Source organism: Babylonia areolata, chromosome 31 (assembly GCF_041734735.1).
Source record: "Babylonia areolata isolate BAREFJ2019XMU chromosome 31, ASM4173473v1, whole genome shotgun sequence".
NCBI classification, from domain to species: domain Eukaryota; kingdom Metazoa; phylum Mollusca; class Gastropoda; order Neogastropoda; family Buccinidae; genus Babylonia; species Babylonia areolata.
This window is the reverse complement of record NC_134906.1, coordinates 17,334,135-17,396,804: the sequence shown is the minus strand read 5'-3', so window position 1 is coordinate 17,396,804 and position 62,670 is coordinate 17,334,135. Positions and strand designations below refer to the sequence as shown.

The window sequence follows — 62,670 nt, the reverse complement described above, 5'->3', positions numbered from 1 at the left end:
GCTAATTATAGTACTGTCGACCACATATTCACATTGTATGCAATAGTTAAGAAATACCTGTTATGCAATACGAAACTTTATGTTGCTTTCGTGGACTTCAAGAAAGCCTTTGATTCTGTTAACCGCAATGCATTATGGAATGTTCTTCGAAGAAGTGTTGTGATAGGTAAATTATACATGGCTCTTAAAGGTGTTTACAACTCAGTTTGTGCATGTGTGCGTGTGAAGGGTATATACTCAGATTACTTTGATTGTCCAAATGGAGTGAAACAAGGCTGTCTTTTGAGTCCTCAGTTATTTTCCTTTTTCATTAATGAACTGGCTGCGGAACTGTCCAACAGAGGTAGACATGGTATTCAGCTAATACCTGGAGCTGTTGAAATATTTTACTTCTGTTTGCTGATGATGTCATTCTTTTATCTGGAACAGTTAAAGGTTTACAGAATCAATTATATGCCTTAGAGGAAGAAGCAGATCGTTGGTTTGACAGTGGATTTGGATAAGACTAACATTATGGTTTTTAGAATGGGTGGACACTTATCAGTACACGAAAAATGGTATTATGGAAGTTCAGAAGTTAGAGTGGTTAATACATATAAATACTTAGGAATGATATTTTCAACAAAACTAAGTTTGAATTATGCATGGGAAGATTCGTGTAGTAAAGGAAAAAAGGGCGTCATCGAAATTTTGAAAACTTTAAGAAAGCTCAATGCTTTTGATTGTTGTTTGTTTTGGAAACTATTTGACACACAGATAGAACCTTCAATTACATATGCATCTGAAATTTGGAGACTAAATGTGAATTCGCAGATTGAGAAAGTACATACTTATGCTATTAAACGTTTTCTTAATGTGCCAATACATTCATCCAACACAGTTTTATACGGAGAAACGGGAAGATATCCTTTGTATGTAAAAACGTATGTAAGGTGCATTAAATACTGGTAGAAATTGTTGAAGCTTCCACAAACACGTCTTTGTATGCAGGCCTATGATATGACGTATGTACAATTAGAGTTAAGGGAAGAAAACTGGGCTTATAGAGTAAAGAAGGTTTTATCAAAACAAGGTTTTGGAATTGTATGGTTGTCACAGGGAGTAGGAAATGAACAGCAGTTTATCTCAGAATTTAAAGACAGACTCATTTGCTCTTTTAAACAAAACCGGCATTCGGATATGGAAAGTAAAGAAAGCTATAGTTGGTTTTTCTCATTTAAGAACGTATTTCAGCCTGAAAAATTTCTATATGTTAGTACAGACAAATGGCACAGAATTAGTGTGTCTGAGCGCTTGTCCGAAATCCTGTGAGCTTGACCCTGTCCCGTCTTCTTTGTTGGTTGAATGTATTGATGTTCTACTGCCACATATTACTCATGTCATCAATTCTTCCTTACTGTCTGGTTGTTTCCCAGAAAGCTTCAAATCTGCTGTTGTACGTCCACTCATCAAGAAACCATCTTTGGATCATAATTGTTTGAAAAATTATCGACCTGTCTCTAATCTGTCATTTTTATCGAAACTGCTAGAAAAGATCATATTGTCTCAGCTCTTAGCTCATCTGGAACAAAATGGTTTACTTAATTCCCACCAGTCAGCTTACAGACGTGGTCATAGTTGCGAAACAGGCCTTCTTAGAATAGTGAATGATTTGCTTTCGGGATTTGATGAGGGTAAGATATCTGTTCTCGCTCTCTTAGATTTGTCAGCAGCTTTTGACACTATCGACCACTCTATCCTCTTGAACAGACTTAAAACTTCCTTTGGTATTCGTGACACTGCACTAGCATGGATCACGTCTTACCTGTCAGATCGTACACAGAAAGTATGTGTAAATGGTAGATACTCTAGAGTATCTGCCTTGAAATATGGTGTCCCACAGGGGTCCGTCCTAGGTCCTGTTCTTTTCGTGCTGTATGCGGCTCCTGTGTCGGATGTCATCAGTCATCATGCGATGTCGCATGAGAGCTTTGCTGATGACACACAACTTTATCAGTCGGCTTCCATAGCTGAATTTGATGCACTGGTGACTCAAACACAGGAGTGCATTGCTGGCCTAAAGGACTGGATGACTCTCAACAAGCTGCAATTAAATGATGATAAGACTGAATTGATGATAACCTGTCCAAAGAAGTTTCGTCAACATCCTTCCTTTCCTGACTCTGTTCTGATCAATAGCACACCTGTTTCACTTTCTCCCTCTGTTCGCAGTCTTGGTGTAATCCTAGACCAGTCTCTTTCCTTCCAACAGCACATTTCGAATATCTGCAAAGTTGCCTATTTGGAACTGCGTAGAATCAGCTCTATCCGCCACTATCTCTCAACCGATGCAACCAAGACACTTGTATGCTCTCTGGTTCTCTCAAGATTAGATTACTGCAACTCTCTTTTGGCCGGCCTTCCCAAATATCTGTTAGACAGACTCCAACGAATTCAGAATAATGCTGCCAGACTCATTTGCAGAGCTTCTAAATTTGATCATGTTTCTCCTCTCCTTCAGTCTCTCCACTGGTTGCCTGTTTCCGATCGAATAGACTATAAGCTATCCACTCTGACCTTTTCTGCAGTCAACGGATCTGGCCCCAAGTATCTTTCTGAACTCATCCATATCTATACTCCGTCTCGCCAGCTCCGTTCTTCCTCTGATACTCGACTTCTCAGGATACCTCACGTTAGAAGTAAGACCTATGGACACAGATCGTTTTCTTTTCAATCACCAAAGACGTGGAACAAGCTCCCTGATAACCTCCGTCATTCTGATTCCCTCGCATCTTTTAAATCTCGTCTCAAAACTCACCTTTTCCCTCAGCAATAAGTTCAATTGTGGCAGGTCCACTGACTTCCTTTGCGTTAGCTGTGCTTGACTATGTGTGTATACATATGTATGTGTACATAACTACATGTATGTATATGAATGTGTATTGTGTGTGCGTGTGTTTATGTAAGTTTGTGCCTGCCTATGTGTGCGTATGTGTTAGGGTAGCTGTTAGATACACATGTATGTTAAAATGTATGTATGCAGCGTGTGTGTGTGTGTGTGTGTGTGTGTGTGTGTGTGTGTGTGTGTGTGTGTGTGTGTGTGTGTGTGTGTAGTCACATTTTGGTGTGTGTATGTAACATAGATATGATGTATTATGTTAACAAAAGCGTTTTTGTAAAGCACCTAGAGCAGATTTCTGGATAGTGTGCTATATAAGTATCCGTTATTATTATCATTATTATTATTATTATTATTATTATTATTAATTAGTTATGCAAGGTTTAGATTAAGGACACTTGGTTTTAACGCAAATAAGAAATAGTTTGAACTTGGGACTTCCACAGAACTACCTTGCCCTGCATGTGGATTCCAAATTGATGATGAAAAACATTTTCTCTTTCAGTGTAAAGCTTATGAGATTGTGCGAGAAAAATGTAAAGTTTTTAATTCAAATGTAGCTAGAATGAACGATGTTGTTTCTGTTTTATCGTCTGAGGATGATATTGTAATTAGATCCGTTGCTAAGTTCATCGCAGAGGCACAAAAAATTAGACAAGGGTTTCTTAACAATAATTAAAACAATGAATTTGAAGGTTGTTAACTATGGTTGATGTTGATGCTGAATTGTTCTTAAAGGAAAGTACAAACTACAAGAAATAAAGTGCGAATGAATGGTCAAAACACGAAGTATTTCATGTATGTTTTATTGTTTCTTGTTTGATCGTTTGTTTCATTTCTTTGCATAGTGTGTTGTAAGTGTGCTGCTAATCTTTATTTATCTTCAGTGTTGATAATTTATTTGATCATTATGGGATATATGATCATTTTGCATTGAAACAAATGTTAACCCCCGAACCCCCTTGTCAAAAGACCTTTTTGTAGGCATTGACAATAAACAGTTTCAAGTCTCTCTCTCTCTCTCTCTCTCTCTCTCTCTCTCTCTCTCTCCTCACATTTTCTCCACTAGATCAACAATATATTCACGAATATAGGGACCAACAATGTGTATACTGGTTTCGAAGGTGATTGGTGATTGGGTCAAATACAGGCTTACTGCAGGGGTTAGGAGGTCGACAAGTGGAGGGGGTAGCCAGACTGAGGGTAACGGGAGTAGAAGCGTGTAAGATGGGAATAGTAGGAAGCGGGAAGGTGAGTAAGGGTGATAGGAGAGAAGGACGAGAGTGGATAGGGGTAGAGGGGGGATAGGAGAGAAGGACGAGGGTGGATAGGGGTGGAGGGGGGATAGGAGAGAAGGACGAGGGTGGATAGGGGTGGAGGGGGGATAGGAGAGAAGGACTGGGTGTGGAGGGGGGATAGGAGAGAAGGACGGGGGTGGAGGGGGGGTAGGAGAGAAGGACGGGGGTGGAGGGGGGATAGGAGAGAAGGACGGGGGTGGAGGGGGGATAGGAGAGAAGGACGGGGGTGGAGGGGGGGTAGGAGAGAAGGACGGGGGTGGAGGGGGGATAGGAGAGAAGGACGGGGGTGGAGGGGGGATAGGAGAGAAGGACGGGGGTGGATAGGGGTGGAGGGGGGATAGGAGAGAAGGACGGGGGTGGAGGGGGGGTAGGAGAGAAGGACGGGGGTGGATGGGGGATAGGAGAGAAGGACGGGGGTGGAGGGGGGATAGGAGAGAAGGACGGGGGTGGATAGGGGTGGAGGGGGGATAGGAGAGAAGGACGGGGGTGGAGGGGGGATAAGAGAGAAGGGGATAGGTGGAATGGTAGGGGGAACGGAGAGTAGGATGGGTGGGGTTAGAATAGGACAGGGGGGAGATGGAAGGTGGATGAGTAGAACGGTCGGGGGGGGGGGGAGTTCAAGGGAGAGTAGGACAGGGGATGGGCATGAGAGATTGGAGGAGGATGAGTAGGTGGGGGGGGGGGGAAATGGGAGGGGGTGAGGGACAATATGACAAGGTGATGGGTGGGAGGGGATCACACCCAGTAATTCTACTCCACTCTTTGGAGGAAAATATATGGACTGTTTTCTTTCTTTCTGTTGTGAAATGTCTGCAGGTGATTGGGTCAAATAGAGGGTTACTGCAGGGGGTAGGAGGTCCAGCAGTGGAGGGAGAAGCCAGACTGAGGGTAACGGGAATAGGAGCATGTAAGAAGGGGATAGTACGGCTGGGAAATGGGGGGATGGGAGAGTAGGATGGCGGAAATGGGAGCGTAGGGCAGGGATGGATGGGCATGGGAGGGGGGGGGGGAGTAGGACAGGGGGAGATGGGGGAATGGAGTGTAGGACAGGGGGGAGATGGGGGAATGGAGTGTAGGATACGGGGAGATAGGGGAATGGAGTGTAGGATAGGGGGAAGGGGGAGTAGGACGGGGGAGATGGGAGAGTAGGACAGGGGGTGGGTTGTGAGTAGGACGGCGGGGTTTGGGGTGGGGGAGATGGGAGGAGACGGAGGTGGGAGAGGAGGACTGGGGAGATGAGGGGAGAGTAGGACAGGAAGAGAGATGGATAGGAGGGGATCACACTGAATAATTCGAGGAAAATATGTGGTCTGTTTTTTGTTTGTTTTTTTGTTGTTATTGTTTTGTTTGTTTTTGTCTTTTCTTTTTGTTAAGCGTCCGCTTCGGTGATTTGGTCAAATGGTGGTGTGTGTCCATCGAGATCGATGATGACCATCGTTGTCATCCAGCTGGGGGATGGGGGGAGGGTGGTGGTGGGCGGGAGGATGCTCATGAATCTATCTGTGAATGCGCAGATGGCTGAATAGTCCAATCTGCGCACGGAATGTTCGCTGACAGTTGGGGCAGACAAAGACAGGCATATCATTGTCAGGGAGCGTGTTTGCCCATGACTTTCTGGCCTGCCTCTTCTGAACAGCTGCAGCAGTCCTGTTGGCCTCGCAGAACTTGGCGCCTTTGCGCACAGCAGCGGGCCATTTGTCACGGTCCACTGCAGATTCCTCCCAGGAGTCAGGGTTGATATCAAACGCTTTCAGAGAGACTTTCAGAGTATCTCTGAAGCTCTTCTTCTGACCTCCGTGTGATCTCTTCCCTTGTTGCAGCTCGCCATAGAAGAGCCTTTTGGGCAGCCGATGGTCTGGCATGCGTGCCACGTGTCCAGCCCAGCGAAGCTGGGACTGCATCAGGATGCTGAAGATGCTGGGAAGGGTGGTTTTTGCAAGCACCTCCGTGTCTGGGGTCCTGTCTTGCCACTTGATGTTCAGTAGCTTCCTGAGGCATGTTGTGTGGAAGTGGTTCAGCTTCTTGGCGTGTCGTTGGTACACTGTCCAAGTTTCGCAGGCGTACAGTAGTGTGTGGAGAACTACTGCTCTGTAGACCTTTAGCTTGGTCTCAAGACCAATGCCTCTTCTGCTCCAGACATTTGCATAGAGTCTACCAAAGGTTGCGCTTGCTCTTGCAATCCTGACGTTCACTTCATCGTCGATGGTCGCATTTCGTGACAGTGTGCTGCCAAGGTATGTGAACCGCTCCACCACACTGAGTCTCTGACCGTTTACTGTGATATTGGGCTCAACATGGGGTTTCCCTGGGGCTGGCTGATGGAGAACTTCAGTTTTCCTCGTGCTGATGGTAAGGCCGAAGTTCCTGCTGGCAGTGGAAACTTGTCGACGCTGAGTTGCATGTCAGCTTCAGATCCAGCGTTGAGGGCACAATCATCAGCAAACAAAAAGTCTCTGATGATGTGTGTCATGACCTTCGTTTTTGCTTGAAGCCTTCTGAGGTTAAACAGCTTGCTATCTGTTCGGTACTTTAGGCCGATTCCAACATCGCCATCTCTGAAGGCATCAGTAAGCTTTGCAGAGAACATGAGGCTGAACAGTGTTGGAGCCAGGACGCAGCCTTGCTTGACTCCATTTGTGACAGGAAAAGGAGCAGATGTTTCGTTATTGTCCTGGACTCGAGCCTGCATGCCTTCATGGAATTGGCTGACCAAGGAAATAAATTTCCGAGGGCATCCGTACTTGGCCATGAACTTCCACAGTCCCTCTCTACTCACGGTGTCGAAGGCCTTAGTGAGGTCGACATAGGTGGAGAACAGCATTTTGCTCCTGACATTTCTCTTGCAGCTGCCTTGCAGCAAACACCATGTCGGTGGTTCCGCGCTCTTTCCGGAATCCACATTGGCTCTCAGGCAAATAACCTTGGTCAACGTGTGCTGTGAGGCGGTTTAGTAGGATCCTGGCAAGTATCTGCAATGGAGAGCAAGGAAATGCCCCGATGGTTATCACAGGCTTGCCGGTTCCCCTTTCACTTGTACAAGTGAATGATAAATGCATCTTTGAAATCCTGGGGGGTCGTCTCTTCTTTCCACATGAGTGAGTACAGCTGATGGAGCTTCTCAGTCAGCACAGTGCCTCCATCCTTGTAGACCTCTGCTGGTATGGAGTCTGAGCCAGGTGCTTTGCCACTGGATAGCAGACAGATTGCTTTCTGGGTCTCAAGAAGTGTTGGCGGATCGTCCAGTGCTTCGTTGATGGGGACTTGTGGGAGACGGTCTATGGCTTCATCATTTATGGAGGAAGGGCGATTTAAGACACTGTTGAAGTGCTCAGCCCAGCGTTTGAGAATTTTCTCCTTCTCGGTGATCAAGGTATTCCCATCTGCACTGGGGGGGGGGGGGGGGGATGATCCTGAGGATGTGGGGCCGTAGACTTCTTTTAAGGCATCATAGAACCTCTTCATATCGTGCCTGTCAGCATATCCCTGGATCTCATCAGCTTTGTCACTCAGCCACTTATCCTGCATCTGACGTAATTTTTGCTGAACAGTCCTGCGGATGGCACTGTACGGATCCTTTTTTGATGTGGACTTTGGGTTGCTCAGGTAGGCTTGATGCAGACGGCGTTTCTCATCCAGAAGCTGCTTGATTTCATCACAGTTTTCATCAAACCAGTCTTTGTGCTTTCTGGTCATGGGTCCCAGAGTCTCTGAAGATGTACTATAGATCAGCTCGCGCAGGGTCCTCCAGTCAGACTCCACATTCTGGTTGTCCAGTGAGACGGATTCCAGACGATCTTCCAGCAGCTCCACAAAGGTCTGTTTGATGGTGATATTTTTCAGCTTAGCGATGTTGAGCCGTTTTGGAGCCTTCTGGCCCTGAGGGCGTCTCTTGGGTTGGATTCGAATATTCAGCATTGAGACTACAAGGCGATGGTCTGTCCAACACTCGGCGCCGCACATGGTCTTTGTCACACGTACATCTTGCCTATCCCTTTTCCTGACGATGACGTAATCGATTGGATGCCAATGCTTTGAGCGAGGGTGCACCCATGACGTCCTGTTACGGGTAGGGAGGCAGAAAACTGTGTTGGTTATCAGCAGTTCATGCTCTGCACAGGTCTGAAGCAAAAGCAATCCATTTGGGTTGCAGTGGCCCACGCCGAGCTTTCCAATCACTCCATCCCATGAGATGTAGTCAGAGCCAACTCTAGCATTGAAGTCCCCAAGAATGATGAGCTTGTCTGCTTTCGGGATAGCAGCAATGACAGAGCGAAGGTCCTCGTAGAACTTCGCCTTCACTTCATCCGGGTTGGTCATGGTTGGGGCGTAGGCATTGACAATGGTGAGGTGCTTCTGGCCAGATGCCAGTGGGAGTTTCATGGTCATAAGCCTGTCGTTGACTCCCTTTGGGATTCCAGCTAGCTTGCTGATAAGTGCTGTTTTTACTGCAAAACCAACGCCAGCCTCACGTCGCTCTTCGCTTCCTCGTCCACTCCAGAAGAAGGTGTAACCAGATCCCCGTTCATAGAGCTCGCCTTCGCCTGCAAGCCGAGTCTCACTCAAGGCTGCGATGTCGATGTTGTATCTGGCGAGTTCGGATGCAACTAGTGCCGTTCTCCTTTGGGGACTGTCCGCGTCATCTCTGTACAGGAGAGTCCTTTTGTTCCAAGCACCAATGGTGAGAGGAACGATCCTTGTTTTTTTCTTTTCTTTCTCTTTGTTTCGACCGCTGATGTAGGGTCCCCGCCAGCCGCGGTATGCTGGCCAGGGTGATATGGAGCAGGCAATTTTTAGGGCACCTTTTCTAGCCCCTTCCTCATGGCAGGGAGGTGAGCAGTGCATTCCTAAAGAGGGCTGCTCAGACGCTCAGACGGCTGCCGAGCTTCATCGCTGCTCCTGTCGATGAAGAACGACCCTATGGCCTGAGCCGCCTGCGTGCAGGTCTGTGACTGCAACTGCCAGTGTACCCACACCTGTCGTTTCGTCGCTCGCCTGTCGCCACAGGACTTGGGGGTGATGAAAGGATGAAGGATGAAAGGTCATTAAGGATGACTGATGATTTGCGCGATGAGTTTGTTTAAAGTGAAGAGGAGTTGCGCAACGTCGACCTCACTCTCTCGTCCGAGTCCACCAGTTTCCAGTGGCAAGACTAAGTCGAGACGACTGGAGGATGAGCACGGATGCAGTGGATGACCAAGATATCCTTTCGGTGTCTCATCTTGCTCTCTGCACTCCACAGTGCGTTGCTGTAACCGCCTTCCTCTCCGTTGAACCGATAGGTTTCTTCCGCAGATTCTGCCGGATCCAGACTTCGCATGCATGGGTAGACACACCCTGGGGGCTAACTGCATGTGGCATGCACACAGCACGGTGGAGCTAGATGGCCGTCGGTTGCTCTTCTGAGCCAACGCCCTTGTATGGATCTCGTTTTTAATTCCATAAGGGTGTCTAGCCACCTGCCTCACCAGTCCCACAATGGAGCGGTGGGAGTGCCGGTTTAGTCGCCGGCAACCCGACCCTGAACAGGTTGTACTGGATTACAGGTTACCAGTAGCAGATCTAATGACCTGACCTGACCCTGGTCAAATACTGGGTTACTGAAGGGGGTAGGAGGTCCAGCAGTGGAAGGGGAAGTCAGACTGGGGGTATCGGGAGTAGGAGGGTGTGCATTGGAGCAATAGGATTTTGCGACCTGCCAGTTTTAACGTCCGTTACGAATGTTATCGATGCTAATCATGACGCCAGTCGTTGTGGGACTGACCCACACTACCTCCTGGGGCTGAACCTGGCCATGACCCAGAATACCTCCCGGGTGAGATTGGTTGGAATTAAACTGGCACGTTGCACCGGATCATATTTTCTTTACGTGCAGCCATGCCTTGCCCGCAATGATCACGTTTGGAAACCTCCACTGTCAATACAATGGCCTCAAGTCCAAACAGCAAACTTGATCCTGTCCAAACAAAACAAAATCCACAAAAAAGATTCAAACTTATTTTCCTGGTTCTTCGTTCGTGCATGTGTGTGTGTGTGTGTGTGTGTGTGCACGCGCTCGTGCGTGTGTGTATGATATACTTTTGCAAGAAACTGAACAGAAACATTCATCGGACAATCGAGTATGCCGCACACACACACACACACATACACACACATACACACACACGCGCGCGCGCGCACACACACACACAGAGTCATGTTAGTTATGCATTTCTTAGTAGTTTTCTTTCTGTTTTATCCTTACTTCTCTTTCCCCTCTCCCTACCCCTCCCAACCCCCCCCCCCCCTTTTTTTTTTATCGTCTAATATCACTAATAGTGAAAAGACGCTAAACTAAAGAACGAACACACACACACACACACACACACACACACACTATCAAGTTATTAAAAAATACATTCAGCCACGGGAGTGGAAGAGGAGTGTGATTCAACTCTCCCTGTCTCTCTGAGTCTTTCTCACATGCATTCCCACACATGACTAAATGACCCGAAACCTGTCTGTCAACCCAGGAAAACACGAGGACGGTGGGGTGTGTTGGGCATTGAACTTTCCTCGTGCACTGTAGCCACCCCCTCCCACCTTGGTGTTCTTGCTGAGTGACAGTGTGGGTGTGCAGTGTGTGGGTGTTGGTTTCTTCAGAGGTAGAGCGTTCAGCGTGTGAGAGAAATCTGTTTGTGTGTATCAGTGGTGCACGGGAAGACTGATTGGTGTGTCAGAGCCACTTGGTTTGAGAGTCTTGGTATGTCAGAATCAGTAGGTAGGTGTTGTCATATGGGTGGATAGTGTGGCAATATTAACATTTTGACCCGTGCACTCTTCGGTGTCGAAGTCAGAAACCAAATCTACCCAAATGGGTATACCGGCTGGTGACAAAGTTGTGCACCATCTCTGGTTCGACATTCTTATATTATAATTAACATTTTTACCCGTCTGCAGTACAAACCATACGTGAGAAAGTCCCAAACGGGTGAAAATGTTAATTATATATATAAGTTTGTCGAATATAGTAGAGGATTTTAAAACGAACTTGTCGAGATTAGAAATGTGTCTAAAATACCCGGGCTTGTTACGAAGTTGTGCACCATCTCTAGTTCGACATTCTTATATTATAATTAACATTTTTACCCGTCTGCAGTACAAACCATACGTGAGAAAGTCCCAAACGGGTGAAAATGTTAATTATATATATAAGTTTGTCGACTATAGTAGACGATTTTAAAACGAACTTGTGGAGATTAGAAAGGTGTCTAAAAAGGGATGCTTTTTGGGGCATTCCATGCACCTAGCAAGGGGCTTGGAAAGAATGGGGGATACGCAAAGTGAAAGAAAAAATGTGACCCATGGGTCAGTTCGAACTTACCCGTCTGTGGTACAAAACATACATGAAAACGATTAAGACGGGAGTGTGTATATATACACATGTTTGGGTCAGTACTCGTAATGAAACTTGTCTCGATTCTAAACGCCGGTATGTCCGAGTTCGTGGGGCATTCCATGCATCAAGCAATGGGCTTGAAATAGAAAAATTCGTAAAGAAATCAGGACTGCTTGTCGCTGTCATATCTCCAGGAGCGGACATGCACGAACGGGACGTATAAGGCAGTTCGATCGAAAGCGGTCAGTGAACGCGATCGCCAGGTTATCTAAAGTGAAGACGGAATGAACTGTACCATGCTTCGCGAGAGGATGAAAACAGAGTGGGGGACGAGACAATAGGTAGTGATCCTAACATGAACATGACTGAAAGTAATAAAACAGCTCACATGAAACACTCACGTGTGTGCGACGTCAAAAGAGTGACGGCAGTCTCCTGTGGTGGGTCCGGTTTTTTTCGGCCTGTTTCGTTGTACGTCCTTGCTGTATCAGTTCCGACAGCACTGACCGGGTACACGTGGAAACCGCACACCATTCCCTGTATTGCAGTGCTCAAATGCGTTGCACAGAGGACTTCACATTAAAAAATGAGCGGGACTGATGGAACTGACCTTCCTTAACAACGTGCTGTGCAGAAAAGTCACATACCGAAATAGGAAAGTGCATTTTAACGGCCGAGTCAGTGTCCGTGCTGAACTTAACCGTTTCAATTGAACAGCTGGATGTCCCTTTCTCGTCAGTGATGCTTGCGCCGGCTGTGAATGTTCAAGTCAGCGATTTCACGTGTGTGTGTGTGTGTGTGTGTATGTGTGTGTGTGTGTGTGTGCGTGCCTGTGTGTGTGTGTGTGTGTGTGTGTGTGTAGAACTTCATTCCGTGATTGTCCGTGGTGTGTGTTAGACAACTTGTTTCCTCGACAGCACGCGTCACATACGTGTGTGCTGCGTCCTGTGTTGCATGTCAGTGTGCTCCTGGCCTTCCGTGGAGAACTGAGGGCGAGACATAAAATATTTAGCTCCACAGATGGCCATTCTTTCCGTACGCACACAGTTGTACATGTTACGTTCGGAACCCATCAGTTGTCTAGTCCTCCACTCTTGTTTTCATCCTCCCGCTGAAACACGGTGCAGTTCATTCCGTCTTCACTTCAAGTACAAGATTGTCAATGCACAGTAACCTCTTTCCTACGTCCCCTTCGTGCACATCCACTTCGGCAGACAGGACAGGTCGTGCATGTACAATCACAACATTCCTTCAACATGTATCTGGCAGTGTACAGTGACAGGTTCATTCCGTGTTTGCCAGTGTGTCCGTACAGTTGCCGGGGCTCAGGCTGACTTCATTCCGTGACTTATGATGCTGTGCGTGCCAGTGTACTCTCACAAATTCATTCCGTGATAATGTGTGTAGGGTTGACAACTTCATGGTTCCGGGATTCTGACTTCATTTCGTGGCGCACCAAACCACGATATGAAATAAGGTGTCAGTGCCTACACACACAATCCCGGAACCATGAAGTTGTCAACCCTACACACATTATCACGGAATGAACTTGTGAGTGTACACTGGCTCGCACAACATCATAAGTCACGGAATGAAGTCAGCCTGAGCCCCTGCGGCAACTATACGGACACACTGGCAAACACGGAATGAACCTGTCACTGTACACTGCCAGACACACGTTGAAAGAATGTTGTGATTGTACATGCACGACCTGTCCTGTCTGCCGAAGTGGATGTGCACGAAGGGGACGTAGGAAAGAGGTTACTGTGCATTGACAATCTTATACTTGAAGTGAAGACGACGGAATGAACTGCACCGTGTTTCAGCGGGAGGATGAAAACAAGAGTGGAGGACTAAACTGATGGGTTCCGAACGTAACATGAACAACTGTGTGCGTACGGAAAGAATGGCCATCTGTGGAGCTAAATATTTTATGTCTCGCCCTCAGTTCTCCACGGAAGGCCAGGAGCACACTGCCATGCAACACAGGACACAGCACACACGTATGTGACGCGTACTGTCGAGGAAACAAGCTAACACACACCACGGACAATCACGGAATGAAGTTCTCAACACACACACACACACACACACACACACACACACACACCGGCACACACACACACACACACACACACACACACACACACACACATGTGAAATCGCTGACTTGAGAACATTAACAGCCGGCCAAAGCATCACTGACGAGAAAGGGACGTGCAGCTGTCCAATTGAAACGGTTAAGTTCATTACGGACACTGACTCGGCCGTTAAAATGCACTTTCCTATTTTGGTATGTGACTTTTCTGCACAGCACGTTGTTAAGGAAGGTCAGTTCCACCAGTCCCGCTCATTTTTTAATGTGAAGTCCTCTGTGCAACGCATTTGAGCACTGCAATACAGGGAATGGTGTGCGGTTTCCACGTGTACCTGGTCAGTGCTGTCGGAACCGAGCAAGGACGTACAACGAAACAGGCCGAAAAGAACGGACCCACCACAGGAGACTGCCGTCACTCTTTGGACGTCGCACACGCGTGACGGTGTTTCATGCAAGCTGTTTTATTATTTTCAGTCATGTTCATGTTAGGATCAGAACCTATTGTCTCGTCCCCCACTCTGTTTTCATCCTCTCGCGAAGCATGGTACAGCTCATTCCGTCTTCACTTTAAATAACCTGGCGATCGCGTACACTGACCGCTTTCGATCGAACTGCCTTATACGTCTCGTTCGCGCATGTCCGCTCCTGGAGATATGACAGCGACAAGCTTTCCGATTTCTTTACGAATTTTTCTATTTCAAGCCCATTGCTTGATGCATGGAATGCCCCACGAACTCGGACATACCGGCGTTTAGAATCGAGACAAGTTTCATTACGAGTACTGACCCAAACTTGTGTATATATACACACTCCCGTCTTAATCGTTTTCATGTATGTTTTGTAACACAGACGGGTAAGTTCGAACTGACCCATGGGTCACATTTTTTCTTTCACTTTGCGTATCCCCCATTCTTTCCAAGCCCCTTGCTAGGTGCATGGAATACCCCAAAAAGCATCCCTTTTTAGACACCTTTCTAATCTCCACAAGTTCGTTTTAAAATCGTCTACTATAGTCGACAAACTTATATATTTAATTAACATTTTCACCCGTTTGGGACTTTCTCACGTGTTTTCTACTGCAGACGGGTAAAAATGTTAATTATAATATAAGAATGTCGAACCCGAGATGGTGCACAACTTCAATTGTCACAAGCCGGTATTTTAGACACCTTTCTAATCTCGACAAGTTCGTTTTAAAATCGTCTACTATAGTCGACAAACTTATATATATAATTAACATTTTCACCCGTTTTGGACTTTCTCACGTATGTTTTGTACTGCAGACGGGTAAAAATGTTAATTATAATATAAGAATGTCGAACCAGACATGGTGCACAATGTCACAAGCCGGTATACCCATTCGGGTGGATTTGATTTCTCACTTCAACATCGAAGAGTGCACGGGTCAAAATGTTAATATTGCCGATAGTGTTACGTGTGTTGGTACCACTTGGGTATAGTGTGTTGAGTGTGTGGGCCCCATTTGGATTGTGTTGTTAGCGTGGTTTACTGTGTTCTTCTTTCCGTTACACGACCAACATCGACTTGCCGATGACTCTGTCGTGGTTCATGCATGCTGGAGATTTTCGTGTCTCCAAAGCCCACCGAACACTAACATGGGTTACAGGGTCCTTAACGTGCGTATTTGATCTTCTGCGTGCGTACACACACGAAGGGAGTTCAGGCACTAGCAGTTCTGCACATATGTTGACCTGGGAGATCGGACTAATCTCCACCCTTTACCCACCAGGCGCCGTTACCGTGATTCGAACCCGGGACCCTGAGATTGAAAGTCCAACGCTAAAGCCACTCGGCCATTGCGCCCGTGTTTGTGTGCATGAGAAGACTGTGTTAGGTTAGTGTCATTTGAGTACATAGTGTTACCTATACATGTGTCATTTATGCACATTGTGTTGAGTGCATCATTTGGGTGTGTCAGTGCTGCATGAGTGGGCAATGCTAGATGTGTTAGAGTCACTTTGATTTTATTTGTACTTCAGTGTCATTTGGACTGTGTTTATTTGACAGTATCGAGACAGTGTTATGCAATGTTAAGAGAGCGTTTCGGAAATAGCGCCAGTGTCGTTAATATGTAGGTAAAAAATTGGCAGGTAGACAGTGTCAGTATGTCGATGAATGTCGGTAGACAGCGGCAGTGTGTCATTGCAATGCCGGTACACAGTGTCAGTGTGTCAGTAGTGTGTCGGTACACAGTGTCAGTGTGTCAGTAGTATGTCGGTACACGGTGTCAGTGCGTCAGTAGTATGTCGGTAGACAGAGCCAGTGTGTTAATAGTATATCGGTAGACAATGTCAGTGTGTTTTTAGTACGTTAGGTAGACAGAGTCAGTGTGTCAAAAGCAGGTAAACAGTGTTAGTGTGTCAGTAGTGTGTAGGTACGTAGTGTTACTGTGTCAATAGCATGTCGGTAGACAGTGTCAGTGTTTCAACAGTGCGTTGGCATACAGTGCAAGTACCTCATTATTATGTCAGTAGACATTGTCAGTGTGTCAGTATTCTGTTGGTAGACAGTGTCAGTGTGTCTTTCGTATGTAGGTAGAGTGTCAGTTTGTCTTTAGCATGTAGGTAGGCAGTGTCAGTGTGTCTTAAGTATGTAGGTAGACAGTGTCAGTGTGTCAAGATGCAGGTAAACAGTGTTAGTGTATCAGTAGTATGTAGGTAGTAGTGTAAATGTGTCAGTAGTATGTAGAGAGTGTGTGTTAGTAGTATGTAGGTAGATAGTGTTAGTGCGTCATGAGTATGTAGGTAGACAGTTTTAGTGTGTCATTAGTATGTCGGTAGACAGTTTTAGTGTGTTATTATGTCAGGGTCAGTGTGTTTGTAGAATGTAGGTAGACAAAATAACGTATGTCAGTATCGCTTGGTTAGACAGAGTCAGGTGTGTCAGTAATGCGTCGGTAGACAGTATAATGTATGTCAGTATCGTTCAGGTGTGTCAGCGTCATACAGGCAGACAGTATAATGTATATCACTATCGTTCAGGTGTGTCAGCGTCATACAGGCAGACAGTATAATGTATATCATTATCGTTCAGGTGTGTCAGCGTCATACAGGTAGACAGTATAATGTATATCATTATCGTTCAGGTGTGTCCGCGTCATACAGGCAGACAGTATAATGTATATCATTATCGTTCAGGTGTGTCCGCGTCATACAGGTAGACAGAGTGATGAATCACCAGGTCCTGTCCACTTGTGGGTGGCATTGATGCTGTGGTGACCATGGACCGAACAGGCCATGTAGCTGTCTGTCTGTGGCTGAGTGCTGTCGTGTGTGTCGCTCTTGGAGGAAATTATGGTACGTCACTCAGTTTACTTATTGTCACTAAGTTATTAACGTTGTATTTTATCTTTTGTTTATCCGTGTTCATCTATTCTGCATCTGTTTTCAGGCTTTCTATCATAGCTTACACACACACACACACACACACACACACACACACACACACACCAAAAGATGCGATCCTAGTGCATTACGCAGATGAAATATGTATGTGGATGAATGTAACAATGAAACGGAATACATCCAAAAGGCTTTAAACTATATCAAGAAAATATACCAAAGAGAACTAGATAGATTAAATAGATACACTGCTGATAATGGTCTTACATTATCATCAGAAAAAACACACATTATGCGCTTTTGGTACAAACCCAGAGGTTTAAGATTGAAAATGAGACAATTCAGTATAAAGATACTGTTAAGGTTTTAGGATTGATACTTACTTCAAAACTAACTTGGAATAGCCATAACAAAAGCAAGAAAATCTTTAAACTTACTCAAAATTGTTAGTAAACAGTACTGGGGACAAGATACACCGATTTTGAAACATTTACCATCATCATTTATTCGATCCAAACTATCCTATGGACAAGAAGTCTTTTTCAATGCTCCAAAATATTTGCTAAAGAAACTTCAAAGCATTGATTGTAAAGCATATAGACTTGCTCTTGGTGTACCTTTCCATGCATCGACCCTCGGAACATACAAAGAAATAGGAGTGTTTCCTTTACATGAATACCGAAACCTCGCATGTGCTAAATATGTATTGAGAAGCTCAACAACTGAAAATTATACATCAGAGGAAGTAAAAGTTACATCCGAAAACAACTTCCCCAAAAGAGCTAAAAACATATCTTATTTAACACCCATTGGCACGTTTGCGTCAAACCTGTTCGAAAAGTCTGAAATTAATTCAGATGACGCAGACACACACAAGACCGTAAGTCCATACCCAATCTGGGAGATGAATAAAGCACATTTTGATGTTAATCATGCTGACATGAAAAAGAATGAAAATCCGAATATCATTTACAGATCTACACAGACGGCTCACTATTAGACAATGGCCAAGCAGGTTCAGCTTTCGTTATACCAGAACTGAAAACGGAAAGATCATACTATATTGGTAAAAATCGTTCAATATTCACTGCTGAACTTTTTGCTGTTCTTATGGCTCTAAATCATATTATTGATCTTCCACTTTGCCTTCTACAAGTTTTGTTTTACGTTGATTCCAGATCTGTATTATGTGCTTTAAACTCATCAAATTGTAAGAACAAATCTAAAATCATAATAGAAATCAGCCACATTTTACATTTTTTTAAGCTTGAAAGGAACACACATTACGTTTTGCTGGGTTCCTTCACATCTTGGTATTCTCTACAATGAATGGGCTGACATGGCTGCAAGAAAAGGTGCAAAAAACGAACAGGGAACCATAGAACTTTATGTGCCACTGTCTGTACAAGAGGGTTATCGAATACTAGAAAAAACATCATGGAACAAAGTCCGAGAATTATACCAGGAAAACGGCAAAGCTTTAAACCATAGTGTAATTAATGTTCAACAACCGGGAATTATTAAATCAGTCAAATACATACAGTAATTCAGTAAGATTAAGGCAGATTCATACATTATCAAACAGGATAAAACTGAACGCTTTTATAACTAAGTTCAGCAAAGATGTCAAATGCATATGTGGAGAACATATTTCTAGCAACCACGTAATATTCGAATGTCAGAATCTAAAATGTTTTTTTGCCAGACTTCACCAAAAGTTCTTTTGAATGTGTTATTAACAATTCCAATATGTTATTTGTTGCTGCAAAAGGATTGCTGCGTAGTCCTATAGGACATGTGTTATAGTTGTTATATTTGTTTGGTTTTGGAGTTGATGACGTTTCCATTTTCCCTGGCGTGGTCTCTCCCTATTCACCCTCCACACATACACACATTTTTACCCCTACCCCTCCCACAACCCCTACCCCCACGTTTTTGTGGTGTTGTTTTTTGTGAGTTTTTTGTTTGTTTTTTTGTTTGTTTGTTTTGTGGGGGTTGGGGGGGGGTTGTTTTGTTTTGTTTGTTTGTTTGGGGGGTTTTGGGGGTTGTTTTTGTTTTTTGTTTGTTTGTTGTTGTTGTTGTTTGTTGTTGTTGGTTGTTGTTGTTGTTTTTGTTTTTTTTTTGGGGGGGGGGTTGTTTGTTTTTGTTTTTTTGTTGTTTTTTTGTTGTCGTTTGTTTGTTGTTGTTTTTTCGTCTAATATCACTTCAAGTGAAAAGACGTTAAACTGAAGACAACACACACACACACACACACACACACAAAGTCCATCTGAACTGGTCGGGATTAGATCCACCAATGGAAATAATAGATCTGACCTCGACCGATTTTGTCTGTCATTGCCTGGACAAAAATAGCCTTGAAACCAGCTGAAATATAACGTAATCACTTCCCAGACTCATGTTCCATTCATATGTATGTGAGACAAAGCTAGCGAATCGACTGTTTCTTGTGTGGTAGTAACAGCGGGGCCTTGCGGTACCGCCGGAATGTGTATAACGAGATGAGTCAGGGAGTGCTTCTTAATGCACAGATGCGCGTAGAATTTTCTGCCGTTTGTGCTGGTCTGCTCTTAACGACGTCACAGTGGTACCGCGACACTTGCCAAATCAGTGCATTGACGTCACAGCGATTTAGCGCCAAAACTGTCGTCAAGTAAGTCACACACATGGGGCGCTTTTCGCGCCACTATACGTCACCATCGGGTTCCCGTGATGTTCTCATTGGTCAAAATGATCGGTTTCGTTGGCGAACTGAACAAGGATTTCCCGGGCTGCTGCCGTGAATTGATCAGCATTGTTTATCATGGGAAGAAGGTGACTGCAAGTGGTCGGGTTTGGATTCATGAAAAATCCGTCGGAATTAGATCACCTTACCCAAAATGAAATTGTGCTTGGAAAATCGATTGTTTGTATTCTTCTTGGAGACATTTATGCAGTAAGTTTCATTTATGCAATAAGTTTTTAAGCTTGTACGCAAATCTCTTTCTGAATAAAACTCAGCTGCCTTCTTCACCTCCTGCCAATTATACGTTATCGCGATTTATTGAGTGAATGCGGCACACTGAAATCCAAGATGTTCGCCTCCGTCGATTCACGTGGGGTCTGTCAAGTGCAATTTATGTCATGTTTATTCTAGTTAATTTAGTAACATCTGTAAAATATTCGTATGCAGTAAACACATCGATGTTGTAGTTAGCATCATTCTCGAATATGAATAGTGTAAGACCTTCCCACTGAGTATAAAACGTAAAAGCCTTTTTATGCCTTGAGTCGTGTTTTTAAAATGTAATGTTTTGGATGAGCGAGATCTGTTATAAGATAATTATCTCCTGTACTAATAGTTTTCAGCCTATAAGTATAACGCCCCATTAACAGGCACATTGAAAGATGTCTGTGTGTAAATGTAACTTCCACACTGAGCAAAGAAGTTCCATTTTCAGCAACAAAACTTTGTTTACACAAGTGAGTCAAAAAGGGGGCTGCCCAGTTTGTCACAGGCCCAGTTTGTCACAGTGGGTACACTACTTGCTACCTCCATGCTACCTTATCTTCGGCCTCTCCCTCTCTCTCTCTCTCTCGTTCTTTTTTTTTCTTTTTTTTTTCTTTTTTTTTTTTTCTTATGTATTTTGGTAGCAGAAATATCCTCCTCTTCTCCAACTTCTTTTAGAAACGTTTCTAACAGGTTTGGCCGCGCCATGATGCTTGAAAGTGCTGTTTGTCGGTCGCTTACGATTCCCAGAAACTCTATTTTCGGTTTACATGATCGCTGCACACAAACTAAAGAGAAGCTGAAAGTCTGTTCCTGTAATCCAAAATGGCGGCACACCTCTTTCACAGTGGAAAAGGCAAAGTGCTTGAGAAAGATGGCTATACCTACACATTCCACAGGACAACAAATGATGTTATGCAGTGGAGGTGCACACGAAGAAGTACCTGTTCAGCCATCCTGAGGACTTTTTTATTCAATAGAGAGGAAGAGAATCCACGGATTCGAGTGGTTAACGAGCAGGGTCACAATCACCCGTGCGAACAGGAACGCGTTACCAAACTGCGCTTCATGGAAAACCTACGTGCTGAAACCAGAGAAGATTGCACAAGGACAGTGAAGCGACTCTATGATGCTGGGATTGCACGGGAGCATCGCCTTGCAGCTCAGGAAGGTGGTGCCAGACCAGATCTACCAACTTTTCCATCAGTGAGGTCAATGCTGTTGAGAGCTAGAGCAAGGGACATGCCTCCTACTCCGGAAAGTGTGGAAGATGTGGAGATCGAGGGCATGTGGGCTGAAACTTGGAATGGAGAAAACTTCCTTGTGCATCTTGACAGTGACTGGGGATATGCGATCTTCTGCACTGAGGAAAACTTCTCGACCCTGAGATGATGTGAGACGGTCTACATGGATGGGACATTCCGTGCTTGTCCTCATCCCTACCGCCAAGTATTCACGATACTAGGTGATGTGAGAGGCTTCGTGATTCCTTTGGTCAATGTGCTCATGGCAAACAGGACCACAGGCAACTATCGTCAGGTCCTAGCCAGAGTGAGAAGAATCACGCGGCAAATAACTCACCACAACTGGGGTCCACAGGTCATCATTGCGGACTTTGAAATGGGTCTGTGGAATGCAGTGGAGACAGAATTGCCAACTGCAACGCTTTTGGGATGCTACTTCCATCTGACCCAAAACTTCTGGAGAAAAATCCAAGAACTCTGACTTGCGCGACCCTACCGAATGAACCAGCGCCTCAACCATGCTGAAAGTGAGTGGAACTTTTTTGTTTGTAATGTTTTTATGAAAAAGACAGCCACGATTTAGTGGTTCATAATCAATAAATGATGGAAATAGAAAAAAGTTTATTGATAGATAAGAGATAGATTGATAAAGAGTAAATACACTATATATGCATCTTCCTACTTTCACTACTACATGTACTACTAACTACAACTACTACTATTACTTCTACTACAATTACTACTACTACTACCACTAGGCTACTGGTGCTGCTGCTATTACTGCTAGTCCTCCTTTGCTGAAAGTTTTATCTATCTATAGTAGGCCTCCTTCGGTCAGCATTTACAATGGATGACGTATCTTGGGTTCCTAGTTGTCTATCTGACTGGAGCAGTGTTATTTGTGGCTAAAGAGACCAATCCGTGAGAGACACTCAACTGAGCAACTGCAATCTTAAAACACACTGAATTAGAGTTGCCGATAAAGGCTCTGAACATTGATTTCCATTTCAGACTATCACCGTGCACTCAACGAAGCTGTAGGAGTCCGCCACCCATCTCTCTGGGTCTTCATCCGAGTCCTCAGAGACAAGCAGGCTGAAGCTGAGAACTCATGACAGCGGCAGAGATGGAAGATGATCCACCACGACGAAGAAAGTGGCACAATGTGGAAAGGCGTGTGCAACGTCTCAAAGCGCAGTACAATGCAGGCGAAAGAGATCTGGACTCTTTCTGGAGGGCAATTGGTCGCTCAGTTTGGGTTTAGTCGACTTGTCCGCAATGCATTGTGTGTCTGTGCATTTTTTCTGTTCTATCTGACTGCTCAGTTTTGTTTTAAAGTGAACTATTGACACATAATTTTTATGTGGTCGCTTATGAGTGTTTTTTTTTTTCTTTTTCCAGTGTTGCCCGAGTGTGCCTTATTTGTTTTCTTTTCTGACTACTGTGACTTAGAATCCTTTCCCCTCAAAAAGGCTTAAAAAGGTGCTTTGTGAACTATGGGGAACTATGGACATAATTTATGTTTCTGTTATTAAGTGTTTGACTAAGTGTGTTCCCTTCTCTCTGACATGGACTTGTGCTGTCTTAACGACAAGTCTCCCACTTACCTGCATCTGTCCTCTGGAAAGCTCTCGTGTTTAGATCTGTCGGTCTGCGATCCATCGTTGGTCCTGGACTACGAGTGGAAAGTGCACGACGATCTGCACGGGAGTGACCACTTTCCTGTCGTCCTCCGCCCCACAGATGGAGAAGGTGACTCTCTGCCTGACCGCCTGTACTACGACAAAGCAGACTGGAGTTTTTTTACCACCAAGATAAGAGCGGAGCTGCAGGAAGAAACAGTATTGAAAAGCAAGGACCCTGCTGACGCTCTGACTCGGATCGTTTTAGATTGCGCCAAAGCAGCAGTCCCATCGTCTACCTCCAAGCCTCAGGTCCCTAGAACGCCCTGGTTCAACGCGGAATGTCGGGAGGCCCGCAAGTCTCGGAAGAGAGCGCAGCGACGCGTCTTTCGGAGACCGGAGTCCGATAGCGTTCGAACCCATCAACAGCTGAGGGCGAAAGCCAGGTATGTTTTTAAAAAGAGCCAGAGGAAGTCTTGGAGAGATTTCTGCTCTTCCTTAACCTCCAACACACCCAAGAAGAAAGTGTGGAGGGTTTTAAAAAGAATTAAGGGCAAAAACGCATGCCCGACCTTCCACCATCTTAAACTTTCAGACGCTCTGGTCACAGAGAAGAAAGCAGTTGCCAATTTGCTTGCCTCCACAATAGAACAGAACTCGAGATCTGCTAACAAATCTGCTCGCTTTCTTAAAACCAAAAACCTGTCAGAAAAAACACCATGTAACTTCTTTTCCGACAACACAGAGAATTACAACCTTCCTTTCACAATGAACGAACTTAAATCTGCCCTTCAGACCTGTACGGATTCCTGTCCAGGAATGGACGAAGTCCATTATAAACTCCTAAAGCACCTTCCCCAAACCTGTCTGGACACCCTGCTTAAAGTTTATAACCACATCTGGGTCACAGGCTTCTTTCCACCCTCCTGGCGGAAAGCCCTCATAATCCCGCTGCCGAAACCGGGAAAAGACCCCTCGAACCCCTCCAACTACCGCCCAATTGCACTGACCAGCTGCGTCTGCAAACTGATGGAGAAGATGGTCAACGGTAGACTGATGTGGAAACTAGAGACCGACGGCCTTCTGGCGAAAGAACAGTGCGGTTTCCGCAAGCATCGCTCTGCCGTTGACCATCTGGTTCGTCTGGAAACCACGATAAGAAATGCTTTCGTCAACAAACAACATGTGGTGGCCATATTTTTTTACCTGGAGAAAGCTTACGATACCACGTGGAAATTTGGTATTCTTTCCGACTTGCACAAGCTCGGCTTCCGAGGACACCTGCCTCAGTTTATCCACAATTTTTTACAAGACAGACAATTCCAGGTGAGAGTCGGCACCACCCTGTCCGACATTCACGAGCAGGAGCTGGGTGTCCCACAGGGGAGCATCCTGTCGCCGGCTCTGTTCAGCGTAAAAATTAATGACATCGTTCAATCCGTTCAGAAAGGATCGGACAGCTCGCTGTTCGTGGATGATTTTGCTTTATATGCAACTGGCAGCACGTACGCCAGCATCCAGCGACGGCTTCAGCTCTGCGTCAACAAAATCCAGTGTTGGGCAGAGGAGAATGGCTTCACATTCTCGTCCTCCAAAACTGAATGCATCCATTTTCACAATTTTCGCCAATTCTATCAGGACCCTGAAATCCGTCTGGGAACATCCACCATCCCGGCGGTCAAGGAAGCCAGATTTCTAGGGGTCGTCTTCGATCAGAAGCTGAATTTTCTCAGCCACATTAAACAGCTGAAAATATCTTGCCTAAAAGCCCTGAACATCATCCGAGTTGTGGCACACACGAACTGGGGTGCTGATAAGAGGACTCTCTTGCACCTCTACAGAGCCCTGGTCCGGTCCAAACTGGATTATGGAAGTGTTGTATACGGCTCGGCCAGACCGTCCTACCTGAAACTGTTGGACCCTGTACACCACCAAGGGCTCCGTCTCAGCTTAGGTGCTTTCCGCACCACCCCTGTGCACAGCCTGTACGCAGAGGCGGGGGAACCATCTCTTTCCAACCGCAGACTGAAGCTGACCCTGAACTATTATTTGAAATTGTTTTCGGAACCTACAAACCCTGCTTACGACGCTGTATTCAACAACCCTTTCGATAAGAAATTTACAGACAACCCAAACTGCATACCTCCTCTCGGACTCCGCATTCAGCCGCACTTGGAAAATGCCGATCTGGATGTCGGTGGCATCTCAGATTTCTCTAAGTTCCCTGACAGCCCCCCGTGGACCTTTACAACACCTGAGGTCCGATTCGATCTGGCCTCGTACCGTAAGGACACCACCAGTTCTCTGGCCTACAGAACCTACTTTTCGGAACTGTGCCACAAATTCCCCACTTTTCAAGGCATCTTCACTGACGGTTCCAAGTCAGAGGACGGAGTCGCCGCATCTGCGTTCTGTCCCGCCTTTCCTGACCGGCCCTCAACGGAACACATCCTGTCTGATAGCTCGGTATACACCGCGGAACTGACCGCACTGGTCCTGGGGTTAAAAATGGTTCTCTCTTCCAAACAGAAGAGATTCATGATCTTTTCCGACTCCTTATCAGCCCTGGAGGCGATCGCCTGCAGGAATATCACTCATCCCAAACTGCTGGAATTTTATGAAACTTTTACTCTCGCAACGAAGAAAGGATACGAGGTTGTGTTGGCCTGGGTTCCCGGACATGTTGGCATTCGTGGTAACGAAAGGGCGGACCTGCTGGCCAGGAACGCTGTAAAGAAAGAATTGTCCAGATCCTTGGTACCCTATACAGACATGAAGCGGAAGGTCAATACTTACGTTAAGGATCTTTGGCAAGAGAAGTGGAACACCCAGACGGACAACAAGCTCTTCCAGATCCGTCCGGACCTAAAAGAGACCCTCCCTTCGGGGGTGAAGAACAGAAAGGAGGAATCTGTGCTGTGCAGACTGCATACGGGGCACACTTTTTTTACTCATTCTTACTTGTTGAAGGGGGAGGAGGCCCCTCGATGCGTTCCCTGTGACGAGCCTCTCACCGTGAAACACGTGCTCCTTGACTGTTGGGATCTGCATGACGTTAGACGCAGACATTACACGGCGGTTTCTTTGAAGACTTTGTTTCGTGATGTCCCTCCGTGGGCGCTGATGGACTTCTTAAAAGAAGTGAACCTTTTTAACCAGATTTGAAGGTTTTAAACTATGGAAGTTTTTTTTTTAACTTTGGAGTGGAAAGTTTGAAGTGGTGACTCGTTTTAATTGGTTGGTTTTTTTTAGCCTTGTAGTAGTAATTGACGCGGCGATAGCCTTGAGATGGCCTTAGTGGTCGGCGAGGCTCTAAGCACCATAATTTCATTTCATTTCAAGTGTGTTCCCCCTCCAGATTAGGACAAGTAAGCCTTAGATGATTTCTTTGCCTTCCTTTGTTAGATTGTAAATCTGATGTACAAAATGATGTACAATTAATTTAGTTTTATGTTGTCCCGCATATAAGAAATTAAGATACCAGTTTATTTGTTTTACTCTAGAATATTTTTGTATGCCTACATTAATTTGGGCCCTTCAATTTACTCTTCTCATTACTTCCAGTTGCAATGAACATGTTTTTCACACAAACTGTGTTGATCTGTATACAAACTTTTAAAAGAAGCATAATTATGTTTTGAAAGAAGACTGATGAAGAAGATCGCTTTATTATTTCATTTAAGTATTTGAGTATTGATGACAGTCATAATTACAGCACTTTAACACTGTAGTTGTAACTTAAGTTTTTTATTCTCCACCTTCAAATTGGTGGTGTAGAGATAGTCCCTCTAAAATGTCAGTTCAGCTTGTGTTGTTCAAAATTTCTTCCTTTTTGTATGCAAATCAAAGCAAATTACTCTGTAAAATTTCAACAATGAATGTTCTTTGGTTAAAAACAATTGAAAAATAAAATTCAATTCATACAATCAATCAATCATTCATTTACTCTTTTTGAGAGTGTCAGTGATAACTTCCATCATGCAGGGCACAGTCGAGGGTGGGCGCAAGCGAGGACGACAAAGAAAGAGCTGGTACGACAACATCAAAGAGTGGACGGACATGACCCTGCCAGACCTCTTGGTGCAGGCCGAAGATAGGGTAGCATGGAGGAGAACTTCAGTTTCTTCAGCCCTCAGATCCCCCCAACGACTACCAAAGTAGTCTACCCAATGTGACAAACTGGGTCTGTGACAAACTGGGCCTGTGACAAACTGGCATGCTCCGGCCTGTGACAAACTGGAATTATTCCAGTCAAAAATAGGAAAAATTCAGTTCTTTCCAGTCATCTTGATTAAAACAATATTGCACCTCTGGGATGGGCACCAAAAAATTTTAAAAAAAGAAGCCAAATTATACGCAAACTGCATTTACTGTTATATTTATATTTTTTGTATTCCCTAAACTTGGCACTTTGATCTGGTATTCTGACACAACAACAAGAGCAGTCATTATTATCATTTTTTGTTCAAACAGGAACTTCTTTTGCTAAGCATGGAAGTTTTATTTATTTTGCAAACGTTTTGGTGCAGATAGTAAAAAAACAGGGAAAATAATCTGTAATTAATGCAAGGGGACTTAATTCGCTTTAAACTGATCTTTCTCATCTTAAACATTAAATTTTGAAATTATACTCAGTACATAAAAAGCTTGTGTGTTTTACTCTCAGTGTACAGGGCTTTCACTATGTTCATTCGCCCAAGTGGTCTTTTTCGGAAAATACTAAAATCAATACGATGAGTGGACTTTACAGATCTATTGGCTGAGCCCTGAAGGTCATGGGCAAAAATCAATTGCGCACACATTTATACACATTCAAAGCGCGTGCTCATATTCTTCACGAACGCGAACGACGCCATTTTATTTCAAGTTGTTGACCTGCCCGTTCAATCCTATATTTAATTGACAGTGCACGATAACATGTGATGGAAAGTTGGAGAAGGAACCGTTAAATATTTATTCAGAGAAAGATTTGTGAACGCCTCATCACTTACTAGATTATGCCCCAAACTGCCATAAAAATATCCACAGAATCAGTCGGAATTCACAGTTAAAAATTGTAAACCATGCGAGTTAATACCCTTGAACTGATCACGATGAAACGAAAAAATTTCCAGTCTTGACTTTTCTCAAATTGAAGTCCTTTTCACTTCATACGACGTTTAGAAGTACTTGTACTTGGCTCTACATGTTATCAGTTTAACAAAATACTAAATTTTCATATCAACTTTAAAACTATAAAACTAGAATGAACATAAAAGAGAAATTGAATCGACCGTGTGCTACTACATTCCCGGCGGGTGTAACTAAACTTGTACATCTATCTAGATCTAGAGAAAACGGCTAAATGTTGCAGTGTGATTGCAGCGATAACCACGTCTCCTTTACCGCGGACTTAAAAAGAATTTTTTTTTTTTTTATTGCCCTTAAAGATTTTTTGAATGCCCAAGATACACCAGAATAATATGATTTAAACAGCGTTCTCACTGCGAATACCGCAATTGATTTATCGCCCTTTAAAAAAGTATGTTCAAATATTAAACTTCAGAACGTCAGTTAAGGAGCCATGATAGTGTAATGGGTAAGACAGTTTCTTCTTCTTTTTTCTTTTCTTTTTTTTTTCTTTTTTTAACCCGAAGCTTTATAATAACAAATACAGACGATTAGATTTTTTTTTAAAAGTGTATCACAAGTGAGTCTTGAAGGCCTTGCCTCTCTTGTTCACAATGCGTTGAACGACGACAAGAAACCCACTTCAGAGAATGGGCGCTATTTTAATTCAAGTCATGACGTTATCTCGCGTCATGTTGATTTGTAACGGATCAAATCCGTAACCGACTGTTTTAGATATTATAGATTGCCCTTTTATTATGCAGCCATTACGTAATTATGTAAATCAACAGAGAATGTTATCATTTGTGCATTACAGACATTCCCATGTATTCTCTCTCTCTCTCTCTCTCTCTCTCTCTCCCTCTCTCTCTCTCTCATTCCTGTGCGTGTTTGTGTATGTGTGTGTAGTAGTAGTAGTGGTCGTCTTCAATTTAAAGTATTTCCACATTCAGTGATATCAGTCGAAAAAATGGATGCAGTTTTGGAAGGGGTTTGGGGGAGGTGGGGGGGAAGGGACAAGAGGTAAGGAGGAAAGGGTGGTTGAGGAATGCATGCATGTAAATCCACACACACGTGGTTGTGTGTGTGCGTGTGTTACAGTCAATCTGGCACGATACAAAACGTACAGCTAAAGCAGCACTTACTCCAGCCAGGGACCTTCAAGCAGAGCAGCCAATGGAAACACAGGCGGAGGCTACCCCGGCAACTCTATCCACACTGCCTTCAATGGCGACCTCAACCCCTGGTGGGAGGTGGACCTGGGCAGGGTGTTCTCAGTGTACAACATCACTGTGTGATCACGCCCCTACTGTGAGTTTGTGGTAATACTTTATGTCGGACAGGAAGCACTTGACGCGTTACGTGTTCATCATAATTGCATTTCCACGAGACTCCCCCTCTCCCTCTCTCACCCCCGTCTCCCTCTCTTCCTCCTTCCCACTCCCTCTGTGTGTGTGTGTGTGTATCAGGGGTGACTCATTCTGGAACAACCCTTCGTTCTTTGTAAAACCTTTTTTTTTTTTCCATCAGATGTTCTGTTAAGAACATGTTTCATAAAACTGAGTGCACATGAGTTTTAAAAGAATAATGCCAAGCACAGTTTCAGTCGAAGCATTGTTTGTTGTAATGACACATTTAGTTTTGTAAATAATTTAAGAACCTTAGTGTTTCTGCTGTCGAATTTTTAATGTGCACGTTCTAAATAGACATTTCGTGATTATTTGACACGTAGTTCAAGGTTTGATTTGAAGAACCTGGCAAATAATGTATCTGTTGGACAAAAAGTGAATAGTCTGCTGTCAGATTTACAGTGGAATAAAACGTGACAGGTGCGATGGTTAGAGCGATGGATTCTCGCCCGGGTTTCCTGAGTCATCTGGTGGGTGAAGGGTGGAGCTTTTTCCGATCTCCCATGTCACCATTTTTGCAAACATGCTAGTGCCTGAACCCCCATCGAGTGTATACACACACAGAAGATCAGACACGCACGTTCAAGACCATGAAATCCAGGCCAGCATTCAGTAGGTTATGGAAACAAGAACATACCCAGCATGCACACCCCCGAAAACGGAATATGGCTGCCCACACGGTGTGTGTGTGTGTGCGCACGCGCGTGCGTGTGTGTGTGCGTGTGTGCCTCTAGCTGTCTGGATGAAGTTTGTACGTGTGAGTGTGTGTGTTTCTGTGCATTTGCCTGTTGGTATTTACGTGTGTTTTATGTTTAAACTGTCCAATATGTGTTCAATACAAAACAGGCTGTACCCTTCCATCATCACTGTGGACGGAAAGCAGTATGCATCGATAACATCAATCCTCTCGTACACCAGAAGGAAGAAAGTGACGTGTTCTTCCATCATGAATGGACGGGGATCACCAGAAAGGGGAAAAGCAGCGAAAGCAATGAGGATCGGTCACTTGATGTGTGTGAAATGAAAATCTGGGGTATGTAACATGATTGTTTCCCCAGAAAAATATACACGTCTTTGCCTGTCTGTCTCTGGCTTTCTGTATGCATCTCTCTCTCTCTCCCTCTCCCACTCTATCTCTCTCTCTCTCTCTCTCTCTCTGTCTCTCTCTCTCTCTCTGGGATGAGCTGGTCTCACTGATTTTGTTGTTGTTGTTCATTAAGCCTGGTTGAAACTGGAGACCTTTTACAGTGTCAGTGACGTCATGCCGTCAGCAGCACTGAATTTCCTGTCTCAGTGTGGCGGATTCGTGATGGTATCCATCAGTTACATGGCAGAGAGTCAAAAAGAAGTCAAAAAGAAGCGAGATACGACAGTTCGTTCTTTCTGTAAATATCTAACGTCTGATCACTTCAGTTAGTGTGCTGTTTGTGCACTCCCGTTTTACCGGTGCCATGGTTTGTTTGACCTTCACCTCGCTTTTCTTCTGCGACCTTTTCCTTCTGTGTGGCGATGTGGAGTCTGACCGGGACTGAATACCGACAGCTCTGTCGTGCATGACCTGGATCCCTGTTTGTCGGAATCAAGTTAGAGAATGACTGACACGCTATAGCTGACAGTCGTAATGAAGATGCTAACAGGCATGGACATTAAGTTTGAACATAGATCTGACAACATGACTGACGAACTGAAAGACGTGAACCATCCTGTTAGAGAACTGCCGGGGATGAAGGGCCCGCGTCATTCATATCCTTCAGGCTGAGATCAGACTGAAACACTTTTACACTAAACATTCAGGTCACTTGTGCAAAGGTAGAAATGCAGAAACATTTGCAAAAAAATAGTTTTACACACGCACCCCCTCGCATTGGTTTCAACATCACACTACAATCGCATTATAATTACACACACACACACACACACACACACACACACACACACACCTTCATTCAGAACCTCACCCAAAAGTAATCACAAGCCAAGCACAAAGCCTGTCCATGTTGACAGCTTGACGACTACACTAGCCAGCCGTGTGGAAGGAGTCGATGGCTGAGGAATGTAATCAAAGAACTCTGTTTTCAAGCCGGTTCTGTCATGATAAAAAGTATCCAACTTTCAACATCAAGATTATCAACAATGTCACTATTCCACCAGTATCCAAACTTATGACAAAAACTAAATCTATTTTGGTTTTCTTCTTCAAAATGTGTTTCCAAAAAGAGTACTCGCCAGTCAATGGGTGTTTCTTGGCTGTTGCTTCGATTCGGTGGCTTAGTTTCCAAATCTTACCAATTGGAATATATATATATATATAATCTGTTTGTGTGTGTGTGTGTGTAGTCACACAAGCAAATATGCACACACACATTTACTAAGATGCCGTTTCGTTGATTAAGGTTGTTCACTTTTGACGTGTCAGAACCCCACTCCAATAAAAATAATAATAAATAAATAAATAAATGTTAAAAGCTATTTTTACACTAAGTGAGCGTTGTGTCATTTTGAAAACAGAATGGTTGCCAGCCAGCCAGCTAGCCAATAAGATCTTGTGTGAACGATGCTTTCAGAGAAGAACTGTAAGGTAGTTTCCGTTTATGACTGGCGGAAAGAGTGGTTAAAGTGTTGGACTTACAGTCTGAGGGTCTCGAGTTCGAAATTCGGTAACGGCACCTGGTGGGTAAAAGTGGAGATTTTTCCAACTTACAGGTCAACGTATGTGCACCTGCTTGTGCCTGAACCCCCTTCATGTGTATACGCACGCAGAAGATCAAATACGCACGTTAAAAATCCTGTATTGCATGTCAGCGTTTGGTGGGTTATGGAAACAAGAACATACCCAGCAAGCACACCATCGAAAACAGAGTATGGCTGCCTACATGGTATGGCAAATAAACAAAACGGTCTCGCAAGTAAAATGTTACATGTCTGACTGAGTGATTATGTGTGTGTGCTTGACACAGAAAATGAATGATGAGCGCCCAATGGCAGGAACCTGTCGGCTCTACCCAGGTAGGCAGCCTGTTGTGCAAATGACCCCGTGTTTGCAAAGCGTTTAGAGCATGGTGTCCGACTGAGGATAGGCACTATATAAGTATCCATATATAATCTGCCATGAAAATAGTACTAGGCTGTCACATAACATTATAGCATATGTTGCACTCTACGTGTCACAAATGGCCTCCCACCCCCTTCCTTCCCAGTGAATCACATCCATGTTCTTTAACGTGTGTGTTGGGTTCTGTTCAGACTGTGCTGCTGGATGGTACGGGGAGCAATGCAACACTGCCTGTTCTACAGGGTGTAGGGACAGGTGTGATCGACAGACCGTATGCTGTTTAGGTAATTCTGATATTCAGTACGCACGTACTCAAAGGCAATTAAAAATATGATAAACGAGCAGAAGCTTATGTATGTTGGCCCGTTTAATTATTTCCCTTGAGATTACAATGAATGCATTCTGATTTACATAGACAAACAATGTGCGTCTCTCTGAATCGATTTACTTACAAAATCTTTCTGTGAATACGTCTTTGTTACACAATTGGGAGAAATACCTATTCACTTCTAGCATGTGTATGATAAACAATACTCAATGTTTCAATTCTTCTAAAAAGACATACATTTTTCTTTCCAAATGTACACATCAACCGACCTGGTATGGCTGTTGTGAGCGATTTTAGCACAATATTAGATGTGTTTCAAAGGTTGTACCAAGTACATGGAGTATGTTACATTTTCATGTACCCCACTTACACATGACATACACAGGTCGTGTCTGTTGGTATGGTCGATGTGAAGAATGTTGTGTGTTTTTTTGTTGTTGTTTATCACTGAAATCCACATTTCTTTCATTCAATACATCTGTTTAATAGAAGTGTATACTGCATAAAAACAAACGTCTCCCCTGTGTCACATATTCTTTTCCAACCCATCCTTTCCTAACGTACCTCCACATGAATGATCATGCTGAACGTGTGTGTTGGTTTTCTTCAGCCTGTGCTCTGGGACGGTACGGGGATCACTGCACCACTGACTGTTCTACAGGGTGCAAGGCCGTGTGTCATCAACAGACAGGACGTTGTTCACTAAGTGTCACAATTAGCACAAAAACCTCCGCTAATCGTTTGTACAGGAGATAATGTGTTCGAGCGTGAACACACGCATCCAGAGAGAGGGAGAGAAAAAGAGGGGGTGGCAGGAAACTTGGATGTAGCTGTGTTCGAGGACTCGGAATGAGCAGCGTGGGGGAAATGCCACTAAGGCAGCAGAAAGGTTTTATGACACCAAAATATTTTGATCACACAGCAGAAATCATAACAAACTACTGATGATCCGGACACAATATAGTGAGGATGTCTAAGTTTGCCCACAACGGATGGTAATTCCACAGCAGAAATCAAGACAGGAATCTCCAAGGCCGGACAGGCTTTCATGTCACCCAGGATTATTCGGCAAACTGACACCAACAGCACCACCAAGATCCGACTGATCAGGATTGTTCTCAGCACACTGCTGTGAGAATGAGTTCTGGAAGGTCACGAAGACATCCGCCATGAGTTTGAAACATTTCAGAACCAGTGCCCGTGCATAACACCACCTCGAAAACTGAACTCCAGAAAAGACCTTCCATGCTGAACGTCACCATTGGGACCATGCCTTGTAACACAATCTCCGTCACATACTTTCCATTCGAGCATTTTCATCAGCATGCGTCTTTTTTTCCATGGTTCTGTTCTCCACATGTCCCCTCCGATATGGGAGCAAAAACCCACATTTGTCATGCCATTAATACAACTATACTATAAGCGATGCACAAGACAACAATGCATTTACTGTTTGTGATGTCCCTTGAATAGAATTCTGACACATAATCATTACACCTTCACATCCATTTTCATGAACACACGTGTTGACTTGCGTTCAAAGTTGTTGTCGGTGATGGCATGGGAAGCAATGCAACAATGTCTGTTCTGCAGGATATAAAGGTGATTATGATCGACAGATGTTTTTTTCTGATTTCAGAATGTAAAACTGGTTTCTACGGATCATTCTGTAACATATCCTGTCAGTACCAGTGTCTGAACAATGAATGTATCAGGGACACAGGACTGTGTGAAGCTTGTCCTGGTGACCAAGGAAACACGTGTTCTGGTATGTTGTTATACGCTATGTCTGTGGGTTTGAGAATGTACGTGTGGATGTTGTGTGCTGGTGTGTGTGTGTGTGTGTGTGTGTGTGAATAAAGGCGAGAAGAGTTAACATGCGCACACACACGTGTGAGGTATTTCTGGGGTCATGAGTGGTGTGTGTGTGTGCATTTGTGTGTGCATTTGTGTGTGTGTGTGTGTATGTGTGTTAATGAAGAAGTGGAGTGAGAAAGAGAAAGTAAAACGGACAGGAAGACAGACGTATACAGGGATCAGTTCTTTACTCATTATATGAACATACACTCTGATTTCAGAATGTAAACCTCGTTTCTACGGACCATCCTGTAACACCCCCTGTCAGCACCAGTGTCTGAACAATGAATGTATCAGGGACACAGGACTGTGTGAAGCTTGTCCTGGTAACTTCCGAGGAAGCATGTGTTCTTGTATGTTGCCGTGATCGTACTTTAAGCTCCATAGGTTTCAGAATGTTTTAGAATATGTAGTGTGCTTGGGAGGGTGTGTGTGTGTGTTGGAGAAGGGTTGCTGATGAATATGGACTATGCTGCTGTTGCTAAGGAGAGCGGGAATTAAAAAAAAAAAAAAAAAGGAAAAAAACTCACTGGAAAACGAAAAGATAGAGCAGTGACTGAAATGAAATGGAAAAGACAGAAATATACGCCATACATAGAAAGAGAAACACTATCATTAGGGACGAGGAAATGTAAAAATAATGTGCAGCAAACACAAATACCAAACTAAAGGAAACAATACATTGAATATCAGTGCACATAGGAGAGAGATGTTCATGATATGAATGTACTCGCTGATTTCAGAATGTAAACCTCGTTTCTACGGAGATTCCTGTAACACCTCCTGTCAGTACCAGTGTCTGAACAATGAATGTATAAGGGACACAGTACTGTGTGAAGCTTGTCCTGGTAACTACCAAGGAAACACGTGTTCTGGTATGTTGTATTTGAATTGTACGTGCGAATTTGAGAATGTCTGTCTGTTTTTGTTTTGTTTTTTTAATGTACAAATCTATATTGCTGTCTGGACACAAAAGACCCTTTCAGGTGGAGAAAGACTATTTTCCATCATGTCAGTCACGATGATTGCCTGGGTGAGAACCTCTTCTGGTGATGTTAATTTTGAAAGGGTCTTTTATTACGGAGACACAAATAAAGAGATAGACAGGGGTGGATTTTACATGTAATGGGGGAGGGAGGGGGCGGGGAGGCACTGTCCATTGAGACCAGTTTTTAATTTTTGTTCGGCTCGTAAATCAGTCTTATAATTTCAACAGGCTGTGCACTTGGAAATTACGGCGAGAAGTGTAACCAGACGTGTGGCAACTGCCGAGAGATCAGTGAGTGTCGTAACGACACGGGTCAGTGCACAGGACAGTGTGTTGTGGGGTACATTGGATCACACTGTCTTTTTTTACAAGTTGACAATCAAAAGCTGTAGATACGTGCAATATGGTATGTAATAGCTTATACTTATGGGTGAATTGCTCCAGAATATTTGAATGATTTAACTTGTGATTTTTTTAATTTCCAACAGAATGTCCCAATGGATATTACGGCGAGGGGCGTAACCTGACGTGTGGCCACTGTCAGAACATCAGTGAATGTCGTCATGACACGGGTCAATGCACAGGACAGTGTGCTGAGGGTTTCACTGGATCGCACTGTGCTGAAGGTGATGCAGCCAATCTCTCTCTCTCTCTCTCTCTCTCTCTCTCTCTCTCTCTCTCTCTCTCTCTCTAATCTACCCGTAAAACGAACTGGTTACCATTATTATAACAGGGCTTTGCTGTCCACAATAGTCTGTGTGTTTTTTTCTTAAAAAATGCAACCACCATTAACAATACAGTACATTCGCAAGAACGTACTCCTTACACGCGAGCACGTTCACGAGCACACGCCCCTCCTCTTTCCAACCCACGTGTTTTTGTATATTAATGCACCTCACGTCATTTACTGTGTTCATTCATTGTGGATTTAATCAAAGCAACGTTCTACTTTTGGTTGATAACAAGAACAACTACTTTCTCGGATATATGTTATGTGTACACACAGTACGTTTACACATACACGTATGTGTGTGTATAAACACACACATACGTAAACGCATAATTACAGTGATTGTAATAAACTTTGTAAGGGATCCACTTCTTGTAGAAACTAGTGTATGTCATCTGTTATTTATGGATATGTTCTTCAGTATTAAATATACATTGCAGTTCCTTCAAAAAGGATGACAGTGTTGGTTTTATATTATTTATCTTTGATTTGTACACGTAAAATTTGGCAGCCAGTATAATTAAATCAAGTACGTCATCAGTTTCATTTATTTCGCCTTCTCCAAATAGAATCAGTTTAGGGTTAAGTGTTAATCGCGTACAAGTGACACATTTTTGTTGTATTGAGTTATGTAGTGCCGTCCAAAATCTCTGCACACATTCACATTGCCATGAATAGTGAACAATTGTGTCCTTTGAGATATTACAGAAATGATACCTGTCGTCTTTAACTACTCCCACGTTTGTAACCAGTATTCTATGGGAAATCCTTAGTTGGAACCAGCGTAGCTCTTTTATTCTACTGTTTCGTTTTCGGACTGTTCGCCAAGGTACCAGTGCATTCAGCTTTTTCTCCAAAGACATAAAATGTAGTAATGTTGAATATTTCTAAATCTTCCAGAAGAAACATGGTAAATACGCGGTCTCTTAGAAATGCTTGTTAAAATTTCTAGTGCTTTTGTTTTCTCAGACTTTATGTTATTTAGTATTCTAATATTCATCTTCTTTTGGTAAAATTGAATTGCTTTGATGCAACTCAAATATTGCAATTTATTGATTTTGTTAATAATTCTTTCACGTAACTTTTCATAACTTAGAAATTCGCCTTGTTCGTCTAAATCTTTTACCAATCTAGCATTATTTTCTTCTCATTTCTTATAGTAGAATGGTTTGTTGCCAGTTTCAAAGCGTCATTGTCAAATATCTGTTCTGTTACCATTTCAGTTCCCTTTTTTAACTCGATTTTTCTACAAAACTTAGCATGCGCTTGAAATGTTTCTTCCCTAAATGAATTGCTTTCTGGTCTGAGGAATCGATTAGGACTGCATGCATTTACATTTTCAGGACACATAGATTTTAGGACAGTTTTCTGTTTCGGTTCGCTGACATACATTTTCCTTATCCAAGACTTTAAAGACTTTATGGACATGTAAATGTCTGGGATGCCTATACCAACTTTTTCAATACTGTGTACAGCATATTTTCTTTTGATTTTATCAATTTTTCTACCCCACACGAAATCAAAGCACTTGTTTTGCAGTTGTTTATTATTTTCTCTGGTGGACGAGGTAGAAGAATCCATAAATACTGCAGATTTGTTTATCTCTCGGATTTGGCTGACGTAGGGATAGTTTAAGCATACAGAACGGCTTTGTCATGCAGTCCCAAACCTAAACGGACCTCCACAGTAACATCGTCATCAGCCTCATCATTCATCATCAACCTTAGAAACAATCGTCCAAAATGATGTGACCTTATTTCACTGAAATGGCGTGGACGTATTGACGGCAAACAAACCACGCAGCCCACGAATGTGGAAGAGGTCACTGAGTCCAAGGCATGGTTTCACAGCTGAACACTGACTTAAATTACGTTGCTATAGTTATGGAACATTGAGTCTCCGTATTGCTTTTTCCTTCCTGTGTGGTTTGGTTTTGATGTGTTTTCAGTCCCGATCTGGGCCAATGTGTGTGTGTGTGTGTGACTAAAGCCTGATTAACACAAGAAAGAGTAATAAGCGGCCAAAGGCAGATATCAGTCAGCCATACCCAGGTAGACAGCCTATTGTGCAATGTCAAGCGTTGAGAGCTTTGTCTCTGCCCGTGGATAGGTGCTATATAAGTTGCCATATCAACCAACCAATCAAAACATGAACTGAACACAAACACACCAACTGACCCATCCAGTTATCCGTGTCTACTATCACTACTGCTGTCAGTCTCACAGCCTGTCTCCATCCTTCATACAGCCTTCTCCACGTTGTCACATACCCAGGTCACTGTGTGTCCACAGCCGTTACAGACAACACGCCTGTGCTTGTTGGTGTAGTGGTGTCAGCCCTTGTCCTCATCCTTGTCATCGTCGTCGTCATCATTGTTGTCTTTGTGAAAAGGTTAGCTCTCTCTCTTTATCTGTCTGTCTGTCTGTCTGTCTGTCTCTCTCTCTCTCTCTCTCTCTCTCTCTCTCTCTCTCTCTCTCTCTCTAAGTTGGCATCATTTTGCACAGAGGAATCAATGACATGTCAGAAGCTGAGTGTCAATACAAAATAAAATGACGCCCTCTCTGATTTTTTCGGTGATGGGAGACGAAAGAACAGGCGCTACACTTACACTGTAAAATGATGACATTTAAAAAAAAAAAGTTAGTATGAAAAGACTTGTATTTGTTTTCAATGCAAAGTGGATATTAAAAGTACAGTCATTTCATACTTTGCTTGTTCGTTCAGTTGTTGACCATACAATGAGACATGCTATTGCCTTGTTTCAATTCTGTTTCAAACGACAAAATCATGTCACCAAGTCACGTGCTGTTGATTCCGACACGTTCCACACGGCACGGGGCAGTGCAGTGACACAATGTGCAGACTGCCCACCTCTGTCCTTCACTCCTGTCGTCGCCAGTGGGGGTACGGGTCGCAGGGCCTGCACGTCCATGGATACCTTCCTGAACAACAGACAGATGCATGCACACAGCAATACCACCAGAAAAGTGCTTCATGCACACACCAACACCACCACAACAGTGCTTCATGCACACACCAACACCACCACAACAGTGCCTCTGGGTCCTTGGTAAAGGGTTTAAGTGAGTTTATATCATATTAGGAAGGACAGAGTTACATCGACTGATTGGGTTTAATTATCAAGTTAGCCAGACTGTAAAACACTGTCTTGCAGATAAAGCAGGAGCCAAAGCAAAAGCCAAGGTGAAACCAGTGGCCAGGCCAGCAGCCGAACCCAGACAAACTAAAACAACGGAGGACATTTACCAGAATGTTTCCCTTCAGCCACAAACCTCGGTGTCTGGCTCCACGCCCACGGCACCCGGCCCGTCAGCACCACAGGAGGGGGCAGCCAACCAGGTGCACACCCCCCAGTCACCGCCACTGAGTGATGACGAAGAGCTGGACGCTGTGTGGAGCGGACAGGAGGTGATCTACTCCAACGATCCTTCCTACGTCAGCGTCATCCATCTGGACCAGCTGCAGGAGACCATTGTGGGCAGTCTGCGGGACGGCAAGGTGGCTGAGGAGTTTGTGGTGAGCTGGGTTTCGACTTGTTGCTCGTGCCCAGGATGTAATGAATCGTTTTGCAAGTCGCAGTACATGTTTGCAAGCTGAATGTGCAGTATTAGGTTATTCCCCAAGACAACAAAACCATTTCAAGTTAAGCTGATGGTTTCCAAATCCTTAAAAAGGAACAGTCAACAAGTACAGTGTCAAATACATGTTCCGTAATGATTTGTTTCAGTTGATGCCTGCTGTCAAAGAGTACCCTGTGACCAATGGAAAAAGACAAGAGAACCACTACAAGAACCGTTTCACCAGCATTCTGCCATGTAAGCATTTCACACTGACCCCTGCCCGAGATGGGGCGCGTGTGTTTGAATGTGTGAGTATATAGCGCGCATGAATGCATGCATGTTCAAAGTGTTAAGGTTAGTCTTCAACTGATATTAACAGACGTTGTGAAAGGTTCCGGATAGTGACGGAGAAACGGCAGAACACTGCCTGCCTGTTTCAGACAGTTCTGCTCCACTCGTGTCCTCCGGTTTGTCCAGAACATGGATGCACTTGATGAGTTCGAACACGTACACAATATATTTGTGATGCGATATCCTCGTAATCTAGAATTGTTCTCATACGTTTTAACCTTTTGTATGCTTCATGTTCATGACGTCATTTCCTTTCAGTGGGGCATGTTTGTGATTCAGAAAATATATTTCATTCATTTGAATTGTGAATATTCTATTTTGATAGACTTTATATATTTTAGTGAACTAAGACGTAGGAATCCTTTGTGGTCACTCTGGTTGTGTGAAAGGGATGGAGGGCGGGAAGGTGAGGTGGAGATCTACAATAAAAGGCCAGTGTATATGTTTATTTTACACCATGTATACTTACTGCCGAGTGGTTTCCACAGCAGAAATCATTTACCGCTGGCTGTCAGTTCCAGGCATCCACACCGTCTTCATGACTAAATCTTGCGTTGCGTAATTGTTTGTGTCATGTTCTGTTTATCGTGGTTCGTTTCACATTGTGTGTTCTTGAGTGGGTTAAAAGATGATTTCAGTAAATGCAGTTCTGCGTAGTTCATTCCTCTACAGCTTGCAACCAAAAACCGTTTCCAAAATTGACGAGGTCTCAAAAAAAAATCAAAAAAAAAACCTATGCATTTACGCATGTCCACTAAAAAAAAAATCTATATGCATTTACGCATGTCCACTTGGCATAGTTACACTGACTTATTTTCTTATCCTGTAGTGAGATCAGACTTTGCAGATCAAAGAGTTCTGATAGAAGAGAGCCTCGACATTGCTAGCACTTGGAACAATTAGAATCTGCCTTCTGAGAAGAGTTTACCTGACCTCCGATATCGTTGATTTCAGACTTGAGAGCGACGTTACAAACGACACACCAGTAGTTTTCTTTTCGTGTGATCCACATTTATTCACAATTTGGCATCAAGCTTATTAGACAGAACGTTCATAGTCAGAATGTGATTGTGGCCTGAAGAACTTGAAGCCGGTGCACAAATAAGTCATTTTTTAAGCAACGAATGTTCAGGTGAAGAGACCTCACAAAAAAGAAAAGTCTGGAACTTTGAACGAATGGGAATGCCTCTAATATACATATTTGTACATGAAGCTAATTGAATTCTGACTGAATGACACAGGAAACGAATGATGGGCGCCTAAAGGCGGCTTTCAGTCGGGCTCTACCCAGGTAGGTAACCTGTTGTGCAAATGACTCCGTGTTTGTAAAGCGCTTAAAACTTGGTCTCTGACCAAAGATAGGTGCAGTACAAGAATCAATGATACTGAAATCAATCAGCTGATAGTCAACGATGCATTGTTTCCTGATTCAGACGACAGAACTCGTGTGGTGCTGGAAAAAGTGGTCGGTGAAGATTCCTCAGATTACATCAACGCCAGCTTTGTGAAGGTAAGGTGTGACCCCTTTCCCCACGTTTACCCCCACGCCACGATGTGTGTGTGTGAAAAAGAGGGAAGGGGAGCAGACAGAGGAGAGAGAGAGGGTGGGGGAGGGGGGGGGGAGAGACTTGACAAAAATGTGTGGAATGTTAAAGGTTTCCGTCAACGTTATGTTTGGCCCTATTCAGCAGTGGCACCTCATGTATGCCAGTGATGACCATTGATATATTGTTGAAAAGTATGCTGATCGCTATGATGATGGTTATAATGATATAATGGAAGTAGAGGAAAAATGACAGGGATGGAAGAATGAAAGACTAAATAAACATATAAACAAATGCCCAAGTAAATTCGTGATTACAACAAATCTTAAAAAATACAATTGCTAAGTGAAAAATACAATTGCTAAGTGAATGAAATATCAGCAACAATATTAACATGAGTGAATTACTGTGTATTACTAAGTGGTGAATTATCCACAGATAGCTATATTTGTAAAATTAAAATGTAAAGTCACATCCGCAAGAAACTGGTGATGAAAGTTACATTGGGTCATAAAGAAAACAAGAACAAAATCGAAGGTTATCAAAACAATTAGGAGTGTATTCTTTTATATATATATATATATATATATATATATATATATATATATATATATATATATATATATATGAAAACCCATGCCACGTGCCACATTGTTGAGGGCCCAAAATTGGTATAGCACCGGGCGAAACCACGCGAAGACGACCGTTGTGCTTATGCAATGTTTAGCAGACACATCACAAGTGAGGGCTGTGTGGGCAGGATTTGAAACTGTGTATTTGAAAACTGGATGTTAAAACCACCCAGTGAGTCAGTGTAAAAGTCTACCAGGTGTTAAAATCACACTGGTCAGTGTAACAGTTTACAAGCTTCAGAACAAAGATAAGTGATTTTTCTGTGAATTTGATTAATAATTTGTAATCGCGTTATTGTTTAATCTTTGAATTATTAGTAAATTATTGAGAGGGCTCAATGATAAATTGTCCGTCAAATGCACGGAAAAATCGCTCGCTCGGGGAATATTACAGAAGAACCTGTAGTTTTCCGGAAAATACAATCTGCAAAACAACAATACCCAGATGCATCCTTCCACTGGCTAAGGGGAGACAACCTGACTAAAATCCCCAATCCCACAGCTTTCATACAGTACCAATGGGATGAATGGCTGTTCGGTTAAACAGTCACTAACTATATGCAGTCTGGCCTTAGGGCGACACCAGGCTGACGGATTCCACACAGATGGACATCCATTGCCCTTCCCTGATAAGAGGCTCTGTCAGGGCGACCAAATTTTTTCTCTCACCACATAGAACACCCTTCTATGGATACTAACAAAACCCTGTCTCGCGTGCACCTCGGGGATCAGCTGTATAGCACGAGATATAAATTCAGATCCCCAAAACCCCAAAACAGGCGTGGCAAAAGAGGTGGGAAAAGATTGTGCTTAGGTAGCAGAATGACAAAAGCAGAGCAGCTGTCAAAGAAATTCTTTAGAATCGGCAGTTGGAATTGTTCCAGCGCGAGAATGAGAATCTCAACAATTGAGAAATTGGCATTTGATTTTGACATTTTATGTCTCCAAGAGACCAGGACAAGTGCAGACAGACCAATACACTTTGAGAATTTCACTGTCTTTCAAAGGAATGAAGGAAGAGGAGTAGCAATCATACTGAACAAAAACCTAAAAAAAAACAAGTTTCCACCATAAATCAAGAGAAATGGTGTAGCAACTCATGTGAACTAGTGGGGGTACGTCTTGAAAAAACTTAAGGGAATTCACAAAAGCATTGTGCTCATCAATGCGTATGTTCAACCAGGAACCTGCACAACAAAAGAGGATTGAGCCTTTTCAGAGGAAATAGAGAACGAATTTGGAGACTCAGTCATTATCTGTGGAGACCTTAATGCAAGATCGAAGTTATGGGACCAGTGGAACACCAACCCACAAGGACTCGCACTTGAAGGAATGATAGGGGAAATTCTTAGCCCATTAACAACCATATCCCCAACTCGCCATGGAACAAGACAAGGGGACAGTGACAGTGTGATCGACATCGCTCTAACATCTCCAAAATTCAGAGCAGAAATGAATGCAGAGACGCTTCCACACCAAGGCAGTGACCACCTCCAGGTAGTTTTCAGTCTACAGAAACTGTCAGATAAACCCTGTATGAAACTGCATAATCCATTTCAGTATTAAACCAAAGAGACGACTGTCATCGAAAAATTAAGACGCAGAAGAAACAAAAGAACGGCACCGAACAGGATGCAAACTATTCAGCCCCCATGGTGGAATACTGACACAGAGAGAGCCTGGATAGAAAAACATGCAGCTGTCAAAGTTTGGCAAAAAGAAAGAACAAAACCATCTCCGGACAAAGATATTGAAACAAAAATGAAAGAAAAAACTAAACAGTTTGAAGTCATTGCTCAAGAGGCCAAAAATGACAAGTGGAAACAGTTTTGCGAGGCACTCAGTTATGACACAACATTGACAGAGTTCTGGCAATTTTATCGTCGCATGGAAGGGAAAACGTGCACAACAACCACCCCAGACACGTTAGACACTGACGGAACCAAGCTTAAGACAAACGAAGAAAAAGGATCCGCCCTGGTCAAACGTTTCATACAACAGAGCGATCAAAGAAACTTAGATGAGAAAAAGAAATATGTTGAGGAGTTAAACCAAACCCTTATGCAGACTGGACCTGAAGATGACTTGACAATAGATGATCTAAACGAAGCAATAGCTAAATGCAAGAAAGAATCGGCTCCTGGCCCAGACAAAGTTCGCTACTCGGACATCAAGGAGCTATCGGAAGAAGACAGAAGCAAACTTTTCAATATATATCAAAACAGTTTCCACAATGGACATGTGCCAGAGGACTGGACACACAGCTTCTTAAAACCCATACCAAAACCAGGAAAGGACCATCGTCAGGTAAGTGGCTACCGGATCCGAACCATGCAAAACATTGCTGGAAAGCTCATGGAGCACATGATAGCCAGGAAACTTGCAAGGGATCTTGAACACAGGCACATTCTCCCTTCAAATCAAGGTGGTTACAGAACAGGCAAGTCCACATGGGAAAATGCAGCTGCTTTTGCATATGAGGTGTATGAAGGATTTCAAAGAAAAGAAGAAACACCAGCAGTAGCAATCGACCTTGAAGATGCCTACAATAAAGTCCAGTTTGCGCACCTCATGGAGCTGCTACTAAGGTATGGAGTAAGTTTGATACTGACAAGATGGATAGCAGCAGCGCTTCAGAAAAGAACCGTCGTCTTACGCCTCGGAGATTGGATGCCTGCACCTTCTAAACTATCCATGTGACTGCCACAAGGGTCTCCGCTCTCTCCTGTCTTCTACAATGTCTACACGAAGGGCCTTGCAGACTTAAACAACAATGGAATAGCTCGGGTGCTTACTCTTGCGGATGATGGCCTGGTCTTCAAAACTTCGAAAGATGCTCAGGAAAGAACTAAAGCCGTCCAGAAACAACTAAACAATACTGTTCAATGGTGCAAAGACACAGGATCTTCCATCAATCCAGCGACAGCCCAAACGTTGCTGTGCACCCTCAACAACAGAACCGCGAGCAAATCACCACCACCTGTGTCGTTCGACGGGATTCAGATCGAGAAAACTGAATGCCTACGCTACCTAGGAATACACTTCGACGGGGTGCTGACCTTCAGAAAACATACGGAAAATACTGTTCTCAAATGCAAAAAGGGACTTTCAGTCTTAAAAGCAGTAGCAACCAAAGGTATTGAACAACGCCACCTCTTCCTGCTATACCAATCACTCGTCCTCAGTGTGATCGACTACGGACTTGGGCTAACAACACCATTTCAAAGCAACTTTCTAAAATTAGAAAGAATTCAAAATAAGCTATGAGGCTGATCCTTGGAACAACAAAAGACATGCCCACAGAAACCATGCGATACCTGCTTGAACTTCCTTCAGTGCAGGCCAGAAACAAGTTAGAACAGGTTAAGACCTACTTCAAAGCATTAGAAAACCCTCAAAACCCACTGCATGACGCAGTCAAAGAACCAAAAGGCAGCTGTCTAGGACAAGGAAGATTATGGATGGGACAAGCAGAAGACAATCCAGCTAGTATGCCGACTACAAGACCTGAAAGAAACAAAAGAATGGGAGAAAAACCCCGAAAACCTCAACCATCTATTCAACACAGCCATTTCACCCACTCTAGGAAGACATTGTCGGGAATGGCCAGAGGGCAAAACTGATGCGGAAGTGAGGCTACTCATAGAAGAAAACAGTAAAGAAGAGGACATCATCATATACACAGATGGCTCAGTCACCAAAGACCAATCCGGTTGGGGATTCACTGCGAAACAAAATGGAAAAACAATTAGGGAAGAGAATGCTGCCTACAAAGTCACAACCTCCAGCCTAACAATGGAAGTTGAAGCTGTGACACATGCCCCCCAGTGGCTATCGTCCATCCATACACCCGGAAACCAACATGCCATGATTCTAACCGACTCAATGAACCTCATACAGAAAATTGAAAACGGAATGGGAAGCCCAGAGTGGCATAAGGCAATGCGCATCTTTCAGATTAAAAAACTCACATGGTCATACTGCCCGGGACATGCAGGTGTTAAGGGAAATGAGCGAGCTGACTAATTTACACTAGGCATCTCAACTCCCAGCAACTAGTTGTGCTAGCGTTGCCGAGCTAGATGAGGAAGGATATTGTGAGTTGGTGGCAGTTGTCGACCCTTTATTTTTAGATCTAGCCTATCTGGTTTTCCCGATCAAGATGCGCTTCAAGTTGCCGTAGCTGAAATAGATATCACCTCCCACCCAGTATCCTATGGAGTTGGCCGCCAACTTCGACGTTGGCGCCAGTTGACATGCGCGTTTACACAAGATGCGCTGAGTTGAGGCAACCTTTTTCTCCACCGCGTGGCATTGCTCGACTCGCAAGCCAAACCTCGCTCGCACGCACGCAGTGTGTGTTTTTTGGACGCGATAACTACGATTTAAGTTGATTTACGTTGACAGAGGTTGTGGCAACTAGTTGGTGTGGGTTACTGCATCTTGTCTCAACTTGTACAGTTGGTGTGCGCACAGTATATAAACCAGACCATCACACGATATCTTTGCGCGCATTTCATTCAAATCTTTGGCTGCTGCTAGGGTTTTTCACTGTCGACCCTGCAACAACAAGATGTCGAGTCCTGATTCCGCAGTTGTTCCTGATGATGTGCCGTCGACTCCTGGAGATGCTGCAGAGCACACCCCGGGGATCGAGTCCACCCCCACCCAGACTGACAAGAAGGGCAAGTCCCTCAAGCAGCATAGGCTCACCGAGAATCAAAAGGAGCAGGTCTTGGATTTTCTGAAGAGAAATCCCTTTCTTTTCGACAAGAGGCAAGATGGATACAAGGATCCCGCACTGAAACATAGGACATGGACGGAGTTTGCAGCAACCCTTGGCCTGTCGTATGCTGATGTCACGGGCTGGGTGAAGTCGATGAGGAGCTTGTTTAGTCAGGCAAAGAAGAATGTAGGGAAGAGTGGATCTGGCCGAGTCAACCTTCAACCTGCGGAAAAGTGGGCCTGGGACAATTTTGCTTTCATGTCATCGTCTGTGACAGATGACGACCCCTTAAATTTCTGGGTGATGCAGGATCCAGTGATGCATGAACTCCAACCTGCGGCACTACCCCCACTACGAGCCTCACCCAGGAAGGCCACCCAACCTAGGAGGCACCCGCCCCAGGACCCCAGCACCTCATCTTCGAGCTGTTTCTCCAACCTCGACCTTTGAGTTCCTTGGTGCAAGCCAAAATGATAGGCCCTTTTCAGGACCACCCAATCAAAATATATATTTACCTAGTTTCCTACTCTCCCCACAGGCACAAACACAAAACAAACTTCTCCCCTCCCCCCTCTCTCTTCCCCCCCCCCTTTCTGTCAACCCCACCCCACCCTCCCTTTCTCCGCCACCTCCCCTCTCCCTCTCTGCCTGTAGGTCTGTCTCCCACCCACACAGACATTTCAACCTACAGTCACACACCCAAGCACACAATCTCTGTCTTTTTCTATCTCTCCTATGTGTATGTGTATGTGTCAGAGAGATATATAAATTTCATTTTAAAATATGGAGGCCCTGAAAAGGGCCATTCATTTGGGGGGAAATATGGGAACCCAAAGGAACATTGATTTGATAAGACACCCACAAGCATCTCATTCCGGAGAGGAGGGTGGGGACGCAGGAGGAGTTGTAGCAAGTCCAGGGTCAGCCGGATCAGCAGTGTCAGGGGCTGCAGCAGCAGCAGCAGCGTCGTCAAGGTTCGCAGGGGCATTGACGTGGGCCTTATCCCATTGCCATGGGACAATCCCTGCAGGACTCCAGAAGAAGTCAGCCAGAGTCTCCCTGACTCGCTTTCCAGGGTTGTCTGCACGACGTGCTGGTGGCTGAGGTGTGTCGTCCCAGATGACATGCTGTCTCCAGGCACCAGGCAGCACTTCCCTGTTGGGACCTTCCCTGTCGACTGCTTCCACAGGTGGTGGCTGACGTTGGAGCAGGATGTTGTGCAGTACAAGGCAGCACTTGAGTACAGCCCTCACTCTGCGTGGTTTCAACCCCATGGTCCTCAGCAACACCCGGAAGCGTTGAGCCAGCAACCCAAATGCATTCTCCACCAGCCTTCTTGCCCGTGACAGCCTGTAATTGAAGATGAGTTGCCGGACCTCCATGGAATTCCTGGAGTAGGGCTTCATGCAATAGTCCCGCAGAGCGAAGGCATCGTCACTGATGATGTAGTAGGGTACATTGGTGGTGTCCGCCGGATCATCTGTGGGAGGGCAAGGAGCTGGTCGATCGATGGTACCATCTTCCAAATCAGATCGCAGCCACGACTCAAGGAAGATCTGGGCGTCTGACATATGCCCTACTCCACCGACCTCCACCCACAGGAACTTGTAGTCTGCGTCCACGAGCGCCAGCATGGGGATAGAGCAGAAACCTTTTTAGTTGTAGTACAGGGACCCACTATTAGAGGGTTTCTTGATGGCCACGTGCTTGCCATCCAACGCACCCATGGTGTGGGGCATGTTCCAGCGGCTCCAAAACTTGTCGGCAATGGCCTTCCACCCCTCTTCGGTCCACTCCATCTGGAAAGCCTCTGCCTTGAAGGCGTTGGTGATGGCGTTACAGACGACAGGCAAGAAGACGCAGATAGTGGAAAATGAAACTCGGAATGCGTACCCCAATGAGTGGTAGCTATCTCCTGTGGCCAGGAACCTCAGGGTGACTGCCAGCTTCAGACCAGGCTCGATGGCTTGTCGCAGACGGGTGTCTTGCTTCGTGATGGCGGGTCGAATCGCGTCCAGGACTTCCAGGAGTACATCTGGTGTCAGCCTTGTATAGTTCCGGAACATTCTGGCTTCAGCAGTTTCAGCATTGCCCATGTCTATGTTCAGCAGACTGTAGTAGTGGCTCAGCTCCCTCCTCCTTGCCTCAGTGAGCCAGTGTTAGACCCATACGGTTCTCCTAGGACGTTGTCTCACATCCTCAGCCTCATCCTCCCTCCTATGCCCAAGACCACAGTGATGGCCATGGTGATGATGAAGATCATGTTGAAATCTCGCAACACGTAGTAGAAAATAGCGATCCATGGTGACGAGTCAAGATGGACTGAATAGCTACCCCGAGAGCTTTATTTATACTATCTTGGAAGTTGAGCCAAGACCCACACCAACTACATGTCAACTTTCCAAGTTGAGCACAAGTTAACGCAACAGTTGTTGGCAGTTGGTGGTAGTTGCCAGTAAAAATGCTGTATAAAAGCGCCCAGCGCTTGCTGCGCGTGTGACGTGGCGGGGAGGCGGGGCTTATTTAAAAAAAAAAAAAAAACTGCATTCGCAAGGGAGTTGAGGCAACCTGAATTCGGTAACTAGTTGACCAACGTTGAGCGGAGATATCGTTAGTTGACGCTCAACTTAGCTCAACTAGTTGAGCTAAGATACCGGCCTAGTGTAAATGTAGCCTAACGCAACACCAACGAGCGGCCTACATCTAGGAAAATCGGAAATCCTCAGAAAAGTCAAAGAATATCAAAAAGAACAGGTGCAAGGCCATCATCACACCATCGATCGCCTCAAAGAAATAAAAGCAGAGAGAGTGAGCGGCCGTAAGTCTAACATGAAAGGTAGAGCACGATGCTTTGCAAATCAAACAAATATCAGCATCATTTCCAAACCAACTTTGCGCAAATTTCTTCAAAACGGAACAGAGTCTTTGTGTGTGTGTGTGTTGTGTGTGTTTGCCGTGGAAGCTGCGATACGCAGCCTAGAAATGAGTGTGTGGAGGAGGTGGGTAGAGGAGTTGCAGGGTAATGTGTGTGGTGTGTGTGTGTGTGTGTGTTGGGGCTCATGTACGTTTATGTGTATTTGACTGTGCTTTCTTATCTGTGAAACTGCATGTTTGGTGCATATCTGTTATGCATGTGTGGGTGTATGTGTGAATGTGTGTCTTCATGTTTTACATTTATTTGCTTTTATTTATCATCATTGTTGTCTTATTTATTTATTTATTTATTATTATTATTATTATTACTACTACTACTACTACCTTTTTTTATATTATAATAATTATTTATTCATTTACTTATTTATGTACACTTATAGTTGACTTCATCAAGTTTTTGCACCTTATACATATTATTAGTAGTGGTAGTAGGTTGTTTTTTTTGGTTTTGTTTTGTTTTTGTTTTGTTTTTTTGTTGTATTTTTGTGTGTGTTTTTTTCATTCATCTTTCTTTTATCATTTATTCACCTTTTTTATCCACCTTTTTCCTTTTTTTTTCTTTTTTTTTTTTCTCAAGGCCTGACTAAGCTTGTTGGGTTACGCTGCTGGTCAGGCATCTGCTTGGCAGATGTGGTGTAGCGTATATGGATTTGTCCGAACGCAGTGGCGCCTCCTTGAGCTACTGAAACTGAAACTGAGCCGGTGACGCCATGAGTTTACAAAACTGTTGTTAACAGGGATACAAGACTGGCAAGGCGTATATCGCAGCACAAGGTAACAAACTTCTTTACCTCTCTTTCTCTACATATTCTAGTGCTTATCTATTATCCACGGTAAAAAATAAAAAAAAAGTCTTGTCTTGTCCTCTCTCTCTCTCTCTCTGATGTTGTGGGTCTTCCTTTCGTGGCTACCTGGTTACATCATGGCCTTGCTTTGTAGTCAGCTGTTTCCCTGTGTGGCCCCCCCTCTCGTGACATGAACAAGGGGAACATTGTTGTCAGCTGTTTCCCTGTGTGGCCCCCCCTCTCGTGACATGAACAAGGGGAACATTGTTGTCAGCTGTTTCCCTGTGTGGCCCCCCCTCTCGTGACATGAACAAGGAGAACATTGTTGTCAGCTGTTTCCCTGTGTGGCCCCCTTTCGTGACATAAACAAGGGGAACACTGTAACGGAGGCTGTAAACGAGTCAGGACATGATCCGCACAGTGCATGACATAATGTCCTGTGTCCACCGGTGTCCCAGGCCCCAGGTCCAACACACAGTACATGACATAATGTCCCATGTCCACTGGTGTCCCAGGTCCAACACACAGTACATGACATAATGTCCTGTGTCCACTGGTGTCCCAGGCCCCAGGTCCAACGCACAGTACATGACATAATGTCCCATGTCCACTGGTGCCCCAGGTCCACCGCACAGTACATGACATAATATCCTGTGTTCACTGGTGTCCCAGGCCCCAGGTCCAACACACAGTACATGACATAATGTCCCATGTCCACTGGTGTCCCAGGTCCAACACACAGTACATGACATAATGTCCCATGTCCACTGGTGCCCCAGGTCCACCGCACAGTACATGACATAATGTCCCATGTCCACTGGTGTCCCAGGCCCCAGGTCCAACACACAGTACATGACATAATGTCCCATGTCCACTGGTGTCCCAGGCCCCAGGTCCAACACACAGTACATGACATAATGTCCCATGTCCACTGGTGTCCCAGGCCCCAGGTCCAACACACGGTACATGACATAATGTCCCATGTCCACTGGTGTCCCAGGCCCCAGGTCCAACACACAGTACATGACATAATGTCCCATGTCCACTGGTGTCCCAGGTCCAACACACAGTACCTGACATAATGTCCCATGTCCACTGGTGTCCCAGGCCCCAGGTCCAACGCACAGTACATGATATAATGTCCCATGTCCACTGGTGTCCCAGGTCCAACACACAGTACATGACATAATGTCCCATGTCCACTGGTGTCCCAGGTCCAACACACAGTACATGACATAATGTCCCATGTCCACTGGTGTCCCAGGCCCCAGGTCCAACATGGTGTGGCAGGAAGGGGTCACTGACATCATTATGCTCACCAACCTCAAAGATGGAGACATGGTCAGTTCAGGTCATAATGTGGTTTTCTTTGGAGGTAATTCGTCAGTGCCATTTCCAGCGTACACCACACACACACACACACATTCACACACACACACACACACACACACACACACACACACAAACAAACAAAAAAACAAACAAACAAGTTGTCCAAATACTTTCAAACTCCACAATGTCAAATGGCAAGAGACAAATTCGCCTTACAAAACAAGAGCTTTACACACTGCACAGTCTGCACGAAGGAATCCTTCATTCAAACTATCTCCATGATGCTTGTACAGTACTCTGCTGTAAGTACCGATCTAGCAGCTTATAACAACAAAGACATGTTTTTTGCTGAATATAAATTGCTAGAACGCAAACCACTGCAGCAGAATTGTTTCAGCCCAAGTGTCACAAGTACTGGCCTGCGGAAGGGAAATCACTCAGCACGGGACACATGAAGGTGACGGGACTTGAAGAGGAGGAGAGAGCTCACTTTGTCGTGCGGACTTTCAGTGTGGGGCAACTCCAGGTACTACCCCCCTACCCCATTAAAAATGTGGGGTGGGTGGGGGGGGGGGGGTTGTGTTGGTGTGGTGTGGTGTGTGTGTGGTGTGGTGTGGGAGAGTGTGTATGGTGTGGTGTGGCAGAGTGTGTGTGGTGTGGTGTGGCAGAGTGTGTATGTGGTGTGGTGTGGGAATGTGTGTGTGTGGTGTGTGTTTGGTGTCTATGTGTGGTGTGTGATTTCATGACCCATCTTGCTGTTATCCTTCTGATCCCCTGCAAAGAAGAATTTTTGGACGTGGGAAGGTATCTTCTGTGAACTCAGTTGTCGTTCCAACAATAACGCGTGGAGTCTTCATGATGACTAGATCTGACTGGTATAGATACAGCCAAAAAGAGACAAGACTGTCGCCTTCACGAAGCTAAAAAATGAAATCGGTCTGGTCATTCCAAGTACCAAAACAGCAGTGACCAACCAATGGTACGAGACAGTGAAAAGCAGAACTGACTTCTCTTTTCTTGGTGTCTGCACTCCCACCAACCTGTCACTCAAAACAGCGCGGAGTCAGGGTTCACTTGCCAAGGTTTTCACCACCGTTGTAAACCCTCGTGTTTTTTTACGACCCCCCCCCCCCCCCCCTTCTCCCACTCCACTGTGAATGTGACATGTTTGTGCACACAGGGCCCAGACAAACGGCAGGTGAGGCAGTACCACTACGTGCAGTGGAAGGACCACGAGGTGCCCACCACCACCCCTCTCATTGACTTCTGGCGTTACGTCACAGCACGTGCTCCCCGCAGCCCCACTGCCCCGCCTCTGGTGGTGCACTGCAGGTGAGGTACTGATCAACACGCTGCTGTTGAATAAATCACTCTCTCTGTTCGTTGGGCCATTGCTAGCTGGAACATGTACCATGATATGCTTGTTGAAGCTAACTGATAATACTCAGGAATTGATGAATGAATAAACGTATGAATAAATAAATAAACAGATAAATAAATATATATATTAATTAATTAATTGATTAATTCAATACAGTTTTATTTTGGATTCCTCCTCACCTTCGCAAAGTAATATAAGGCATGGAATATAAAGCATGACACATAAACCATGTAATAAAAGGCATGGAATATAAAGCATGACACATAAACCATGTAATAAAAGGCATGGAATATAAACCATGACACATAAACCATGTAATATAAGGCATGGCACATAAACCATGTAATATAAGGCATGGGATATAAAGCATGACACATAAACCATGTAATATAAGGCATGGAATATAAAGCATGACACATAAACCATGTAATATAAGGCATGGAGTATAAAGCATGGCACATAAACCATGTAATATAAGGCATGGAATATAAAGCATGGCACATAAACCATGTAATATAAGGCATGGAATATAAAGCATGACACATAAACCATGTAATATAAGGCATGGAGAATAAAGCATGACACATAAACCATGTAATATAAGGCATGGGATATAAAGCATGACACATAAACCATGTAATATAAGGCATGGCACATAAACCATGTAATATAAGGCATGGAATATAAAGCATGGCACATAAACCATGTAATATAAGGCATGGAATATAAAGCATGGCACATAAACCATGTAATATAAGGCATGGCACATAAACCATGTAATATAAGGCATGGAATATAAAGCATGACACATAAACCATGTAATATAAGGCATGGCACATAAAACATGACACATAAAGCATATGTTATAAGGCATGGCAGACAGTGTACGGCACAGAAAGCACCGTATCAGAAGCATGTTGACGAATGGTTGTGGACAAAACATGGTACTTGAAGTATAGTATCAAAAATATGATATCTAACGTATTGCATGTAATTCATGGTATTCAGAGCATATCTGAAGCATGGGATCTCAGTCGTGATATTTAATGAACGGTCTCTAGAATATGGTATTTAAATTGTGATATATAAAGCATGGTATCTTAACTGTCGTATCTACAACATGGTATTTGAAGCGCGATATCAAAAGCAAGATATAAAATTCTATCTAAACCATTGTACCAAAAGCATGGTGTCTGAAAGTGAGGTGTGTCTCCGTGCAGTGCCGGTGTGGGCCGAACAGGGACGTACATCGCCCTGGACGTGGTGATGGAGCAGAGTCAACAGGAAGACAGCATCTCTGTGTACGGCACTGTCAGCAGCCTCAGGGACTACAGGTGTCACAGGGTGCAGAACAAGTTACTGGGGCAGTGTACAGTGTGTGTGTGTGTGTGTGTGAGAGAGAGAGGGAGAGAGAGAATTAATTCACCTTGTTGACGGGCAAACTGATGTACAGAGATGATGCATGTCACTGTGTCAGTACCAGTTTCTGCACGAGGCATTGCTGGAAGCTTACATGAGCGGGGACTCCAGACTGGACACCTCGTCCTTTGATCGTGTCTTCCCCTCCGCCATGACAAGCCACTGCCACGTGTGAATGCCGAGTTTGAGGTGTGCTGCAGTGTGTGTGTGAGAGAGAGAGAGAGAGAGAACAAAGGTGCTGATCCGATTGGTACGGCTGGTACTTCTGAATAGAAAGACTCGCGACTTTTTCTTGTGTTTCCAATTATATTCAGAATTTTTTTTCTTGTTTGTAGATTACTTTAACAGACCCTTCCTGGGTGGCTGTGCTGCCTGACACCTGATATGAAGTTGTTCCCCTTGTTCCGCAGAGGCTGTGCCAGGTGAGGACGCGTCTCGCTGCCCCCTCCCACACTGCAGCCAGCCTGGAGCAGAACCAGCACAAGAACAGAAATCCACACGTTCTGCCAGGTAACGTAATGCATTTGGTTTGTAAATGGATCACCGCACACGTGTGTGCAGATAGTATTATATAACCATTTGCAAACGGAAGGTAATGGCTAAGTTACAAGCATCATTCTAAAGCTCTAGCTCACAGAATGCATGGATGGAAAGGGAAGAAACACCTTGCGTGCAGCATGTAGGCAACTGTCTCTCCGTTATTACTTCCCATGACAGAAGAATCACTTTGGGTTTGGGACATTTTCAAACGTTGAATGGTAAGTTGTGTGTGTTTCTCGTTAAATAACAGGCGCTTGGTCGTTGATAAATCGTGTGTGTGTGTGTGTGCCTGCAGATGACAAGCACCTTACGTACATCACTGAGCAAGTCAAGGGACGGAATCAGTACATCAATGTTGTCTGCATGCCGGCAAGTACCTTTAGTGTTTGTATGTAGGTTGTTCTGTGTGTGTTTGTGTGCTTGCGTGCGTGAGTGTGTTTGTGTGAGTATGTGAATGTTTGTCAGAGCGTGTGTATGCGTCACGTTGAAATGCAAGGAAACGTGCACTGTCGTCAGTGAGCACACACATACATAGAAAGGCCCTACCTCGAGACGGATGAGGAGCAAGGCAGTGTATGGCATGCCAGTGTGTCTGTCTGAGGACAGCACTACACGTGCATCTGTGGAAATAGCTGTCAGAACGTGTCAGTTGTTTTGTGGTGTGGTGTGGCGTGTTGTACCGTGCTGTGTTGTGCTGTTTTGTGTTGTGTTGTGAAGCGTTGCGTAGTATTGTATTGTATTGCGTTTTGTCACATCAGATTTGTATGAAATTTGGGCTACTGTCCATGGAGAAAGCGAGCCGCACCAAATTCAGCGCCACTGTCTCGTTTTTGTATCTTCAAGTGTATCGCATTGTATTTTCGACGAGGGACAACCCTTTTGTTGCCGTGCGTTTTCTTTCGTGTGCTGTCTACTGCACACGGGACCGCAGTTCATTGACTCGTTCGAATGACTAGCACCGATATTATCAGCACACAGTCTAGTTCTAGTGGAAGGAGGGGGGGGGGGGAGGGGGGTGCCAATTCCGGCCTGGAAATGGGACTCGAACATGTGTTCACTCGCTTCCTGGTCCGACGTGTCACCACTTGGTCACCACTCCATGACTCTGTATCAGTCCAGACATGGGTCAGTCAGTCTGTGTGTCCATCTGTCCACAGACATGGGTCAGTCAGTCCATCTGTCCACAGACATGGGTCAGTCAGTCCATCTGTCCACAGACATGGGTCAGTCAGTCACTGTGTGTCCATCTGTCCACAGACATGGGTCAGTCAGTCACTGTGTGTCCATCTGTCCACAGACATGGGTCAGTCAGTCACTGTGTGTCCATCTGTCCACAGACATGGGTCAGTCAGTCCATCTGTCCACAGACATGGGTCAGTCAGTCCATCTGTCCACAGACATGGGTCAGTCAGTCCATCTGTCCACAGACATGGGTCAGTCAGTCCATCTGTCCACAGACATGGGTCAGTCAGTCCGTCTGTCTACAGACATGGGTCAGTCAGTCTGTGTGTCCATCTGTCCACAGACATGGGTCAGTCAGTCCATCTGTCTACAGACATGGGTCAGTCAATTACTGTGTGTCCATCTGTCCACAGACGTTCCTGTCAGCACGGGGCAGTATAGTGACCCAGCTTCCCTTGCCGGACACCGTGGTGGACCTGTGGAGACTGGTGGACAGCTGGCACGTCACCACCATTGTATCCCTTGGACAGGTGTAGGGACACAAGGTGTGTGATAGAGATCATTTGGAGGGACACAAGGTGTGTGATAGAGATCATTTGGAGGGACACAAGGTGTGATAGAGATCAGGTGGAGGGACACAAGGTGTGTGATAGAGATCATTTGGAGGGACACAAGATGAGATAGAGATCAGGTGGAGGGACACCAGATGTGAAAGAGATCAGGTGGAGGGACACATGGTGTGAAAGAGATCAGGTGGAGGGACACCAGATGTGAAAGAGATCAGGTGGAGGGACACACGGTGTGATAGAGATCAGGTGGAGGGACACCAGATGTGAAAGAGATCAGGTGGAGGGACACAAGGTGTGTGATAGAGATCAGGTGGAGGGACACACGGTGTGAAAGAGATCAGGTGGAGGGACACACGGTGTAATAGAGATCAGGTGAAGGGACACAGGTTGTGTGATAGAGATCAGGTGGAGGGACACAAGGTGTGTGATAGAGATCAGGTGGGGGACACCAGGTGTGATAGAAATCAGGTGGAGGGACACCAGGTGTGAAAGAGATCAGGTGGAGGGACACAGGGTGTGATAGAGATCAGATGGAGGGACACAGGGTGTGAAAGAGACCAGGTGGAGAGACACCAAGTGTGATAGAGATCAGGTGGAGGGACACAAGGTGTGAAAGAGATCAGGTGGAGGGACACAATGTGTGAAAGAGATCAGGTGGAGGGACACACGGTGTGATAGAGATCAGGTGGGGGCACACCAGGTGTGAAAGAGATCAGGTGGAGGGACACCAGGTGTGAAAGAGATCAGGTGGAGGGACACCAGGTGTGAAAGAGATCAGGTGGAGAGACACAGGGTGAGAAAGAGATCAGGTGGAGGGACACCAGGTGTGAAAGAGATTAGGTGGAGGGACACAGGGTGTGAAAGAGATCAGGTGGAGAGACACCAGGTGTGATAGAGATCAGGTGGAGGGACACCAGGTGTGAATGAGATCAGGTGAAGGGACACAGGTTGTGTGATAGAGATCAGGTGGAGGGACACAAGGTGTGTGATAGAGATCAGGTGGAGGGATACATGGTGTGATAGAGATCAGGTGGAGGGACACAGGTTGTGTGATAGAGATCAGGTGGAGGGACACAAGGTGTGTGATAGAGATCAGGTGGAGGGACACGTGTGTGATAGAGATCAGGTGGAGGGATACATGGTGTGATAGAGATCAGGTGGAGGGTCACAAAGTGTGTGATAGAGATCAGGTGAAGGGACACAGGTTGTGTGATAGAGATCAGGTGGAGGGACACAAGGTGTGTGATAGAGATCAGGTGGGGTGACACAAGGTGTGTGATAGAGATCAGGTGGAGGGACACCAGGTGTGAAAAAGATCAGGTGGAGGGACACCAGGTGTGATAAAGATCAGGTGGAGGGACACCAGGTGTGATAAAGATCAGGTGGAGGGACACCAGGTGTGATAAAGATCAGGTGGAGGGACACAAGGTGTGATAGAGATCAGGTGGAGGGACACAAGGTGTGAAAAAGACCAGGTGGAGGGACACCATGTGTGATAGAGATCAGGTGGAGGGACACCAGGTGTGATAAAGATCAGGTGGAGGGACACCAGGTGTGATAAAGATCAGGTGGAGGGACACCATGTGTGATAGAGATCAGGTGGAGGGACACAAGGTGTGATAGAGATCAGGTGGAGGGACACCAGGTGTGATAAAGATCAGGCGGAGGTACACAAGGTGTGATAGAGATCAGGTGGAGGGACGCCAGGTGTCATAGAGATCAGGTGGAGGGACACACGGTGTCATAGAGATCAGGTGGAGGGACACAGGGTGTGAAAGAGATCAGGTGGAGGGACAAAAACTACATAAGTCGGATATGTATTTACACAGACCCCAGCAGAATAAGACATTTGATATTGTGAAGCTTGTGACAAGGTACACATTAAGCGGCTGTTGGCGTGCAGAAAGAAGTAAACAGAAAAAAATCTTTTATCTTTTCCCATTTCTCGTGACAACTTTTACAGCCCCTAAGACCACAAGGGATTTCTCAGGGCGGAAATCCCGTCAAGACCAAACCGAGAGAGATCACAAGGCACGAGTTTCATGATTCACTTATAAGAATCATTGTTCACAAAAAGTGCATGTTCAGTAATTACCAAAAGCTCCGTGGTCGCGTTATTTTATTTCTGTCCACACTTACGTCACTGGCACCATCAATATCACGCTTGTTTTGACGTGCACTGTTTCGCCCAGAAAAGAGAAGGGGCGGAAATGTATAAAACGGTGTCGTGTTTGACAATTTGTCACTGCTGTTTTCCATGACTAGTGTGTGAAATGTATAAAACAGTGTCGTGTTGACAGTCTGTCATTGGAGTCTTCCATGACCAGTGTGTGAAATGTTTTCAACTGTGTCGTGTTGACAGTTTGTCACTGGTGTTTTCCATGTCCAGTGTGTGCGGGACCCAAACCACAAATGTCGATAAACTTCGTCACCAGTGTTCACGTTCTGCAGGGATTGTGCCGCTACTGGCCCAGACTTGAGGCGCCAGTGAAGACTGGAGATTACACCATCAGCCTGAAGGCAGAGACCTCTTTGGGGAAACACCTCACTAGCTACACCGTGGACATGAAGAAAGCGGTGAGTGAACTCTTCTATATCTCCCTGAACTGTGAGTAAATCTGTCATCTTTATGCAAATCTGCCTTTTCTTTCTTTTATTCAGTACCGAGACTGAGTTGGGGTACCCCCCTCCCGCCCTAACAACTGCCCCAGCCATAGCCATGTATGTTAATCAGGTGTTCCACATATTTGATATGCAGGTGATACCAACATTCAGAAAACAGTTATCCATATTACGAGTTGTTACAGAGGGACCAGGAACTGAACGAAATATAGTGGATTACAGTGAGTGACTTTTGCACGTCAAATTTGTTGTTGTTGTCGTTGGGGTTTTTTTGTTTTGTTTTGTTTTGGGTTTTTTGCTGCGGAGATGGACGGACGGGTGTGTGTGTTTGGGAAGTGGTGGGGGGGGGTTAACAACTTGCATTTGGTTTGTGACCTAAGGTTGCAGCTTTGAACGAAAAAAGTACCACAATTTGAGCATGTGTGTAGAAATGTCAGAATTGTTCTTTAGAAACAGTAAAGACATTAAAGGCATGGCGTTGACGATGGAATAAGAAACGTTGTACAGTTTAAACATTGCTTTCTCCAGAATATCGGGTTCAGAGACAGATGCTTGCAAGAAGTACACTTTCGTTGAAATCCTGATCATTTCCTCACAATGACGAAAGTGATACACAAAGAATACTTCTACTTGATTTGTCAAACACTGATAGTTCTGGTAAATTGTGTATTCGTCATTTTGGATTTGGCAGTTTTCACTGTATGCATGTATTACAAACTTTTTTTTAAAACTGTTTTCTCTGCTGATGATAAGTTTATCTTGATTGTAGCCATCCACTCATTTGGAAAAATAATATTTGCAAGGGAGAGCGGGATGTACCAATTTATTTAAAGTGTATTGGTGTCTGTATCACACCGTTGTACTGACCGGCACCACTGTCCCCAGGACCAGCGCCGTGAGGTCCGTGTGCTGCACCACGAGGCGTGGACAGGGGAGGTGACCCACAGTGTCCTGGACCTCCTCCGTCTCCTGGACGTTCTGAACACGTCACACAGGCAGTCCCCGAAGGAGCCGATCATCGTGCAATGCATTTACGGAATTGATACTAACGGTCTGAACCCAGACTACGGGAGAGGTGAAGGTGAAGTGAATCACTTAATTTGAAGGGATAGTATTGACTACACGCATATACTGCAAATCAGTAAGATTGTCTGCAACCCCAACTCAAATAACTCATTGGAGAGCTGACCGCTAAGGTGCCATTCCAGGACTGATTACCCGTCATTCTTAAAATCATCAGAAGAGAACCCAGATAGATTGAAAAGTTAATAAAACAACATTCACCAGACCAGTTCACGCACATCTCATCAGTCCATGTAAAACTCTAACCAAGTCAAAGATGATGGCAATGAATAAAGTGTGAAGACGAATTCATCCACTTCTGTTTCAGTCCATGTGGCTTGTAATTCAAATCAAGTTGAAATATGGATTTCCTTATTTGATTCTTCGTACCCTGCCCAGCATCAAATGCCATGAGGAGAGACGCGAATCCGATATACCTGAAGTGATTCATGGCTGTCGTCCAACTGATCTAAACGCTGACTCTTAACAGTCGATGACATTGACCAATAACGAGTCACAGTCACCCCCAAGCGCCGCTGCAGGGAGGGCAGAAGTGATGAAGTCATGTTTATAACCGCTGAGGCCATCCCTGAAGCAGAAGCAATTCGCTTGAATAATCCAGTGTTCCTTTAATTGACACTGGTTCTGCCCAGGCTCGTCAAACTGACTCCTCTGTTTCTGATAATTATATTTGCATTTCATTCTGACACAGACTTGGCATGTTGTATGTTATTTCTGTTCCTGATTTCCCCGTCCCCATACCCCAGTCAGACAGAGTTCAGACTGATATCAATTGCTGACTTTGTTCCGCTCTGAGGCAGTGACGGTGTGGCCCAGAGTGGAGCCCTGTGTGCCCAGTGGGAGGTCATCAGCCGAATGGAGTGTGGCGGTCATGTTGACGTCTACCTGGCTGTTTGCCACATGACCACCGTGTGGCCTGAAGCGTTGGCTTCTGTGGTCAGTGACTGTGTGTCTGCACTGATGTTTTGTACCTCATTCACAAAGAAACAAGGTGGTGATGAGAAAATTCGTACGAAAAGAAACAATGTCTAGTAGTATAAGGGATGGGGGTTCTATATGTAACGGATTTAAGCGCCCATAAGGCGCAACAACGCCTTAAACCATAAAAACGAAAAACCCGCGCGATCGTTTTTTTCGGCTTAAAAAGGTGTATGGAGAGCCAAATCACTAGATAAAAAAATGATGGTTAAATATGTGTATGGAGAGCCAAATGGTTCATAAGACTCCTTAAAGAGAGGAGGTATCAAGTGGGTCAACCGTTCACATATGGACGTTTGACCTAGTTAGCTTTTTGGATGGTACTGAGAGGAGGTATCAAGTGGGTCAACCGTTCACATATGAACGGTTGACCTAGTTAGTTTGAGTACGCGCGATCCTTAAATATGTGTATGGAGAGCGAAACGGTCGCCCCGTTCCCCGTGTGTGCTGGCAAGCTAGCGACCGCTCAGCGTGTGTGGGACGGGATCAGTAGCTAAGAGTGTGGACCCGCCCGCGCGCACGGCCTGCCTCGCAGATCTTCCCGCCCGCGCGATCGTTTTTTTCGGCTTAAAAAGGTGTATGGAGAGCCAAATGGTTCATAAGACTCCTTAAAGAGAGGAGGTATCAAGTGGGTCAACCGTTCACATATGAACGTTTGACCTAGTTAGCTTT

The 62,670-nt window shown here is 44.7% G+C and overlaps 4 protein-coding genes and 1 pseudogene across 6 annotated transcripts; all 5 read left to right on the top strand.

Moving 5' to 3' along the window:
- Window positions 1–16,835: 16,835 nt before the first annotated feature.
- On the top strand, window positions 16,836–39,648 carry LOC143276254 (uncharacterized). 2 transcript variants are annotated; one of them, XM_076580731.1, is made up of 10 exons: window positions 16,836–16,966; window positions 29,077–29,286; window positions 30,231–30,417; window positions 32,628–32,720; window positions 34,404–34,532; window positions 34,843–34,947; window positions 35,365–35,496; window positions 36,098–36,235; window positions 38,631–38,730; window positions 39,515–39,648. In XM_076580731.1, the coding sequence occupies exons 1-10, from the start codon at window positions 16,964–16,966 to the stop codon at window positions 39,516–39,518; spliced, it is 1,101 nt and encodes a 366-aa protein (XP_076436846.1). In that variant the 5' UTR covers window positions 16,836–16,963; the 3' UTR covers window positions 39,519–39,648. The 2 variants fall into 2 exon arrangements, with proteins under 2 accessions (XP_076436846.1, XP_076436847.1); XM_076580732.1 differs by lacking the exon at window positions 16,836–16,966 and having other exon boundaries at window positions 29,031–29,286.
- On the top strand, window positions 20,826–22,359 carry LOC143275730 (uncharacterized; annotated as a pseudogene). The gene is made up of 2 exons (XR_013053466.1): window positions 20,826–21,771; window positions 22,256–22,359. The product of XR_013053466.1 is annotated as an uncharacterized LOC143275730 (transcript).
- LOC143275729 (uncharacterized) lies at window positions 21,644–27,027 on the top strand. The gene is made up of 4 exons (XM_076580005.1): window positions 21,644–21,771; window positions 22,256–23,570; window positions 26,225–26,234; window positions 26,851–27,027. The coding sequence occupies exons 2-4, from the start codon at window positions 22,813–22,815 to the stop codon at window positions 27,025–27,027; spliced, it is 945 nt and encodes a 314-aa protein (XP_076436120.1). The 5' UTR covers window positions 21,644–21,771; window positions 22,256–22,812.
- A 10,920-nt stretch (window positions 39,649–50,568) lies between the features above and the next one.
- LOC143276255 (receptor-type tyrosine-protein phosphatase mu-like) lies at window positions 50,569–59,874 on the top strand. The gene is made up of 8 exons (XM_076580733.1): window positions 50,569–50,881; window positions 52,622–52,750; window positions 53,405–53,556; window positions 54,826–54,949; window positions 55,435–55,534; window positions 55,860–55,933; window positions 57,160–57,291; window positions 59,767–59,874. Exons 2-7 carry the CDS (start codon window positions 52,676–52,678, stop codon window positions 57,280–57,282), a joined length of 648 nt encoding a protein of 215 aa, XP_076436848.1. The 5' UTR covers window positions 50,569–50,881; window positions 52,622–52,675; the 3' UTR covers window positions 57,283–57,291; window positions 59,767–59,874.
- On the top strand, window positions 57,846–62,226 carry LOC143276033 (uncharacterized). The gene is made up of 5 exons (XM_076580419.1): window positions 57,846–57,860; window positions 57,994–58,046; window positions 58,466–58,571; window positions 59,767–59,892; window positions 60,823–62,226. The coding sequence occupies exons 1-5, from the start codon at window positions 57,846–57,848 to the stop codon at window positions 61,039–61,041; spliced, it is 519 nt and encodes a 172-aa protein (XP_076436534.1). The 3' UTR covers window positions 61,042–62,226.
- Window positions 62,227–62,670: the final 444 nt, after the last annotated feature.

Bases quoted from the DNA above. Each gene is read 5' to 3' on its own strand.
- LOC143276254 (XM_076580731.1), top strand. The intron at 32,721-34,403 runs GTAATTCTGATA...TTCTGATTTCAG, and splicing joins ACAGACCGTATGCTGTTTAG to AATGTAAAACTGGTTTCTAC. The intron at 35,497-36,097 runs GTATGTTGTATT...AATTTCCAACAG, and splicing joins CCAAGGAAACACGTGTTCTG to AATGTCCCAATGGATATTAC.
- LOC143275729 (XM_076580005.1), top strand. From the start codon at position 22,813: ATGGACTTGTGCTGTCTTAACGACAAGTCTCCCACTTACCTGCATCTG.
- LOC143276255 (XM_076580733.1), top strand. From the start codon at position 52,676: ATGAAGGTGACGGGACTTGAAGAGGAGGAGAGAGCTCACTTTGTCGTG. The intron at 53,557-54,825 runs GTGAGGTACTGA...GTCTCCGTGCAG, and splicing joins CCTCTGGTGGTGCACTGCAG to TGCCGGTGTGGGCCGAACAG. The intron at 55,934-57,159 runs GCAAGTACCTTT...ATCTGTCCACAG, and splicing joins TCAATGTTGTCTGCATGCCG to ACGTTCCTGTCAGCACGGGG.
- LOC143276033 (XM_076580419.1), top strand. The intron at 58,572-59,766 runs GTGGGGTGACAC...CACGTTCTGCAG, and splicing joins AGGTGTGTGATAGAGATCAG to GGATTGTGCCGCTACTGGCC. The intron at 59,893-60,822 runs GTGAGTGAACTC...CACTGTCCCCAG, and splicing joins CCGTGGACATGAAGAAAGCG to GACCAGCGCCGTGAGGTCCG.